Source organism: Kogia breviceps, chromosome 14 (genome assembly GCF_026419965.1).
Source record: "Kogia breviceps isolate mKogBre1 chromosome 14, mKogBre1 haplotype 1, whole genome shotgun sequence".
Lineage (NCBI taxonomy): Eukaryota > Metazoa > Chordata > Mammalia > Artiodactyla > Physeteridae > Kogia > Kogia breviceps.
In genome coordinates, this window is record NC_081323.1 from 5188171 (window position 1) to 5257449 (window position 69279).

General features: G+C 53.5%; 3 protein-coding genes across 5 annotated transcripts; 1 reads left to right on the forward strand and 2 right to left on the reverse strand.

The window, feature by feature from the left end:
- The first annotated feature begins 2449 nt into the window (after window positions 1–2449).
- ZBP1 (Z-DNA binding protein 1) lies at window positions 2450–12506 on the forward strand. Its single transcript, XM_059038975.2, has 8 exons — window positions 2450–2619; window positions 5462–5671; window positions 6250–6315; window positions 6728–6901; window positions 8077–8238; window positions 9394–9591; window positions 10672–10863; window positions 12259–12506. Exons 1-8 carry the CDS (start codon window positions 2586–2588, stop codon window positions 12504–12506), a joined length of 1284 nt encoding a protein of 427 aa, XP_058894958.1. The 5' UTR covers window positions 2450–2585.
- Window positions 12507–29898: 17392 nt separating this feature from the next.
- Window positions 29899–36200, reverse strand: LOC131741030 (guanine nucleotide exchange factor subunit RIC1-like). Its single transcript, XM_059037521.2, has 4 exons — window positions 36108–36200; window positions 34895–35061; window positions 34379–34832; window positions 29899–30033 (listed from the first exon to the last, which is right to left on the reverse strand). The coding sequence occupies exons 1-4, from the start codon at window positions 36198–36200 to the stop codon at window positions 29899–29901; spliced, it is 849 nt and encodes a 282-aa protein (XP_058893504.2).
- An 8763-nt stretch (window positions 36201–44963) lies between these two features.
- PCK1 (phosphoenolpyruvate carboxykinase 1) lies at window positions 44964–50287 on the reverse strand. Of its 3 annotated transcripts, none has more exons than XM_067014033.1 (10): window positions 50202–50287; window positions 49758–50021; window positions 49060–49241; window positions 48426–48629; window positions 48116–48303; window positions 47739–47901; window positions 46899–47123; window positions 46674–46805; window positions 46193–46288; window positions 44964–45499 (listed from the first exon to the last, which is right to left on the reverse strand). In XM_067014033.1, exons 2-10 carry the CDS (start codon window positions 49979–49981, stop codon window positions 45045–45047), a joined length of 1869 nt encoding a protein of 622 aa, XP_066870134.1. In that variant the 5' UTR covers window positions 49982–50021; window positions 50202–50287; the 3' UTR covers window positions 44964–45044. The 3 variants fall into 3 exon arrangements, with proteins under 3 accessions (XP_066870134.1, XP_066870133.1, XP_066870135.1); XM_067014034.1 differs by having other exon boundaries at window positions 45410–45499; window positions 46674–46759; window positions 50202–50276; XM_067014032.1 differs by lacking the exon at window positions 48426–48629 and having other exon boundaries at window positions 50202–50276.
- Window positions 50288–69279: the final 18992 nt, after the last annotated feature.

Genomic DNA, 69279 nt, shown 5'->3' on the forward strand with positions numbered 1-69279 from the left:
ATCGATCCCCTAATTTTAGCTAGGTGCATGGTGGCCCAGAATAAAGATCTTTCCTAGCCTCCCTTGTTGGGCCATGGGACTGATGGATGTCAGGGGAATGTCTCTGCCACTTGTGAGTATTCTTAAAGGAGAGGTACCTACTCTTCGTCCCTTGCCTCCTTACTGCTGTAAGGAATGCAGTTGTGATGGCTGGAGCTTGAGCAGCCATCTTAGAACGTGAGGCCACAAATGGCAGAGCAACAAGATAGAAAGGGCCCAGGTCTCAACACTATGGTGTGCCACACCACACCTGGACTGCCTACCAGACTGTTTTAGGAGAGAGACACAAGTTTCTGTGTCGTTTAAGCCACTGATATTGCAGTTAAAGACAATCCTCATGGTCAAAATTACCTTGAAAGTCTCTTAAATTGAGAAGAGGAAATACAAGCTAATTAAAACTTTAAAAATGAGAACCCCACTCAGTGTGGTGAGATGCTCACAGCAGGTTCATGGCTTCCATGAATTTCCAATGTGCCACAGAATGCTATGGAAGATGGAGCCCACCCACATTAAATTGTTTTTTCTTTCTCTTTCTCTCTTGCTTTTTTGTTTCCCCCTAATGTCTAAAAGTTATGTTATGGGGTTATGGAGATCCATCACATCACATTTTCTAAATGATGCAAATTTTGTGAACACCAACTAAAGGTCAGATAAACATGCTTTTTCTTATCTATTATCTTTGTTTTATAATTAAAGAAACCAAGGCTCAGGGAGGTAGTGACACACAGCTAGGGAGGGGGTGATGGGGACACAGGGGCACAGGAAAGGGCCATCCAAACATGTTCAGACAGACGCGGGCCAGAAGCAAAGTTGACCCTCAGCCGGACCTGCAAGCCCACCAGGCACCCAAGTCAAGGCCTAGGTCGGGGTGTCCATACTAAGAGGTCAGCAGCACGCAGGCAAGGAGCCAAGGAGCCTGTGTAGGAGAGGCATGGGGAATGGGGAGAAGCTGGGGTACGCCAGATGGAGTTGGGGTTTTTCTAGGGTGGGGGACGGGTGAGAGGCCGCCCTAAATCAGAGGGACCGGACGAGGGAAACCGGGACGCAGGCTGGTGAGCGGGCGCCACCTAGTGGCTGGTCCAGGCACGGCGCCTCCCAGCCTCACGCCGGGGCTCAGCAAGAGCCCGGAAGGCGCCCCACAATCTCCCACAACACCCCCCATTACTTCGCATTTAAAATTAAGACTGTCAGTTTACATAGAGCTACACGTTTCTTTGGTTTTACATTAAAAAAGGAACAAAAGCATCATCATGGCTTCCTGTTTTTATTGAGTTGTCCAACACTCCCCCTTTGGCTGGAATGAAATCACCTGGGACACTCGGCCCCGCCTCCCGAGATTGGGATTTAAGCGGTCTGCGTGTGGACTGGGCATCAGGATTTTTCCTGCTTGCTCTGCACGGACAGCTTTGAGTCAAGTCTCTGGGGCCCTTTCCATGGATATACTTGTTCCTGAGCTCTTCCCTCTGCAGAAATGCTAGGGATGGGGTCCCCCTGGGAGCCTGGGCCTGGAACACCCTCCCCAGCTTCTGCAGCTGGGACCCCAGGCCCAGGAGCTTCCAGGAGTGAGTTCTTGACACTCTGGGCTGCCTCACGCAAAGCCGTTCACCACTGTAGGCCTCAGCTTCCCGTTCTATTACCTGGACCAGAACTGGCTCTGAACTGCTTGGGGCGGGGGTGTGTGTGTGTCAATGGCCCCTTTGAGAATTTACAAAAGCGATGCATCCTTCTTCCAGAAACAGGTATGTGGGTGTCTAGCTGTGTTCATGACTGTAGAAGGCATGAATTAACCCTTTTAGTCCTCACTACCACCTCCTGAGGTTGCTACTTTTATTAACCCATTTCATAGATGAGAAAACTGAGGCATAAATAGGTTAACTAACTTGCTCAAGGCGCCACAGACAGTAAATGGTGGGGCTGAGTTAGTACCCAAGTATCTCTGTGGCCTTGGACAAGTGGCCTCACTGACCCAAGCTTCAATTTCCTAAGAAAAGAGGTCAGTACTAGCCCCTACCCTGTAGATGATTCAGGGGCACGCAAGATTGGAAAGCACATAGTAAGTACTCATTAAAGAGGGTGGTTGTTTTGATATGCGCAAACGCAGGCACCCACCCTTGCCCCCACCCAGGTGTCTTGGCCTGAGTGTGGGGCTCCGGGTGGGCAGCGGTGGAAAGTCCCCCGGCCCCAGAGGAAGCTCCGGTCTTGCCCAGCTCAGCTGCTCCCTAGTAACAGCTAGCTGGAGGCCTAACTGTGTCCTGCTCATCATTTCCGTTTTCGGTTTTGTTTCCTTCAAAAGCCACACACAGAAGTTTCATTTTCTTTTTCTCCAGAATCTGATCAGCTTGGGCTGACTAGGCATCTGTTTCCGAGGGGTGTGAGCAGCTGACAGCTGGCTGCGTGAAGGTGGAATATCTCCACAGCTGCCAGAAGCACCGCCAGGACCACAAAAGCACACCCAGCCTCGACCGGGCCCACCTTCTCCAGGCCACGGGGTCGGGGAGCCTGCCGCTGCCCTCAAGTCACCTGGGCTCCCAGCAGCTGCTGCCAGCATGGCTGAGGCCCCTGCCAAACCTGGAGACGCAGGTACGTTCTTCCTTCTAAGGAACAGTGGGAGTGCCCAGGTGGGACTTGCACCTTTTTTCTGGTTCCTTTTCTTGGTCCAGATTACAGCCAAGAGAGGACAGTATTTGAAAGCACAACAGTAGTAAGAAAGAGGGATGGGCTTCCCTGGCGGCGCAGGGGTTGAGAGTCCGCCTGCAGATGCAGGGGACACGGCTTCGTGCCCCGGTCCGGGAAGATCCCACGTGCGGCGGAGCGGCTGGGCCCGTGAGCCGTGGCCGCTGAGCCTGCGCGTCCGGAGCCTGTGCTCCGCAACGGGAGAGACCACAACAGTGAGAGGCCCGCGTACCGCCAAAAAAAAAAAAAAAAAGAAAAAAGAAAGAGGGAGAAGAGGGCATTGCATCAGATTCAGAGCCTTGCTTGCAACATGCTTTGTGTGCATTTTGCAATAACCCGCAGGGGCAAGCGCGATGAGGTTTCCATCTTACGTGTGAGATCACTGAGGCTTGCAGGTAAAATGACTCAGGGGACCACGGCTGAGCCTGGGGCCTTAACACCCATCTTCACACTCATTTCGAGGAAGAACACAAGTTGTCTGCTAAGAGGGGCAAGTGCATGTACAGACATGGTTTTCCTCCTGCTGCATTCATTCCTCGGATAGCATGCTATTCCTGGAAGCACATGATGCAAGTTAACTGTTATTGAGCAGTGCTCTTTTCTAGGGTCCCCACTGAAAGCATGAGGGCTGTGGGCTGGGACGCTTTTTGTTTGCCTTTGTTTTGTGATTGTTAGCTATTTAATCCTCACCACCATCTCTGAAGTAGCTGCTATTATCACCATTTCATAGATAGAGAAACTGAGGCCCAGGGAGGTCATGTAGCTAGTAGGTGGCAGAGCTGGGGCTCAAAACCAGGAAAATAGGGTGTGCTGGGGAGGGGTGCCGACGGGGTGTGTGACCCAGGACCCCTGGCTGCTTCCCAAGCTCCTGCTGTACTTCCCCAATGAGACGTGTCAGGGCCACTCAGTACCTGAATTTAACTTGCCCCCCCCCAGAAGATTTTCCTTTTAACTGACATGTCACTTATACCTCATCCCGTTCACAACTTCCAGTTCATCAGCCTGAAGACTCAGCAGGTGACGCCAGCCCCGCCTTCACTGCATGGACCCCATTTCCCCTTTGGGGTCAGGGCGCTGGAGGAGGAGGAGGCTCACCCAGGGGCAGGTTTTTTAAGAATCACAATCTTGTGAAAACTAGGCAAAGCCACAGTGGGCTGGACGGGTATCCCGGTTGAGGGGTAGTTTGGTGGGTGAAGGGGTGGGTGACCCCACGTGTTCTAATTGCACATCACCTGTGCCCAAAAGGATGCGAACATTCCGACCACAAGGGCAAGGCCATGGTGCCCAGCACAGAGTTGGCAAATGGGCTGTCTCTTCCCCCGCTAGTGCCCCCCACTAGGAATCCAGGAAAAACCCAGAAGGTAAAGGATTGGGTTGCTGCCCTGGAAGGGGACCTAGGTCTTCCCAAGAAGGGCCCTGTTTTGCATTTCCCTCAGGGTTCTCGGGGCAGACATTTCCTCTCCCCAGCTCCTGGCGCTGCAGGCCCCTGTGTCTGACCAGTTCTCTTAGTCCCCGCAGGGCAGCTGGCTTGGGTTTATGGGAGCCTGTCTGGGAGGAGTAGGGGCCGTTTGGAAAGTTCCTCACTGAGCCTCGAGGCATCCTGCTTAGGACCATTAACTCAGGTGGGGAAACAGAGGCCCCGGAGGAGCTACTCATTCCTTGCCCAGGTCATCTGGGCAAACACCTACCCAGTAGTGTACACTCACTTTTTCACTCCGTCAGTCCTTCATTCAAATGCTATTTCCTTTGAGGATATGGGGAGGGGGAAGGGTAAGCTGTGACGAAGTGAGAGAGTGGCACGGGCCTATATATACACTATCAAATGTAAATTAGATGGCTAGTGGGAAGCTGCCGCATAGCACAGGGAGATCACCTCTGTGCTTTGTGACCACCTAGAGGGGTGGGATAGGGAGGGTGGGAGAGAGGGTGATGCAAGAGGGAAGAGATATGGGAACATATGTATATGTATAACTGATTCACTTTGTTGTAAAGGAAAAACTAACACACTATTGTAAAACAGTTATACTCCAATAAAGATGTTTAAAAAAAAATGCTATTTCCTGAGACCCTACCATGCGCCTGGCCCCATGCTAGATTAGACACTGAACCACTACAGTGAACCTGGCAATCACAGCAGGGGATCCTTGGGGACACTCTGCAGGGGACCCACACACAACCAGCACCGCACCCGCTCAGGGCATCCAGGACAGCCTCCCAGCGATGGAGTCTAAGCAAGACCTGAGGTGGAGTATCCGTTGGACAGGTGGAGGGAGGTAATATTGCTCTTAACAGAGGGAAGAGCATGTGCAAAGGCCCAGGGGTGAGTGCGTCTGAAGGGAATGCAGACAGGTTGGCCCTTGAAGGGAAGTTGAGGGTGGGCAAAGACGAGGCTGGCAGAGCCGGGAGTTGGTGGCGTTGCTGTCCACCGGGAGACGGTGGTGACAAGGAGTAGGAGGTAGAGGCAGCAAAAGGAGGAGAGAGGATTCGAGACAGCCAGGGACAGTGTTGCCGTCCTCCACTCAGGTGGGGGACGCTCGGAAGGCCTGGCACCGCCTCTGGCCACCAGGCTGTCCAGCCAAGGTCATTTCTGAGCAGCTCATGTGCCCCTCCCTGAACAGAGTTGCTGGGGGATGTCTGCCCAGACCTCTGTCCCTGCCTCTGCCCTGGATCCCTCTCCTGGGGGGCCGCCAGCCCAGGCTGGGTAGTTGGGGGACTCAGTTCTGTCTCTGCCCCTGTCTCCCTCCCCCAGACCTTGAGCAGAGGATTTTGGAGGTGCTGAGGGACTCTGGCTCCCCTGTGAAGACTGCCCAGCTGGTACAGAAATGCCAAGTGCCCAAGAAGAAACTCAGCCAGGTCCTCCACAACATGAAGAAGGAGTCAAAGGGAGTCCTGCTCGTAGGCCCCGCGACGTGGCGCTTGGACGATGGTGGGACCAAAGAAGTGGTTCCCGCAGAGCTGGGTGGGTAACCTGCCATCCCAGGACAGGGGCAGTTGCAGGGGGCGGGTGTTGGACCCAGCACGAGCACTCCTGGCAACGGCCTAGCCCAGATTTGGGCCCGGGTTCAAATACAGGCTCTGCCCTCAGGGACGCATGATGTACCCTCACTGCATCTTGACTTCTTTTTCTGGCCAGTGGAGGTAACAGTAAGACTGCTTTGTAGGGTTGTGAGAGGATTTGATGCAAAGGGCTGAGCCTAGTGCCAGTACATAGTAGGTGCTCAGCAAAGCGTTAATAATGATGATGATGGCAGTAATGATATGATAATAGTAGAAGAGCCATAGCATCACACGAGATCCGCTTTTCTAGTTCTGGTGCGGTGCCCGGGGGTCCCCTAGCCCGCACACAATCCCGGAGGGAGTAGATGGTCTTCCCCCCAACCCCAGGCCAGAAGGGGACGGGGCGGGCTTTGAAGCTAAGTTCCTTCCGAGTTTGGAGCGTCCATGCGCTGGGGCCTTCTACGGAGCAGCCCACCTCTGTCTGGTAGGGCGCCCGTCCCCTCTCCCGCTCCGCTGACCCCGGACCGTCTTTCTTCCCAGCAGAGAGGCCCCAGAAAGATGCAGCTGCAACTCCCCGGAAGCCTGGCCCTGAGCTCAGCCAGCGACGTAAGCATCTCATTTCCTTTCAGCTCCTGTTCTCTCTGACCCCACACCGTCCTTGGCCACTGGAGAAGTTACAAGTGTTCGGGGGCCACGCCCCACCCACTAACAGGTCCCCACAGGGCGTCCAGAGGCAAGACTCTGTCTTTCGGTGAAAGAAGCTAAATGGCTGGGAAACCATTTGACGGGTAGTTGGCAATTACTGTGCACCTAGCACGCGCCAGACCCTGTTCGGAGCCCCTGACAAACACCTCCAACCCCCAGAACAGCCTCTGTGGTCCATCACGATTATGCCCATTTTACAGATGAGGAAAATAGGCACGGAGGCTGCGTCTGTCCCAGGTCACACAGCTGGTAAGCAGGGGCGCAGATTCAGCCTCCGAGGCCCTCCTTGACCACTTGCTGTCCTGCCTCCCAGAGGAAGAGATCTTCCGGTTTCTGGAAGCCCATGGGCCCCACAGAGCCCTGATCGTTGCCCAGGCCCTGGGAATGAAGACGGCAAAGGAAGTCAACCCAGACTTGTACGCGATGAGGAACAAGCACCTCCTGGACTTAGACCAGAAATCAAACTCTTGGGCTGTGTATCGACCAGGTAGGCCCTCTACCTGCTGCCCACACCTGGACGGGGCAGAGAGCAGAGCAGTGAAGAGGAAGCATAACACCCAACACCTGGTCCTTGCTGGGCTCCCGCTGAGCTCTTTGCCTGTCCCACCTCGTCAGAAGCTTGCTGTGGTCTTGCTGACCTGTCCCTGGAAGAGGGTTCCAGGAGGGGGGGGCATGCGGGCAGGAGTAACCAGGGAGGGCTTCCTAGAGGTGTGGCCCACCCCTGGCTGTATCAGTCCTGGGGCGCAGGTCTCAGCCTGAGTTTGCTAACAGTCTTCTGTAAGCACTTTGCCCAACTTGGAGTTTTAAGGCTGCTGAAGGAGTAGGCCAGGCTGAGCTCAGATACGCATAGGGTAGAGTCCCAGAACCGACTTATCCGTTACATGCAGCAGGTACCGGGCCTAGAGCCCACGGTGCTTTTTTGGGGGGAGGGGGGGTCACAAAAATGCTCTAGTTTATCTTAAAATCAGAAGAAAAAAATGAGTATTATAGTAACAATGAATAGCTAATAATGACTCTAGCCGAGATTATATTTGTCTGTATCCCAATGCAGTCATACAATGTAATTTTAAATATTTTTTATGGATGTAGCCAAGGGCTCACGAAGGTGGGAATGTGGCCCCGTGTGTGGAGCCCACGTGGGGCTGACACCCCTGCTTATGGTACCCAAGGAGGGTCTCAGCATCCTAGGCTGGATGTTAAACACTGGTGACAAATCCAAATTCTTAAAAAATGCCTTGTGAGTCAAGCAAAGCTTATCCCATGGCCAGAAACAGCCCGTGGACGGCCACCTTGCATCTTTCCCTAAAGGAAGAGAGGACCTTGGAAGCAATGGTTAGGGCTGTGGGTTCCTCGCAGTGAGAGGTACAGAGGGCAGGCGAGCAGAAGGGCACCTGCCATCCTCCCAGGGTGGCAGAGGGCACAGGGGTAGGGTGGCCTGCGGGACAAAGTCCAAGCGAGGCTCGTCTGTGATACCTGCAGTGCTTGGTAAACACTCCACTTCCTGGGGCCCACCTTGGACCTACTGACTCAGAACCCCAGGTGGGCCCCTGGGAATCGGTGTTTTAACCAGCTCCCCAGGAGATTTTGATGCTGCCAACTAGAGTTTGGAACTTCTGACTCCTAGAGAGATACAAAGGGATTGAGTGGAATGTTATTTTGCAGAAGGTTCTAGAAGTCAGTCCACCCCAGTTATTTACCAGCAAAATCCAATCAACATGATCAGTCAGGATGGACCAAACAGCCACATTTCCATTGAGAACTCCGAAGACATCCAGATTGGACATGGGAATGTCATAGTGAGACGAATGGCCTCTGGGGAAAATGGTGAGTCCTCTGAAATGTCCAGGAGAAGGGACCTGTCGGGGCATCTGCTCCATCTGGGTGGGGGCAGGGGCTGGGGGGCATTCAACCTTCCAGGGAGAAAGAGCAGCTTTCAGACCTCCAAGGTCCTTTCTGGCTTTCTCAGGAATAAGGATGTCCCTCCTTGTGCCTGGATCAAACCTCTCCTGCTTTCCATTCCTGCCGACAGCTTTTGCCTCATTTTCACTGGGACCCAATATTTTCCCACAAGAAACAACTCAGTTCTCTCTTCCTTACTAGGATATCACAAGGGGTCGTTGTGGCATTCTGTTTGTCCCGAGACACTATTTTTTCCCATACGTTAACATCTCAGAAACTGGGACGCATCGTATGGGTGCATCCGAGCTTTGGTGAATACAGTAAGCAAATGGGTGCCTGCTCCGTGGAGGGTACCGTGGGGAGAAGGGACAGGGTCACCCATCAGTCTGGCCACGGGACATGAGTGAGAGCACTGGCCCCAAAATTGGAACGCTCCCTGTGACCTCGAGAGAGCCCTTCCCTGCTCCAGGCCTCAGTTTCCCCAACTGTGAAATGAGGAACTTTATTCTAGAATCTAGATCAACCTTCCCCCCCAGCTTTGGTCCTCTGAGCTCCACCTCCCTAATTTTGGCCACGCCCATGGCTGATTATTTACTCCATGTTGTTAAAGGGTTTACTTTTTATTCTACTCAAATTAATTTTAAAGTAAACTTTTACAGCATTATCTTGAAAACTACGAAGGTTACCATAAAAATAAATCCTGAGAAAATAAAACAATGTCAGAAGCTCTGAGGGCTCCATGTCAACAGCAAGTTAACCCCAAAGGAGACTTTCTCCTGATGGGCCCAGAGGATTGAGAGCAGCTAGGAAGCAGAGGATTGTCTGGGTTTTCAATGCCCCAGTGACACCCCAGGCACCAGTGGTAAAAACCCCGGAACCCCACGCTACCTGTTCTGCGGGTCCACCTGCTCTCCAATCCAGACCCTGAAGTAATCACTCCCAGTCTGATGGTGTCCAGAAAGAATCCAGAAGCCTGTCTGCTCTGTCTGGCCAGGACTTAATGTGTGTGTGTGGTGGGGGTAGGGGGTGGGGGAGTCAGAGGGTGGGGGTCAGGGGTCACGTTTCTGTGTCCCCTGCCAGGCTCCATGGCTCCCCTCTACCTCCCTCCAATGGCGCCAACTGATCCCTCAACTCAGGGTCCCCTGGCTGGAGCCTGGGGGCCCCGGGACATCCGGAAGGAGAAGTCTGTGCTCAGACAGATGGGGCACGGCAACGAGATGAGTCATCACGGCAACCCAGCCAAGGGCCCAGCCCACAGAGCCTGTGGCAGGCCCCCAGGTAACTGGAGAACAGGCTGCCACCCCACCCCCACCCCACTGCATTCGGTTCCTCACTAGATGGAACTTGACCCAGTCCTTGTGGGGAGAGAGGCATGACGGGAAATTCTTTCCCTTCCACCAGGAGGCTGTAGAGCAGGGGGCTCTTTTAGAGTTAGCACCTGGGTTCCCATTCCCTACTACCCCCCTCAGGAAACCTCAGTTTCCTCATCTGTACAATGGGCAGGGATCATTTCCTGGGCCAGCTGAAGCGGGAACAAAGGAGATGGCTGGACAGGAACTGGACAGGCATCTAAGGAGCCACCTAGGCGCCGTCACCAGTGACCAGAGCTCCCAGGCCGCGTCCTCCCTGGCACCGGTCATCGAGAGACAGGCTGGGGGGTGGGAGCACGGCAGAGAGGCCTGAGAGAGAGGAGGAGAACCAGGGACGCCAGGGGACGGGTTTCCAGAAGAGGTGAGGCCGGTGAGAGCAAGGGAGGGCTGCAGGGTCCAGCAGCAAGGGGTCAGTGATGACCTGAGGGGACAGAAGGAGAGTGGAGAGTGGAAGGAGCGGGAGACGGAGAGTGGACAGCTCTTTTCTGACATTTGGCTGGGAGAGGCAGGAGTGAGACAGCGGGGGCTGGGCACCGGCCTGGGGGCCACATGAAGATGTTAACCAAAGATGGAGAGGGTATTCCAGAGCTGCCGGGAAGCAGGCAGCAGAGAGACGGGGAGCAGGAGGCAGCGGCGGAGGGGTTGAGTCCCAGGGGAGGCACAGAGGACCAGCTCAGCTGGGCTGGGCTGCAGGAGGAGGGGGACCCAAGCTGGCAGAGCCAGGGGCCGAGGCAGCCGGCGGCCCCAGCAGGTGAAAGGCACGTGCAGAGATGCCGTGTGAGGCCACGTGTCCGCAGGCGACAGAGCACGGCGTGGGCCACTGAGGGGAGGTTCCAGGAGGACAGTCAGCCATGGAGGACCTGAGAACCAGGCTGGGGGTCAGGCCCACCGTCTAGCTGCTCTCACCGTCCACCTCCCCCCCGCCCACCCCCCCCCGCCCCCGGCGTCTCTCTCTTTGGCTGACCTGCAGTCTCTGTCCTGCGTACAGGCCCGGAAGCTTCCATCGGAATTCAAATCCCCGAACCAGGACCTCACTCCGAAGGGGGCATGGCCCAGAGAGCCCACATTGGCTCGTGCTTCCTGGAGGACACCACCGTAGGCAACAACAGGATGAAGGTCAACCCGGGGGCGGCTGATCCCAGAGGAGTCGTGAGGGCGGGCGAGCCAGCAGGGAGCGCAGGTGAGCCTGGGACGCCACTGTGTGTCCTCTTTCCCTCTCTCATTCATTCATTTATTCAACTGTCACGAGCCTCCCATTTCTGGAGTCTGGGAGACAGGAGAGGGTCGTAGCAGGAGAGGGTCGTAGCAGGAGCGGGGGCTCTAGGGTAGAACGTGTGGGGTCCACCTAACCCGTCACTCAGCTTGGAGCCTCTGTTTCCCCGTCTGTAAAGTGAGGGTGATTAGACTAGCCTGTGGCTCCCGAGTTGTGGTGAGGACCGGATGCACTCCCCTCACTGCTGGGACACCTGGACCGGCCCGGTGACATGACTTGTGGTGCCCACTACAACCAGAAAAAGCATGGCTCCTTATTCAAAACTTAGTAAGAACTTCCAGACAAAGACAGCAAAGCAGTAAACTGAGCACAGGCCCCTCTGAACGGGCCTGTGTGACTGCCGAGGCCACATGCCCGTGAAGCTGGGCCTCCCTGGAAACTTCTGGAACATGATCCCTCCTCAATTCTCAGTCACCCACTTCACTGATTCTTCCCTCCAAATAATGCTGTAGACACCTTATGCTTCTTCCCCATTTCAATTATTAGGAAGAAGTCGTTCATTCATTCATGCACCCACTCAGGCCCCATTCCTGCCCTCAAACGCTCCCTCCCCCAGAGATACAGCTAAGAGCACAGACAGACAAATGCTCCCTGCTCCCAGGGGCTAGAGTCCAGCAGGGACTAGAGACAGTCACAAACCAAGCCTTTGGAGGCTTTTAAGACCAACGCTATAAAAAACTGTAAAACCTGGGGCAGTGGGTGGGCAGCGCCGTGACAGGGAGAGCTGCCTTAGCCAGGCCGTCAGAGAAGCTCCAGGAGGAGGTGACATCCAAGCCCAGGCCTGTGGGGAAGGAGAAGCCGGCCAAGCACAGATGTGGGAACAGCATTGCCAGTGGAGGGAACAGCATTGCCAGTGGAGGGAACAGAAAGTGCAAAGGCCCTGCGGTGGGAAGATGGGTGACGTCCAGAATCAGGCACACATGAGCCCAGGGAGCGGAAGGGAGTAGATTCGGTGGGCAAGGCCGGGTCTCTCTGTGCCGGGAAGCCCAGAAGAAAGGTCCGGATCTTATCTGAAGTGACCTGGCGAGGCCTGGAGGGTTCAAGCAGGGGCAACTTGATGTGGGGCACGATTTAAAAGTCTGGCTGAAGACAATTGGGGGAAAGCCAAGGGGGCTGAGGAAGCGGGAGGAACGGTCCAGGGGAGAAAGGACGGGGCCTCGGAGATGGGGACACAAGGTCACCCACCGGGGAAGCCTGTGTCCGGGGCAGCAGCCTCAGTTCCGGTGAAGCAAATCACCCTGGCTCTCCGGTAATTCGAGGGGAGGCGGCTCACGTGTTCCTGGGGCCCCATCTCTTCCCTAGACCCTCCCTCCGGAGCTGCACGATCCAGAAGCGAGGTCCCTCCCGGCAGCAGTCAGGCTGCCCCCGTCAGCGCTGAGACGCTCATCTCAGAAGAGTTAGCGGCTCTGACGGTCACAAAGCAGGGGTCCCAGGAGTGCAGAAGACACCTGCTGAGCGACAGAATCGCAGAGCCAGTGTCCCTGGAGGGTGGGACTCGGAGCAAGCAGCCTGTAGGCGGACTCGCGCAGGAAGGGCCTGGGAGCCAGTGAGCTCTCCGCTGCCTTCAGTGTCGTTTTTTTTTTTTTTTGCGGTACGCGGGCCTCTCACTGTCGTGGCATCTCCCGTTGCGGAGCACAGGCTCCGGACGCGCAGGCTCAGCGGCCATGGCTCACGGGCCCAGCCGCTCCGCGGCATGTGGGATCCTCCCGGACCAGGGCACGAACCCGCATCCCCTGCATCGGCAGGCGGACTCTCAACCACTGCGCCGCCAGGGAAGCCCCCAGTGTCGTTTTTGACCTTCTCGCCTCCTGACACGTGGCCAGCGTGCGTCCGCATTTGGGCTGGGCCCGGCGTGGGGCAAGGGCGGGGCTGCTGGTGGCAGGAGCAGCCTCTGCCAGGGGGTCACCTTCCCGGGCCTACCGTCCATCAGGGCCACCCATTCGCTGCCCTTCACTCAGGACCTGACTCCCTCAAGGCCCACCTTGGCCACATGAACACTTTACCGCCTGACCTTTCTAGAACCTTCCTACCTCGGCCTTGAGGGCTAGGGATGGGTCATTCTCTAAAGTTGCCAGAAAAGGGATACCACCAGACAGGTACGAACCTCAGAAGTCGGCTGTGTCTCCCCAAGCACTGGCCAGGGAATTCACTAGGCACAGAGGCCCTGTCTTTTCACTCTTGAACCTCCGGTGTACGCTGGACCGGCCCCTCCACTGACCACCTCCTGAGTGCCACGCCCTCGGGCTACAGAGAGAGGAAGGCCAATCCCTGGCCTTGGGGAGCAGTTCACAGTCAGCAGGAGAGGTGGCCTGGGACATGGGCGGTGAGTCCTGAGCAGGAACGATCACGGGGAATTAAAGGCGTGCAGAACAGCAACGCAAACACCGTCCGAGGGCCCAAGAGGCTCCCCGGGGAAGGAGGAAGCTCCGGAGATCATTCTTCAACCTCTGGCAGAGAGAGGAGGTTGGGCTGGGAATGGTGTTCTAGGCAGGGGCTCGGCCCGGCCAAAGGCACGATGGTCAGAACAAGAGGACTTATAGCAGCACAGCTGTTTGGGTGTTGCTAGAAAGCTCAACGCAAAGAAAATGCAAGTGGGAGTTTGGCTGGAGAGGAGTTTGGACTGGATGCTGAGCTCTGGACAAGCACGGCTTCACGTGCGCAAATATTCCAGGAGGAGCTGGGCAAGTCCATACACCAAGGATGTTGGATTCATTACAGGGAAGGAAGGGTTTTGTCCAATGGGCTGGAATGGCCCAGCCTACAGGGGGCAACGTTATCTCGGCCACCACTGTGACCCGGGGCCCCCAAATCTCTCCTGCCTGGGATACGCAGTTCGCAGACACGCCACAAGGTGTAAGGGGCTTGAAATCAGGTTTGACTCCTTGCTTCTGGCCTTGTCTGCCTTCTGGGGTGAGCTAAAAACTAACTGCTTGCCTCAAAGTTTGCCCGAGGTCTGTGCTTAACCAGGCCCGTAACAGTGGGCCATCAAAATGCATCTCAGAACTCAGCCTCAGCTCCCACCTGCTGCCCAAGCCAGAACACTCAATTTTCCTGCGAGATTTCCCCTCTCTGTATAATTATTTTGTCATAAACACACTGACAAAGCATTGCTGGCAGTTAATAGGGGCTGGAGGTGAAGGTCAAAGCTGGTCTCTTCAGGAAGGAAATTAACTAGCTACCATTAAAAGCAAAGAATGATTAAGTCCATCCACCCCCCAATATTTTGCTCTCACTAGCTCATCCACCGTCCCCCATTTCTGCAATGATACCTGTGCACGCAGAACTTGCCATCCCTGGAGTTGGATGGGGTCGGGTTGGGGGTGGGGGAGGACGAATTTGCTACATGAGTTGGAAGTGATTTTCCAAAAGCACCATGACCTGCTCACAAATGCAATTCTATTTTCTTTTTCTTTTTTAAAAAATTTCTATTGGAGTATAGTTGATTTACAATGCTGTGTTAGTTTCAGGTATACAGTTTATATATATATACATATATATCTCCACTCTTTTTTAGATTCTTTTCCCATATAGGCCATTAAAGAATATTGAGTACAGTTCCCTGTGCTGTACAGTAGGTCCTTATTAGTTATGTATTTTACATATAGTAGTGTGTATATGTCAATCCCAATCTCCCAATTTATCCATTCCCCTCTCTTATCCCCTGGAAACCACAAGTTTGTTTTCTACGCCTGTAACTCTATTTCTGTTTTGTAGATAAGTTCACTGTGCCCTTTTTTTAGATTCCACATATTAGCAATATCATATGATATTTGTCTTTCTCTGTCTGACTTACTTCACTCTATGACAATCTCTACATCCATCCAAGTTGCTGTAAATGGCATTATTTCAGTTTTTTTTTAATGGCTGAGTAATATTCCATTGTATATATGTACCACATCTTCTTTATCCATTCCTGTGTTGATGGACATTTAAGTTGTTTCCAAGTCCTGGCTATTGTAAATAGTGCTGCAATGAACATTGGGGTGCATGTATCTTTTTGAATTATGGTTTTCTCCAGGTATATACCCAGGAGTGGGTTTACTGGATCATATGGTAGCTCTATATTTAGTTTCTTAAGGAACCTCCATACTGTTCTCCATAGTGGCTGTACCAATTTACATTCCCACCAACAGTGCAAGAGGGTTCCCTTTTCTCCACACCCTGAAATTCTATTTTCTTATCCCAGCTTCTCTACTCTCAGAGTAAGCTTAGACAGGACTCCTCACCTGTGGGGCTTTAGCAGACAGGCAAGATTAGAGGCTTAGAGCAAGAAAAAGAGTCTAGGGAGAAATCCAGGAGCATTTGGGCTGCAAATGGCAGAAACCTAAAAGGGGAATCTATTTACTCATGCAACTGGGAAATCAAGAGATAACTAGCTTTAGGAATGGCTGGATCCAGGGGCTCAAGCATTATTTTCAGGCCTTTTCTCTCCATCTCTCTGAGAGACTCTTTCCAGATGGCTGCCAGCCACCCAAGACTTACAGCCTGTCAGCTTAGCAACCCCAGCAGAAAGAGAATTCCTCAAGCCAAACACAACAGGTAGAATGTCCCAGGGAGGATTCTGATTGGTTGAGCATGGATCACATGCTGATCCTTGAACCAATCTGGGAGAAAGGAGTGCTCTGATTGGCTAATGTGGAGTCAAATGTGCTCACCTCCATGGTGGGGGAGGTGAAGGCATCCTGGCTCTCACTGCCTGGCCCACGTATTTGTTTGTTTGTTTGTTTGTTTTTGCGGTACGCGGGCCTCTCGCTGTTGTGGCCTCTCCCGTTGCGGAGCACAGGCTCCGGACGCGCAGGCTCAGCGGCCACAGCTCACGGGCCCAGTCGCTCCGCGGCACGTGGGATCCTCCCGGACCGGGGCACGAACCCACGTCCCCTGAATCGGCAGGCGGACTCTCAACCACCGCGCCACCAGGGAAGCCCCTGGCCCACGTTTTTTGACCCACTCGCACCTTCTCTTTCCCACCCCAACCTGAAACCCTATGGCCTTTGCCTCCTTCAGCGGAGTCTCCACCAGCTGCTGGAGAAGCGGCCCAGCTGGGAAAAGGCCACAAAGCCCAGAGATCAGGGTTGTCAGACAGTGGGCGTGAGGGCCGGGCTGCCCCTTACCTGGGCTGCAGAGCCCCGGAAAGGCCTGACATCGCCTCGGGGTGACAGACCCAGCTCCGCCCACTGGTGGGAGCCATGAGGGTGCAGGGATGCAGAGTCTGGGAAGGAGGCTACAAGATTCTAAAGGGGAATCCGTTTCACTGTCCTATCTGTGTGACCCCCATCCCCCATGCCCATTGAAAGGCTCTGAGCCTCAGCCTTTTCATCTGCAGAATGGGCCAGGGAGGCGATTAAGGGCACACAGCTCAGGTGTGTGAGAGTGCTAGACGGTGTGGGGGCCTCCGAAGGCTGGACCACACGTGGGAAGAACTCAGTAAAGAATAAGTAGTTCAGTGGTTCCCCACTGGGGCCCACTCTACCCACATCCTCCCATCCTGCGGACAAGTGGCAGGTCTGGAGACTTGGTTGTCACGGGGCAGAGGAAGCAGTCTCCTGTTGCTGCTGTAACAAATTGCTGCATGTGAGTGGTTTAAAACAGCATAAACTTAGCATCTTCCAGTCCTGGAGGTCAGAAGTCCCACACGACCTCAGCAGGCTAAAATCAAGGTGTGGGCAGAGCTGGTTCCTCCGGAGGTTGAGCGGAGAATTGCTCCCTTGCCTTTTCCAGCTTTCAGAGGCACCTGATTTCCCAGCTCGTGGACCCTTCCTCTGTCCGCAGATGGAGCAGCATCACATCTTCCAACCTCCCCTCCACCCACTCCTCTTTCCTCCCTCTTCTAAGAACCCTTGTGATTACTCTCCGCCTACCCCGCCGATCTAGGATAATCTCCCTTCAAATCCGTAATCACAACCACAAAGCCTGGTTCACTACGTAAGGTGACATACTCGTCGCTTCTGGGGATTAGGGCTTGGACATCATTGTGGGGTGGGGGTGGGACTGTATTCCACCTCCCCCTCCGCTAGGCAGCACCGCCCCACAGCAAAGAATTGTCAGGACCCCAATGTCAGCAGTGCCAGGTTGAGAAAGCCTGCATCGGTGATGTTATTATTATTAATATCCTGGAGATAAAAGAATGAGTGGAGCTTAGCATTGCAGCCCTAGGTGTAACCTGAGCGTAACCTCAGGTAAGTCCCATCACCCCTGAGCCTCAGTTTCCTCCTCTGTGAGATGGGCAGAGATAAGGACTGCACCCTCTCCATGGAGTTCCTCGGGAGGGTGAGAGGGTATCTCACACAGTGATTCTCAGCCCTCAGAGCGTCTAACAGATGCTGAGTCCCTGTCCAGCCGAGATCGATTGATGAGTCTCTGGGAGAGGGGCCCGGGCAGCAGTATTTTTTAAAGCTCCTCCATGATCCCAAGGAGCCCCTTGGGGGCTGAGATGTCCCTGCCTGGCTCCAGGTGGACATACCCAGGACACCAAGGGACCACAGCCGGAGCTGGGACCCCAGAAACCCCCCACCCAGCACCACTTTCTGACTGGTCTCTGTGGCAGGAGAGCGTCTGTGGGGAGAGGAGCCCCAAGCCAGGTCCCAGCCAGGTCCCAGGTCCCAGCCGACCTCAGCCTGAGAGCCTGCAGTGGAGGATTCGGCGTTAAGCCTGTCACGCCTTTGGTCCGAGCGCCACCTGCTGGCTGGATACAGCCCCTCACCAGGCAGGGCTCGTGAATTTCCAGGGTCCCAGTCTGGGGCCAGGCAAGATGGGACCATTCCCTCCCACCAAAGTGGCCAGACCTACGGCATTTCCCCTAGGGTTCTGGGGCTCTGCACTGCACCCTAAGCCTGTCCACAGACCCCTGGTCAAGTGCCCTCCCTTCCCACGGATGCCAGCACCCCAAAGTCAGAAACCCAGTGCCCACAAGAGCTGATTTTCTTCCCTCAAGAGGAACACCCCCTGTAAGCTGGGACCCACCCCCGGAAGACCCCAGACCAGCTCCTGCAGGAGTCCCAGGGACCTTGCCTGCAGCATTGCAGCCCTGAGTCCTGATGTTTGTGGAATTCCCACTTGTACTAAGTCGCTTCATCCTTCCATCCAGCCTGTGAAGAAAGGGATTCTCAACCCCTTTCACGTGGTGAAAATACCAAGGCACAGAGAGGTTAAGCTACTTGCCTAAGGTCATACAGCCGGGATTGAATCCAGGGGACAAAGTGGGATAAGATAACCCCTTTGGATGTAAAAGAAAACCTTCATGCGTGGAAGGTCCACATCCTGTTTGGGCAATGCCTTGGTCTGGGAGGGCGTATGGGGTTGGGGGCCCCCGTTGGTGAGTGGAGCAGGACCCCATCCGAGCGCAGTCCGGTCCCCTGTCCTCACGCAGGCCCACCACGCAGGTGGATGCGACAGTGTAGGGCTGAAGGGAGCAAGCTCAGGGCCACCCCAATTCGAAGTTCAGTCCCACCATTTCCTGCTGTGTGACCTTGGGCGGGTAGCTAGTCTGCCTGTGCCTCAGTTTCCACGCGTGTAAAATGGGAAAATCATAGCTCCTCCCTCTCAAGATGGTTTGCAGGATGAAGTCAGTGTCTGGCTCATCGGAACCAGGAGTCCCTGTGGCAGTTCTGCTGGTAACTGTGCCCTTCCACACGGCCCCCCAAGCTGCCCACATCTCAAAGGCCACCCCCCTGCCACGTTGCTCCCCCCCAGACCCTATCGTCCCTCTCTGACTCCCTAGTTTCAATCGACGTCACTTTGGATAGGATGGTCAGAAGCTGAACCGCCCCTAGTGAGCCCTGCTCAGGCCCAGCAGGCAGCAGCTTCACCCTCTGGGCTGTGACCTCGGCAGCCTGACCCCCCAGTGCACACACAGCTCAGTGTCCAGGACAGAGGGAGACCTCCTGACCGGGAAGCCCCCTCCCACCATCACACACACACCACTCACACACACACCTCACTCACACACATGTCACACACACACACACACGTCACACCTCGGGGCCACCGGGCAGCACCCCCGCCCCCTGCCCGGCGAGGGGTAGCCAGGCCTGGGCCCCGTCAGGCCTCAGACTCTTACCAGAGGCTTGGCCCCAAACTGTTGTGCAGTGTCCCTGAGCCTCGGTTCCCCATCTGCAAAGCGGGGGGTAACAGAATCCGTGGCAGCGCCTAGCACACAGGGAGCGTTCCGTGGACATCCGTGGAAGTGGCTGCTGTCATCCCTGTACTCACGGTTCCCCACAAGGTCATGGCCACGGTGACAGCAAACAGTGGGTCTAACCTGCTGTGACTTAATGACATCTGTCACTCAGGGGTAGGAGGTATCCGATCCCTCCGCAGAGGAGGAGGACAGGCCGGGCCGTCCCAGAGTTTGCCCGACCCACAGCCCGTGAATCTACATTTGACCACAGGCCTAGGAACTGTCCCTCCACACACACACGAAGGCTGTTTAACCCTCACAACAGCTCTATGAAATGGACAAACTGAGATTTTGCCCATTGCACAGATGAGGAAACTGAGGCCCGGGAAAGCAAGATCAAATCCAGGTCTGACTGGCCCAGACCGGTCCCATTGTGCACCAGGACCCTCCAGCTCTGCGAGGAGCCTGGGGTGGGTCGTGAGGTAACTCGGGGAGATGCTGGGAGGCTGGGTGGGCCTGGTCCCCAGAGCCAGGAGGTTTGTAGCCGAATGTGGATTTGTCAAAACCCCCTTCTCATCACAGAGCCGAGGGCTTTGAAGTTTCAATCTTCCTCAAGGGAAGCAACGACAACACCAAACTCTGGAAAACTCACTTTGCTCCAATAAATCCAACCTACAGTGCTCAGCCAGCCTGAGTCACCCCCTGGCCACACCCAGAGGGCACGTGCAGCTGCTCAAGTTATGTTGCGAAAGAACCTTCAGCAACACGGAAAGAGATCCAGCATGTAGTGGTGCATAGGGACAATCCCAGCAGGTCCCAGAGCTCTGTGTGGGGTGTGATGTGCTTTTTGGGTTAAAAAATGTCAGGATGCATGGAAACGAGATTGAAGGAAGTCAGTGTACATGTTAAGAAAGGCTCTCTCTGGCTGAGATCCCAGGTGGTCAGTTTCTTTTGACTTTGTCTGGGTCTTTGACTTTACCTGCAGGGCACGTGCACTAATTGCGTTACTACAAACATCTGTCATAGAGACTCCTAGGCCCCTGGACACTGTGGGCCCTGACGCGGGCCATGGCCACGGCTCTGGCCACCAGGTGGCACCCCCGATCTTTTTTCTGCAAAATGAGCCCAAGTTTGGAATTAACTGGGCAGTGAGACAGGGGGTCATGGGATCCACTTCTTTGCCTCAACTAAGCCGGGACGCCTAGGGTGCGGACTGGTTCCTGAGGTCCAGAGCTCAGACTCTAAGATCCCCACCTCATCTCTGTGGGCCCGCCACCCCCAAGTTGGGCAGTTCCGCTGCAGAGCAAGGGTGTCAACCCTGTACTTCTATCCCATTGGCCCAGAGGTGTGTGTCCTCAAGGTGACCCTCGGGTGCCTTTGTGTTCAGTTCCTGCAGGGGGCCCCATCTGCTCTGGCCCCTTCCCAGCCCTCTCCGACCCCCTCATTCTTGTGGGTGTCATATCCTATATGCGCCTAGAGCCCTAAGAGCTCTTGTCTCTCTCTGCCTGTCTCTCTCTGCATCCTTCTGTCTGATTTCCTCTCTCTCTCTGTGTCTCTGTCTCCGGCTCACCATCCCCTCCTACCACGTGACATTCTATGGTCCAGCAAAGTCCATGTGTCTGCACAGGTAGCCTCCCAGTCCCCCATCTATGCAAATTCAGGCCAGCAGGGCTGGGTGGGGCCCCGGAATCTGCATTTCATGGAAATCTCATCAGACTCTTCTCTGCTGAAAACCCTCTGTGGTGAGCTCACTGCTCAGAATCCCTCCCAACCTGGGGTGGAGGACAGACCTGGACCTGCCCGCCCCTTGGCTTCATCTCCTGACGTCCTCCTGTCTCCCTCCCTAGCCCCAGTCTCACCAGCCTCGAATTTACTGCAATCCTCCTGCCTCAGGGACTTTGCACACACACTCCCTCTGGTTTCCTTTCTCTGTCTCTTCTGGCTGGCTCATCTTCCAGGTCTTAGAGGGTCCCCCTTTCAGAGAGGCCCCCTCCCTGTCACCCAGGCCCTCTCTGTCACACCCACTGAGCAATTTCCATTTCAGCACCTAGAGTAATCGGCCATCATTTTACTTCCCTGTTCCTTCCATTTCAGTCTCTCTCCCTGGACAACACTTTCACCCCACCAGGGCAGAGATCTCGTCTTCAGTCTGTCTGCTGTTCCCTCAGTTTCAAGAACTATATCTGGCTTTCGAGTAGGGACACGATGTGTATGTATTTCATAAATGAATGAATGAACTCCCGCATGTGACTGATGTCCAGTGTGGCTGGAAACCTGGACAATTAGCCTGCCCTTCAGGGCCTTTCAAGATATGGCCTCACCACTAGGCTTCACTCCCTACACCGTCTCCCTCATGTGCTCCCCAGACCTGATTAGTCCAGTGTAGGGTCACCCTTTCCAGCCGCCGAGGCTTTGCCTGGGCAGCGCCCTCTGCCCGGATGCCCTCCTTCAACTCTGCCCACTAAACTCAACTGTTAAGGTCCCACCCAACCTCCAACTCCACCAGGAAGCCTTCCTGGGTTGTTCCCTGAGTCAACATTTATTTCTCTGTCCTATAAACTCCACCCCACACTTTATGAGTTTCTAGGGGTCCCGCCCAAGGCATTTGCTGTTTTCTCCAGGGGCAGCCCCACCCAGGGCTTTGTTGGGCCCACGTGGGCCTGGGGTGACGGAGGCCGTGGATGCTCCCAGACAGAGCAGAGTGCGGAGGGGGGTGGCAGCTCCCTGCGCAGCCCTCGTGGGGCACATCCCGCCTGCCTCTCGGGTCCCCTCTCGGCGGAGCCCCTCTCTCTTCCCTCCGGCTGACCATAGTGGGTCTCGGTCGGGCCCTCAGGATCTGTGTGGGTCCCCGGGGGGGCCTCCCACCGGGCCACCTCACGGGAACTGGCCACTGGAGCTAAGGATAATTTCCCCACCCAACGGGGCCGGTGTGAGCCAGGCAGACGTTGAGCGCCCAGAACCATGCCTGATGTGTAGCAAAAGCTCAATACATGTGAGCATTTCCTTTGCAATCGCACCATCCTTTTACCAAGATTTTATTTTCATAATCATGTCCGCATCTGGAGTCTCACGCCACCAGATACTCCGTCGGTGTTTAGTGAATAAACAGTGGTCCCCAGGGCTCCAAGAAGACCCTGCCCCTCTTTATAGGCTGTGACGGGAAGGGGGTGTCTCTGGGGCTGCCCGGCTCCCGCGCACCAGCCCCCGTTTCTCACCGATCTCAACCCACCACATCTTGGCTCTAGAAGGACTGTGAGGTGGTGTGACCCCAGCCACGGAAGCTCAGGCCTTCCCCACAGACCCCAAACCTCCCCCTTTCTCGGGTGCCCCCAAAACACCCCACTGGAACAATCGTGTCCAGGCACGGTGCCGGGGCCTGGAAAATCCATCCAGGCGGGCTCTCTGATGGACAGGGAATGCTTCACAGAGCTGGCTCGGGCCGGATCTCTGGCTGGAAACTCCTGAGCTCTCAGAGACATTGGTTTGGGTTCACTGCCCCCACTGCTCAGGACTTTGGCAACGAAAAGCCAGGCCCTGCCAAGCCCTGTCCTAGCAGGTCAGGGGGCAGTGCAGGGGACACCGGCTGGACTTCCCCCACCTGCCAGGAAAGCAGAACTCCCCAGAACTGGTGGCATCCAAGGGGGGAGGAGGGGGACCGGTGACCTCAAGTGCACGAAGCAGCTCTGTCCTGGTTTGCTCCTTGACTGGTTTTGAACTTGGAGGCATTCCTGGGGAGGGGCTGCTCACTCGCCCACTCTGAGCCCACGGCCCCCGCAGGCCGGCCGGGGACTCATGCAGGGCAGCTCCCCGAGTCCAGCCCTCTGCCCTGGGCAGCCCTCCTCTGAGATGCAGCTCTCCCCCGCAGGGCCACAGCCCCAGCCCAGAACGCAGCCGTGCAGGGTCGGGATGGACCGGGCCTGCGTGCGCCAAGCTGGGCAAGGAGCGGAGTGAGAGTTGCCCCAATTCCTCGTCCCAACAGCCCCAGGGGTAGGACAGGGTGGTGGGGAGGAGCCAGGGCCGACTGGGAGCCTCGCTGGCTGGGCTCAACCCCAGCTGGGCCATGGTTTTGTTCTCTGCAAAATGGGCACAATAATCCAACTCAGAGAGCCGAGCTCAGAGTGGGTAGGCCACTGACCGCGGGTCACACAGCTAGAGAGCAGCCTTGCAGGATTTGAGTCCATGACTCCCCAGGCCACCCCCGGCAGCCCTGCCCCTCCTGCAGATGCTGCCTGCACTACAGCCACCTCCAGGCATGTCACAGGGTGTCAGTGTAAAGCGTGCTGACTTAGGGTGGAGCCAGCCTTTGCTGCCCATGAGGAGGAAGCGGTAGGGGAGTACTGTGTGGTTGTTAATTACTGGAGCTCTGCTCCTTGAGAGACTTGAGTTCAAATCCTGCCTCCCTGTGTGGCCTCAGGCAGGTCTAGTCTCCCTGGTCATAGTGTCCCCATCCGTAATGAGGACAATGATAGCCCTTCTTAATGGGGGTTGCTCAGAAAGCACCTCTGGGCCCGGCCCCCAGAATCATCCTCATTTTCATCATTCATGTCCTTGACCTGATTCCTTGAAATGTCTGGGTTAGTGTCCAGGGTGAATATCCAGGGTTCAGCCCAGGGCTCGGGAGGATTGATCATAAATCACTTATGCTTTCTGGCCTCAGTGTCCTCATCTGTTAAATGGGACTAATAGCAGCCCGCACTTCTCACGCACTTAGAAGGTACCAGGCCCCGTGAGTTCAGGTGTGGGGAACACACCTCCCCGGGCTGCTAAGAAGAGCACGTGGGTTAGTCCTTCTAAGAGGCTGGAACACTCCTGGCACACAGGGAGTGCCGAGCATGGGCGGCTTTGTCACTGTTCCCAAGGTGGAACCATACGCTTCACTTAACTGCTCCCCAACCCTGGCACCCCCCCCCCAGGATATGCCAGCTTCCGTGGAGCCAGCCCAAGGGTCCAAGCCCACCAGGCTAGGTGCCATTCTCCCCTTCTTGCTGCTTCTTACTCCCTGCGGAATGTGGAGTGACACCAGGGATGCTGCAGGCTAAACCCCAGAAGCTTCCTTGGAAGACCAGGTCTGTTTCAGGCACCGGCTTAGGTAAGCAAGGGCGGAGCCACCCACATCAGGATAGCAGGATATAAGGAGGAACATCTGGGCTCCTTAAGGGTTGTTTTTAATCACTGGAGTGTTTTCTGGGACCTAGACTCGAAGTCCTTGAGGACCCAGAGGGGGCTCGTGGCTGCAGGCTGTTGGGCATAGCTATTCTGCAGCTGCTTGGGAGAGGGGAGGGAGTTCCCCATCCCTGGAAGAAACCAAGCTGGGATGTGCGTCCTGTTGTCTGTGGTCCTGAGGTGGCTTGCCTGGGTCGGAGGGTGAACCAGACAGTTCCCTAAGGCAGCAGTTTGACAATGAGGGTGGGTGGGTAAATGACTTAAGACCAGGTCAAGCATTTAGCACAGTGTCTGGCTCACAGCGCCCTCCATGTGCTGGTTATTCGTTAAAGGTCCCTTCCCGTCCTAAATTGCATGAGTCTGTGGCTTTGTGTATATGCCCCAGTGCACAGCATGAAGAAGGGACACCAGGCGCGAAAATGCTGCAGGATTAAGGATTAAGTTAGAAACCAATTAAGGAGCGAGCGAGTCTAGAAGCGTCTCTGAGCCCCGGCTGCCTGAGTGCTGGAACATCCGTGGAAACGTGACCAATTGGAGAAATTCATATTTATTAGAGCCCTCTCAGAGAGAGCGTGTTTGTGATTGCAAGAAATCTCAGGACAGACTAACTGGTCTGGGGATGAAACCTCTTTTCCAAAGATGTGCTTGGACCACAGAAGCGCCCCTACAGCTCCTTCTAAGGAGGTGGGCAGCCGTGCTCCAAAGGCCTCGTGTTCAGCGGTGCACACTGGGGCTGGAGCAGAACTGCTCGGGCCAGAAATGGAGGTTAAATCCTGACTGTCACCTTCTACACTCTGAACACAGGGCACAGGCAGGAGCACATCCAAGGGGGAGGTGGCCTGGGGGCCTTCTGTCCTCTGTCCGTCCAAGAGTCAGTCCCAAACTGAGAAGCCTCCTTCCGGATGGAGAAAGATGGGAGACAAACAGGTTCCCTATGGCAGCAAGAAGGTGCGTCTCCCCCTTCCAGAAGAAACCACAAGGTGGACCGTTCAGTCCCCTTTGCTTGCGATGCACCCCAGCTGCCCTAGAGGACAGAAGAGGCCCCTGATGCGCCCTCAGCCTGCTCCCAGGGAGTCATTTCTCAACGGTGACCTTGTACGATGACCCCCCGGGCCGCCCCACCAGAGCATGTGCTCCACGGGGACAGGGCCGCATCTGTCTGGTTCTCCACTGTGTCTTCACATGTGCAAAGTTCCTGCACATGGTGGGTGCTCAATTAATATGTGTTGGATCAGATTACACACAAGCAAAGCCTCTTCCAGAGATAAGCACCTGCTTTCATTCTCTACTTGCCATTCCTGGGCTCCTACGTTCAGTGAACCCGTATGTCCCTCCCCGGCCCGTCGCCGGGCATCTTCTCCTGAGCTCAGGGAGCCGGCTGGCCAGCTGGTCTCCAAACACGATCTTTCCCACCTATTCTCCTTCCTCTGCCTCGGTCTGCCCTGACAGCTCTGCACTGCACTGCAGATTTCTGTGAGTCCTAAACACGTTCCTTTCTGCCCACCTCTCCATCTTCCACAAGCGTCCTTGGACCATATCAAACATCGTTTTGCTGAGCATCCAAATACCACGTGCAAGCAACAGAATTATTTTTCAATGCTTTTTAAAAGTGATCATCTGGTTTTTAAGTTGGTTCTGGTGTGGGGATGGCTCTGTTCTCCGACGTGGAAATTCACGGTGAGCCCACTGGTGTCCCAGCCGAAGCCCCCTTCATACCTTAGTACTGCCAGGGTGTGGCCATCCTTGGAGGGCTCCAGGTTTGGCTGGACAACCATTCTTTTATTATTTATTTATTTATTCACATTTTTTGCGGTACGCGGGCCTCTCACTGCTGAGGCCTCGCCCGTCGCGGAGCACAGGCTCTGGTCGCGCAGGCTCAGCAGCCATGGCTCACGGGCCCAGCCGCTCCGCAGCACGTGGGATCTTCCCGGACCGGGGCACGAACCCGCGTCCCCCGCATCGGCAGGCGGACTCTCAACCGCTGCGCCACCAGGGAAGCCCAACGACCATTCTTTTAAAGCTTTGAATGCAATTGTGGAACACAGCTATTGATTTCTTTCTTTCCTGAGTGGGGCACAGCCGGGTTCACCCCCAGTGTTCTCCAGCCTGGCACCTATGCCCACTCCCTAGCTGAAGCCAGAAACCTAGGGGGCATCCTTGGCTCTTCTTGCCCGCGCCCCCCACCAGCCCATCCACCTCCAGGTCTGTGGCTCAACCCTAAATGCAGCCTGACTCTGACACGTTCTTTCCACCCTCCTCTCCCCTGAAGACTCCCCTCCCTAGGACGGAAACCTCTCTGCTGCTTCCCACCTCTCTCCACATGGCAGCCAGAGGAAACTTTTCAAACTGTGTGTCAGGCCACATCTACACCACCGTCTACGCTGGTGGTTCTCAAACGTGAGTGAGTGTGGGCCAGAGTCTGCTGGGGGGAGGTCCCGGGCCCACCCTGAGTTTCTGATTCAGCAGATCAGGAGTGGGGCTCCCAAGCCAGCCTTGGTAATGAGTTCCCGAGGGCCACTGCTGCTGCTGCGGGTGCAGAGAGACCCCAGGAGGAGAACGGTGGTCGGCTCAGGGCCTTATCCTGCCTTCAAACCAAAATCAGAACCACACGTCAACTATGCCACAGGGTAGGTAGGGTGTTAACACACAGACTGTCTGGTTTCAAGCCTTGGCTCTGCCGCTTCCTGTGTGTCCTTGATCAAACGACTTAACTTCTCTGTGCTTCGGTTCAGTTTTCTTCTCTGCAAAATGGAAGCAATAACAGTATCTTCTTTCCAGGGTTGTTGTGAGGACTGAATGAGCTAATACTGTGTCTGGGTCGGGTTCTCCCGAGGGCAGACTGGAGACGAGGATGAGAGTGATCCCAGAAGCCCCGAGGGAGGGGTGGGGAAGGGACACCCAGAAGCAGGAGGCAGGCAGTGTAGGGGCCTGGACAGGGTGGGGTATCCCCGTGGGCAGCTTGGACCCGGCTCTACAGGGGAGAGCTGGGAGCCACTGCAGGACTCGCCATTGGTAACCTTGAGATCGAGGCTGTTCCCTCTGGGAGGTGAGGGACATGGGGTGCTTATCCAACCACGGGAGCAGCTGCGAGTTGACAGCTGCCCCCAGTGCGGGTGTGAGGCAGGGTGGGCGGCCTGCCCCACAGCTGGAAGAGCAACTCCAGTGGTCCCAGAAAGCCCCCCTCCCAGTGAGTCATGGTCACCACTGGGAGAGAACCAGGGGCACATGGGGACCTCCCGAAAATACCAGCAAGGCAGGCGGAGCACTGGGGAAGAGCTGGTGGACTTCGAGCTCCTTTCCTAACTCCCCCCATGACCTGAGCCCCATCCGAATCGCCTTCAAGGCCGGCTGGCCCCTGCCAGCCCCCTGGCCGGTTTCCTGCTCCCCTGGCCCTCCCAGTCCGAGAGCCCTCGCGCTGGCTGTGTCCTCTGCCCAGAGCATCACTCCCAGCTCTCCCAGGCCTCTCTCTTCCCACTGCCTCGTGTGTCAACACCATCCCTGCTCGGGGAGCGCTTTCCTATCTCTCCTGTAAAGCCAGCCCCCCTGGTCCCTCTCAGTTCCTCCTCCCCTTTCGCTCCCAGCCTAGCACCACTCCAGAATCTCCTCGTCCAGTTCCCTGCTCACTGGTTCACAATCTGTCTCCCCCAACTAGTCTATTTCACGCTGGATTCCAGAAGCAGTGGTGTTTACCATCCTGTCCCCAGACTCTAGCAAACACAGAATGGCCTTCACTGAACAAGTGAATGAATGAACAAATGACTAGAAGTACTTGGCCGAGAGTCAGAAAACCGGCACTGTCACCTAAGGAACATGGGTTCCTGAGCTGGCACTGCCGGGCTTGAATCCCAGCCCGTTCCTCACTCTCGCATCTTCCTTCTGGCCCCTGTGCTTCACTTCTCTTGTGAAGACCCCTCTCACCTTGGCAGCTGGGAGCACTGACCTTGACAGTGTAGGTGGGACTCCCTCTAGCAGAAGGGACTCATGAGCCCCATAGATCTGAGAACAACCTGGACAACCTGGACAGAATGAACGACATCTGCTTCCTCCTCCATCCTAGGCGCTCCCAAAAGCCCGAGCGTGGGTTAGGATTCAGTGTGGTACATAGAACAAAGAAACCAAGGTAAGAGTAACTTAAATGCAACAGGTTATTTACCCTCACGCAGAAGGAGCTCAGAGGAAGAACGTCTGCAGCAGGTAAGGTACCTTGCAGAAGTCAACAGAGCCCAGGTTCTTTCTGCCTTGTTGCCCCTCCATCCTCAACACAGAGCTTCTACTTCATAGTCCAAGATGGCTGCTTGTGCTCCAGCCATCATGTCTGCATTCTAGCCATCAGTTAAAAGAAAGAGGTGAGGAAGATCTTGCTCGCTCCTAATACAAACACCTCCCAGAATGCCACACATAAGACTTCTGCTTATAACTCATTGGCCAGCACTTGGTTGCCCAAGCAAGTGACCAGCAGTTCTGCCATTCTGTTATTCTTTGATTCGTCTAGTATGTGTTGATGAAACAGCAGGGGACGACATGAAGAAAGCCCTGCTTGCTGACTGATGGGACCCACATTCCAGAGCAGGGGGACAGAAGAGAATCAGGTCAACACGCACATGAACTGGTGGCTATGGGCAAAGCCCTATGAGGAGAATGGGGAGAGAGGGGGTGAAAACCTGCCCGAGCGGAGGGACACAGAGTGAGCCTTTCTGGGCAGGAGACATTTGGATGGAGCTACTGACCATCCCAAGAAGCAGGAGATGGCTTTACATGCCTCTGCTCGGCCACGTGCCCGCTGTGCACCCCTGGGCAAGTCCCAGGACCTCTCTGAGCCCGTTTTCTCTCCTCTGCAAAGTGAACAGTAGCCGCTCTCTCACTGGTTTGTGGGGTGGAGTCTTGCTCACACAATGGGGGTCTCCATGAAGAAATGGAGGCTCACAGAGACTGAAGAACCTGGCTCTAGACCAGTAGTTCTCAGCTGGGTGGGAGGGTGGATTTTGCACCCCAGGGGACATGTGTCAATGTCTGGAGACGCTTCTGATGGTCACAATGGGGGAGGGGGCTGCTGCGAATGGCATCCAGTGGATGGAGGCCAGGGATGCTGCCAGAAACATCCTGCAATGCCCAGAATAGTCCCCAGGACAGAGAATCACCCACCCCAAAAGTCAACAGTGCCGAGCCTGAGAAACCCCGCCCTCTGCGGTCGCCCAGCCGGAAGGAGCAGAGTCAGGGTCTAAACGCAGGGTCACTTCACCCAAAGCCCGCTCTCTGTCTTCTCCAAATGCGTTTCAGAATCCCCACCCCAGACCCCTTCCTTGTCCCCCAGACAATGGGGTTCAGACGTCTGCTTTCTTACAAACGCCCACGATGACTCCGCTATTCACGGAAGTTTAAGGAGAGCTCAACTTCGTGCTTATAAAGTGCCAGGCACGTAGTCGCCACCCCCATACACACCAAAATCCATTACAAGTTTAAAGTACAGCTATTATTTTTACAGCATTGCTTAGAAATGGCTTGCAATCTCTAATTTGCTAAATTGATGTGTATATTGACTAAATAAATATTCGGCACGAAGCCCGAGTCCCCCTCCACACTTATTAATCCTCAGGAAATGGAAACACAAGACACGAAATGAGCTTTTGCTCAGAGCTGCCGACAGGAATACATTATGTTGTTTTTCAAGCGTTCAGGGACTTGACGCGCTGCAGCAGGGGCGGCCGAATCGGGGCGGCAGCCTCCAAGTTTTCCATGACGCACATGTCTGCCAGCAGACGTGACTGTGCCTCTGAGGCTCCGTCTCGGACCTTGAGAGTCTAGGACAAGAAACCTTCATCTCCACGGGGGAAATCTGGGGTGACTGCCCTTCCGGGGAGTTGATTTGAGGGGTTGATGGATGGCACCGATAACGGTAGATAGAAATCACAGCTGCTGCAGATCCTCCAGAGATAACCTGGGGACAGTTTCCTTTCTTTCTTTTCTTTTCTTTTCTTTTTTTTTTGGGGGGGGGCGGTGTTTGTTTATTTGTTTTGGACACACCGCAAAACGTGCGGAACTTTCCCAACCAGGGATGGAAGCCGTGCCCTCTGCATTGGAAGCGCACAGTCTTAACCACGGGACGGCCAGGGACGGCCCAGTTCCCTTTCTTGAAGGACTAGGGCTGTTAGTGTTCTCAGCTCTGGGAGACAAGACAGAGCTAACTGGGGCGGGGCAGTTTCTGTGGACAGAGCTTGCTTTGAGTTGCCCCACTCCTGGAGGCTCTCATCCGGGGTGTTGATGAGTCCTGGGAGCTGGCCTTATACCAGGGTGACCAGGGGGGCCCCAGACATGTGGGGGCGAGCCTGGGGGTGGAGGAGGTCTTTCAGGCATTAACACGTAAAGGCTCCCAATCCATGGAACATTCACCTATGGTGCTGGCTGTTACCAATGAAGCAATAGAGCCCAGAGTTAGGAGAGAAGTTCATCTCATGAGAATTGGGAGGTGGGGAAATGTCCTCCGGAGAGAAAAGGTGAGACTTTCCTTCTGCCCTACTGGGAGGCCGTGAATCTCAAGGGGGAGGCATCTCATCAAGTCTAGTCTCTGCCCAAAGCCATCCCAGACTGCTCAGGTCTCCTCCCCAAGGACAGACAGATTCCATGGGCTAGAGACAGAGGGGGCGTGGGCACCATGGAGACCTCAGTTTCCTGGTCTGTCAGATGGGGGCTTGTTCATGATGGCACCAGCCGCAGTGACCTCGCCCGCAGCTAGCAAGCTCCTTGCTGCAGAAGACGTGGCGACTTCTCCCTGGACACATGTTTACTGACGGATGGGGCTGGCAGATGGGAGGGCGGCAGGGGCCTCTCTGCAGCCTCTGCTCCCTCAGGGCTGCCCCCCCATCCCCACCCCGAGTGAGCCTGTGGGACCCCAGGATGGGGCAGCTACAGAGGATGCAGGGGTGAGAGAGGAGAAAACACGGACATCTCCAAGGGAGGCCCCTCGTCCCTAACATTCTCCAGGCAGAGAGGGAGCGGCCAGTGCAAAGGCCCTGGGGTAGGACTGGACCTGTGTAACAGGTGGGACGGTGGCCTGAGATGCTGCCCTCCTGTAGGACCAGCAGAGACTTTGTGGATTAAACAAAGGGGAGTCCCACGCCAGATGCCACCACACATCTAGGGGAGGTGAGAGAAATGGCAGACCACACCGAGTGCTGGCCGGGGCAACGAGGCACCGAGGCAGCGCTCAGACCGCCCGTCCACTTGGAAGTCTGCCTAATGGCTCCTTAGAAAGTTAACTGTGCATCCGCTCTCCCCAAGAGAAAGTGCCCGGAAAGACCAGGTCAGGCGTTCACAGCAGCCTTATCCTTCGCAGGCAGAACACAAGACAGCACACAGAGGATGAACCCAGGTCCACCCCGGCCTCTGTCTACCTCGGATAAGGCAAACCCCGTCTCTAGTGATAGAAGGATCGGCGGTTCCCCGGGGCTTGGGGAGGTGGGGATTAATAGGAAAGGGCGCTAGAGAACTTTTGGGGGTGGAGATGGAATGTTCTAGATCTTGATCCGGGTGGCGGTTACACCCAGGGGTCCAAACTCATCCCACTTCCGACTTAAGACTGTGGGTTTTGCTGCATGGAAAACATGCTCGAGTGGCAAGTATCCATGAAACGGGGTCTGCAGCTGGGTTGGGGGTCCACGAGCCCCCTCCTCTCTCTTTCAAGCCGCCCAAGTTTCCCAGACAGAAGCAGAACTTCTGTGCAGGTGGAAAGTGCCTCATTCCGGCGCCGAGGGCTCCTGAGGCCACCGCGCCTGCCTTCCTGCTTCCGTCGTGTTATTGCCAGAGCCTGAGAATTGCTCCCGAGGCGGAATCTTGAATATTCATCTGATTTACGGCCCGCCGCCGCCGACAGCTTTATGAATCCGCCCACCGATACCTGCAGCCGGTCATCAATCTTCCCCGGAGATTGTGCTTCTGCCAGTAACTCATGAATTAAAGAGGCCCCCGGAGGCCCTCACGCCTCCCTCCCCGCGCGCGCTTGCGCGCAGCGCATCGTGATGAGAGAGGGGCCTGACCAGAAGTCAAAACGCTGCTGCCTTCTTGGCGCGGCGGCTCGGCGACCTTGGATGACTCTCTCAGCCTGTCTGCAGCGAGGCAGGGAAACTCGGGGGCCCTCCCCGCAGCCCCACCGCAGCTCCAAGCCTCAGTTTCCCCACCTGCAGAGACGGACAGGGGCTGGGCGTCACCTCTGTCTGCTCACCTGGGAGGGGCCGACAGGCTGAGGCGAGCTCCAGGGAGTGCAGGATGCTTGCTATTATTTGACTTGGAGATGCTCACAGAGCGGGAGAGGCGGTGGTCCTCACAGCAAACTCCCCTCGGTTTTCTCATAAGCAGAGTGGGAATCAAGGGAGTGTTTCCCTCCAGGACTTTCGGGGGACTCCAGGTGGGACACCCGGCCCCTGTCCATACATAGGGAGTAGATGCGATGATTTTTATCCAGGAGGGAGCGAAGGTCACGGGCTTAGCCCTGGTTCAGGAAGCAGCCCCCACGTGTTTGCAGAGCTGGCTCCTGGGCGGGAGCCCTGGCCTTGAAGCTGCTACCCAAAGCCTTAGCCAGTCTGGCTCTCCCGGGACCCCCAGCACCCGCCAAGGGGATAACACTCCGCGAATGTTGACGGGCTCGAGCGAACCTTCGCCAACCAGTAAGACATTAGTGACGTCAGCGAAAGCACTGGGGGAAACCCGTGCCGGGCTCCATCCTGCTCCTCAGACGGCTGCGAGTCAGGGTGGTGGGCCCGGCGCCCCCAACCCAGACACATCAGGGTCCGAAGCCGCTCTGCCCCCCTGCATCCGGTGGCCTCGGTACGTGGCCTGGCACCAGCCCCCCACCCCCAAAAGCTGGACATTGGGGTCACGGCTCCCTCAGAGGGTTGGCTGGGGGCTCGGAGAAGCCACCTGGGGCCAGCGCGTCCCCTGACCCACGCGAGCCCAAGGGAGGGTCCGCTCGCCGCCCCCCCGGCACCTGGCAGCGTGCGGGGCAACGGGCTGGGTGCCCCGCTCCTCAGTGGGTCACTCAGCAAATACTCGTTTCCCTTTGGATCACAAAAAGCTCGTGATACCTGTGCCCGAGGACACACTGCGGGCGCCCCTCCCCAAACGCCAGCGCCCGGCAGTCTCTGCGACGAGGCCACCTCTCTGGGGACCGTGACCTGCTGCCCGCAGAAGACCGCCAGCCCTTCCAGTGCCCTCCTGGGGCCTGTCCAAGGCTTGGGTTCTCCGGGCTTCTGTCTAGTCCCACATCGAGGTGGCAGCGGGTTAACTAAGAGACACCGGGAGCCCCCAGTACAGTGCTGGGCTGGGGGGCCGCTCGACGTGCGTGCCCTCCCCTCCCCCCTCCTCTGCTCTGGACCAGAACGCCCCTCCCCGTGTGTCAGGAGTCAGGCCGTCGAGGAGTCCACCAACCACCAACCTGTTTCTGGGTACGGAGTACCTTGGAAGGAGGGAAGGAGGGAAAAGGGGAGGCAGAGGCCAAAGCTGAGGGTACCAGGTTGCCTACTGGGCATTCCATGAAAGGGAGCAGAGCTCACTGGGCGAAAGGTCTCAGCTTCTGGGAACACTTCCCGGGGGGCTTGGCCTCAACTGCTAAGGTTTCTGACCCCTGGACTCTTCACCTTGGCACCAGCTGCCTGACCACGCTGGCAGTATTGACCCTGCGGGAAGGGAAATGGCCAGAAATCGGGGGCAAGTGTGTGTATGCCCACCCCCTGGGCAAGGGGTCAGAGTCAGGACAGCTGGACCCGGGGCCCTGAGAGCCTCTGGGCCCTGGAGCTTTGGATGCGGTTTTTCTCCTGATGCCTTCACCCTCTCTGTCCCTATCCTCCTTCAAGCCTTGCTGTTAGGGCTGAAACACTGGCGGCTGGCTGACGCCAAACCCACAGCCCCCTCTCTGGGGATTTGCTCCCAGGGTGGAGAGAAGAGTTAAAATCCAACTGCCACCCTTGCTGGCCATAAGAACTCTTCTAGTGCCTCATCTATAGAATGGGGATAATGATAACTCCCAAGCCTCAGCACTGAGTGGAGGAGCTAAAGGAAGGATTCCTGCCTGGCAAGTGCCCAGCACGCTGTAAACGCTCAGGAAGGAGAGGCTCTTGTTATTGGACCACGAGTGCTCGGTAAATGTTTACTAACTAGATGGGTGGGTGGATGAGAGGATGGATGGATGGATGGGTGAGATGGATGGATGGGTGGATGGATGGATGGGTGGATGGATGGATGGATGGGTGGATGGGTGGATGGATGGATGGGTGGATGGGTGGATGGATGGGTGGATGGATGGATGGATGGATGGATGGATGGATGGATGGGTGGATGGATGGATGGGTGGATGGATGGATGGATGGATGGATGGGTGGATGGATGGACAGATGGATGGATGGATGGGTGGATGGATGGATGGATGGGTGGATGGGTGGATGGATGGATGGGTGGATGGGTGGATGGATGGGTGGATGGGTGGATGGATGGATGGATGGATGGATGGGTGGGAGGGTGGGTGGATGGATGGATGGATGGATGGATGGATGGGTGGATGGATGGATGGGTGGATGGATGGATGGATGGATGGGTGGATGGGTGGATAGGTGGATCAATGGGTGAGACGGATGGATGGATGGATGGATGGATGGGTGGATGGGTGGATGGGTGAGATGAATGGATGGGTGGATGTATGGATGGATGGATGGGTGGATGGATGGATGGATGGATGGATGGGTGGATGGGTGGATGGGTGGATGGATGGGTGAGTTGGATGGATGGGTGGATGGGTGGATGGATGGATGAATGGATGGGTGAATGTATAAGCAATTGGATCCCTAGATAGGTAAATGGAGGTACATGGATAGGAGAGTGGGTATGCACTTATTCACTATCCAGCCTTGCATCCATCCATCCATCCATCCATCCATCCATCCATATATCCATGCATTTATCCATCCAGCTCTGTGTGTGGGGTGTGTGTGTGTGTGTGTGTGTGTGTGTGTGTGTGTGTGTGTGTGGTGGTGAGGGAGGCCTAGGTGAACAGAAAGTGGATGGACAGGTAGACAGATAGATGGACAGGTAGGTGAATAAATACACAGGTGGCTGGCTGGCTTGATGGGTGGATGGATGTTCCGATGGACAATTAGATGAATGAACAGATGGAGAGAGGGACGAATGGGCAGATGAGTTGCTGGATGGCTGGACCACAAACGAAAACCTAAATTGCCTCCGTGTGGAAGGCGGAGATGACAATTACTCCAGCCCCTGCCTGGCACCACCCCCACGGGCACAGCCACAGGGGCCAGAACACTGCCGCCCTCACAGTCTGCTCATTAACTGACTCATGAAGCTTTTCACCTATTCGATGCCAACAGGGGAGCGGCGTGACATTTCAGATTTCCTTTCAGCAATCGCTTGCTTGGCCTTTCACAGAACACGGCTTGCAGCTGTTCACTGGCTTGCATTCTCTTCCAGAGGTGCCTTCAAGCCCCCAGGCTGCTAATGGGTCCAGCTTCCCCAGGGCCAAGGGGGGGTGCCCTAAAATGTTGGGGGCCCCTTCTCCCCAGCTGCCTTGCCACATCCTCTGTCTGCATCAGTACCACCAATCACCTTAATTACCCTTCAGTTAAGGGCTTTCATTTATAACGTGGTGGCGAGGAAGTATCGGAGAAAGAGTTTCCCTGGCAACCAAGTTTTTAAACCCAAGATCCTCCGGGTTTTAAAAGCCCCTTTCATGTCTAATTCCCGCCCCCCTCCCCCCAACCCCCGTGAAAATTAGCTTGGAACTTTTCAGATGCTGAAATTTTTAGCCTAACAGCAGACTAGCACTTGTGTCGGAAACCATAAAAGATGTAGATTCCTCCCCTGCCGGAGGCAAGACCCTGGAACGTTGCTCATTTTCCTCTGCCAGCGTCTTCTTGGTGGAAAAGCAGGGGCTGCAGAGGCCATTACGAAGTGCCCACAGAGGCGTCATTTTCGGGGCTTCAGGCAGCCAGGCTCCCGAGAGCGGCCTGTTTTCTGGCTCAGGTTTTGCTCCACATCCCTGTTGACTTCCTCCACGAGCGCTGGATGGAGGGGCCCCCGCCCCGGGCGTGGCCGCGTGGCCGGGGCCTGCACTCACTGACAAGCTGGACCCATCTCCCCAGGTGGAGAAAGACAGTGCCCAGCAGCACCTCCAAAGGGGACGGCGCGCGATTCCAGCGTCTACCCTTGGTTCAGGTTTCTCTCACTGGATGCTCCCTATCCGCATGCTTCCTATCTCCCTGTGCCCACAAACCGAAGCCCAGCTGGCGCCACGGCCTGGGTTTCTGTAGCGTGCACCGGCATAGGTGCCTGCTCTCCCTTTCCCACTCTCCCCTCTCCACGCCCTTCACTCGGCCCAAAGCCGCACTCCATCCATCCAGTCTCCAACCACCTACACAGCATAGCCCCTCTCTTCACCCTCCACCCGTCCGCAAGCACACTCCACGCTCCGTCCGCCCTGATCCTGGCTCACGTCCCTTGCTCGACCTGCAATTCCTTTACTTTGCCCTGTAGATCTTGGCTTTCCAAGTCTGACAGCGGTTTAGGAACACTGTTCAAAGGCTGCTTCCTCTAAACAGCCTTCCTGACCCCCCTCCCCTTTTCTCTGAACCTTTGTAGCAACCTGTCTCCACCTCGGAGAGCGCTCAGCTCTTCTGCTTTGTCCAGCGGAGCACTGATTGTGTCCTGGAGACACATCTTATAGGGATGGCTTGAGCCGCTTCAGATTCTGGCTCTCCCCGCTTGGTAGCTGTGGGACCTTGGTGAGAAGACAGAAGGGTGGCTTGGGGTTGAATGCAGAGTTTATGGCTGATTGACCCCGTGGAGGTTAGCTGAGCACCTGAGTGAATGGTCCATTGGATGGGTGTGTGGATGGAAGATGTGTGGAGACAGAGATGGAGGATACAGGAGTGGATAATTAAATGGAAGGTAGGGTTGGATCAATGGACGGAAGGGAGGGAGGGAGGCACGTCCAGCTGTCCAGGCAGAATTACAAAGTCTGGGGGGTGGCCCAGGAGGCTGAATTTCACCCGGAAATTCTGAATGGGAGCAGAAAGTGAACCTGTAAATTCTTTTGCACAGAAAATAATACTCCTGATAACTTGAGGCGTGAAGGTTTTCAGTGACCCTGGGAAAAGGACAAGTCCCCCCGCGGGACGAATTCATTAGGAAGGACAATCTTGGTGAGCTCATCTAAGCGCTCGGGCCGACAGCACCAGGCAGTCAGAGGGCGTTCAACAACTATTCATCGGAAAGTGACGGATTGATCTTGGAGACCTGCCACTCGAGGGAGGCACGGCTGGCTGGCGGCAGCACTGGCGTTTCACCCGTCAGCGCCCGTTCCCTCACTCTCAGCGGCAGGAAAAGTTGGTCCTGTTGCAAGCTGCCCAGACCCCAGGGTTCAGGCGTTGCCCCTGCGTTTGTGCGGTGACTGTAATCCACGTGTCAGAGGGGCCCTGGGGCACATGCCTCCTGACGAGAACCAAGATGCATGGTTCCAGGAGGATGAACCTCTGACTGTCTGGGTTCAGTCATGAAGGACCTGAGGTTGCATCAGATCAGTTCAAGGCCACTTGAGTTGTAACCTGTTCCCAGGGGTCGATCTGTCTGTGAAGCCAGGAAGACCCTGCAGATAAAGGGCTGCCCTGTGGAGTTGCTGGGGGCAGGGGCAGTGGGGTTGAGTGCCAGCAGGTCTCTCCCACACCAAGTTAGGACCCCCCTTCCAGGGAGGACAACCTCGATCGATGTTGATCACAGATGCACTCAGAGGCCCAGGAAGGTGCAGACACCTGTTTGCCCACCGAGACTTCATCCCAGCCGGCAAGGTCTGTTCTGACCTGGGACAGTCTTGCAGACTCTCGCCTGGGCGCCTGGGAGAAGCTTACCCTGTACAACCCCAGGGGGCGCCCTTCGCAGTGACCAGAGGGAGGGTGGTGGGTTTCGGTGTGCTCCATTGTTGGAGGGGGCCTTCGGGCCTCTGGTCCCTATTAGAACACCTGAAAAACAAACAAAACTTCCTAACAGAAGTCACTGAGCTTTGTGTTGTTAATAAAACTGTCTCTTTACTTCTTCCCTCAGACTCCCTCCCAACTAGGAAATGAAGAAAGGGGTGTGGGGGGCCGGAGGGGGACAAATTCACTTCTGCCTTATGTCTAAAGTGTTTAGCCAAGTGCCAGGCTCATAATAAAAGCTCAATAAATAAGCATTATTAGGAGAGGAAGAGATGGAGGAAATCAGACAGATCAGAATTTAATTCTGCCACGCAGATTTATTGTGTTTCTGCCCAAGGAAAAAGAGAGAAAGATTATCTCAACTTTCCATCTCCTTCTCTCTCCCAGGCTGACTTTGCAGCAGGCAGTGTCCTCTTGTCCCCTTTTGCCTGCAGCCTGTTGAAAAAAATAAAAAGAAGCAGCTAGTCTGGCGCGCTTGGCTGGGCCCCTACCTCTCCAGCCCACAGCTCCCTCCAACTTTATGTTTAATTTCCCTGGGTCCAGAGGAAGCAATCTGATGATCCGAGTTAATTCAAAATGTAAATTTCATCTCCTATGGGCTAAGGGCTCTGAGCTCTGCTTTACATAACAGGCAGCAGCTGCCACATGAGTCACCCGGGCCTCTGGCTCCCTGGTCTCTGCTCTTAATGGTGATGAAGCCCTCGCCCAGGCTTCAGACAGCTGAAGCCTCCTTCCCCCTGAGGCCAGACCGGAGTTGACCTCGGAGGGCAGAGTGTTGTATGAACTGGGGGGGCCACGGGACAGGGGGATGTCAACCCCAGGGGCTCTGCTCAGTCCAGGACGCCCCAACTGGGCCAAACCTGTCTCCTGGAGTGCCCACCCCCCCACATTCAAGAGCCTCAGCCCCGGCGGAGCATTTCACCACGAGCCGGGGGTCCCCACTGGGTACAGGGAGCTGTCTTCACCCAGACCCGAAAAGTAGCCTTGAACCCTCCAGGGTCTGGCACTTAAGTGACAGCCAAGGTCCTCCAGCTGCTGGCTCTCCTGTGGCTGATATGGTCCCGGAACTGCCCCTGGGCCACAGAGCGTGTCCCCTCCCTCCGCAGCAGATGCTAAGGGCCGGATACCCCGCCGTCTAAGCTTCGTGCCCTGAAGGTGAAACCTGCAGCAGGATGTCAGTTTCTGTCTCTCCTCTGTGGCCTGCATGGGAGCCAGGCTTTGGGCCAGGGTAGAGGGGCGAGGGGACCTGGGGGTGCGCCCATGAGTTTGAGAGGTTCGGGGGAGAAGGCTGTCGCCTGGCTGCCAGGATCCTCGTTTCCTGACCTGGAGTCCTTTCCACAGGCTTCTGCTACCAGGGAGGGGAGGGGGCCCTCCTGCCATGGCTGGAGCCTCTGGGTCCCGGGCACCTGCATCTCAACCCTCCCCTGTGAGGTGACATGAGCCCTCTCTTCCGCTGCTCAAATTCCCTGATCCACTGTCAGAGCTGGGTTGGGGCCCACGGCCTCCTGACCTTGGGATTTTTCCGTCTGCTGAAGACCCCTTGACACCTGGAATCTGAGGTCTCAGCTCTGCCACCTGCTGGTCTCCATGACTTCTGCAGGCTTCTGGCCTGTTCCTCCTCTACCAGCGGCAGAGATGATTTTTACGGTGCCCGGGATCATTGGAAGAGGGTCACAGGCCGGGCATTAAATGGCATTGAACCCCATAATGAATAAGTCCGTCCCTTTGCCATTTTCTCTGAGTCTGCAAGTTAAGACAGACTTTTGTTTTTATTGTATTTATTCTTCTGTTCACATCGCTCTATGGAGCTTTAATTCACATGCCATAAAATTCACCCACTTACAATATACAATTTAGTGGCTTTTAATACATTCACAGGATTGTTCAACCTTCACCGCAATCTAATTTGTATCAGCCCCCAAAGAAACTCTGCACTCATTAGCAATCTCTCCCCAATGCCTCTGACCCCCGACCCCCAGAAACCACAAATGTACTTTCTATCTCTGTGGATTTGCCTATTCTGGACATTTCATATCACTGGAACCACACAATGCATGTGTCTTTTGTGGCTAGCTTCTTCCACTTAGGGTTGTATTTATGTGGTTACCTTAGTGACGAATGCTGCGTTTAATTAATGATTGAGATGCAACCTTTTCTTCTTCATTCAATCTAGTACGTTTCCCCCATTTCAGTGTACTGATTGTTTGCTCAAGTGACCAGTTACCCAGGGAAGGTGGGATGTGCTTTAGAACGTTTGGAACGCACAGTGCAAATCCCGTCTGAGGGGCGGGGTCTCTTTGCTGTGGGTTCTCTGCCTTGGGGGATTTTCCTCTCCCTCCTCTCTCCAGCAGCCACCAAGCCCCTTCCTCCATCCTCCCTGACTTTTCTCAAAACCCTCATTGCTCGGAGGAAAGACAGGGACCAGGGCAAAGTCTCTGCAAACAAGCAGTTTCTCCCTGTATTCAACAAACGCAGAGGGACAGCTATGGTCTCAGCTCCTCCCCAGTCATTCTGTCCGGAAGCAGCATCTACATCGAGTTTAATTATGCAGTTAAAGTCATTTTCCTGGGCCGAACAAATATGCACAGCATAGTTTGCTGAAGATTTCTAAGCCTGGAGAAAGGTTCTGCCTTTCTGGCTGGCGTGTCTGGTGTGCATTCACTCATCTGCAGACCCTGCTACCAGGGGGCCGCCCTGCGCCGAGCAGGGGCCAGACAAGCAAGCCCCCAGGAACGCGCATTAGCGCGAAGGCGTGGCAGGTGTCAGCCGGGCACGTGTACTCTGGGCCCCGCCCCCCGGATGTGACTGCGGACCAGTGATGTCTGTTGTTTCTCCGTAGCAGCCCTGAAGCCCGGCTCTGGGGCATCAAAGAAACCTCTGGGCTCTGGGGTGGAGGTGTGTGTGTGTGTGTGTGGGGTGCAGATGGTAGAGAGAACATCGTGCATGGGAGCAGCTCTGTAATAATCAGAACCGCAGCTACCCTGCCGGCGGCACTGTCCTTGGCACCCGTGCTGTGGTCCCGGGAGGTGATACTTAACAAGAGCCCGTGTGGAGCATCTCCCACGGGTCCTACTCTGTTCAGCTTTCTGTGCAAGAAGACTCAAGGAAAACCTCAGAAAAGCAGGAAAAAGTCACATTTTTAATATCACTCTCTCTGAAACTTGTCTCCATCTCAGGGCCCCGGTTTTCCCCCTGGAGAAAGCTTGATCTCAGTCCATTGCAGGGAGGTCAGAGGACTTAGGGTTTTCTCAGTTAGAGGGTTTCCTCTCCACCGGCCAAGCTCCGTGGTTTGCAGCAAAGTTCTGAGTTAGGGGATTTGTGTAGCATCAAAGCATCGAGGCGGGGCTAGGACAGGAGTGATATTCAAAATAGTTAAAAACCAATGGGAGCAATGACCACCCAGAGGGGATCCTGAGCCTAGATTTGGGAGCCCCTCCGCTGTGTGGGGAGGTCTGGGGTTCCTGAGGGAAGACTGGGGATGGATGAGCCAGGGGCAGTCAGAGTCCCGGGGCGGCAGCTCTCCATCAGCCTGTGTGCGGTGAATTCAGCTTCTCACCTCCAACCCCACCGTATCGGATGTCAGCCCCTGATTGGAGTGGAGGCCATTTTACAGTTGAGCAAACTGAGGTTCCGAGTTTGGGGCAGTCACCTGAGGCTACACTGCTATGAAGAGGTAGAGTGGGAACTCCCATCCAGCCCCTCTGGGCCCCAGAACCTATGCTGAGTTGAGCTATTTCATTTTATACTCATTGGGCTCCAGCAGAGGTATTATTGTGTCACGGCACAGATCAGGGTGTCACGTCAGGTAACACTGCTGGCCAAAGGCAGGGCTGGGAGGTGTCCAAGGTCACCAGTATTTACTACCCTTGAGGAAAGGAAGGAGGGCAGGAGGTGGGGGTCAGGCAGCCAGCCCTTTCCCATAGATGATGGAACCTGGTCCCTTGTTGCTGCAACTGCTGGCAGTGAGGACGAAGAAGAGGTCACCACTCTGGCAGGGGGGGCAGGCCCAGAAGCCTCCAGGGCCCCTGCCTGTGGCCTTAAAGCTTGGGAAGGAACGTATGCTGTGTGGCACCCGGCGGGGTGAGAGCAGGGGCAGACCGGGGGCTCTGGGTCAGGGTGGGCCAAAGGAGAGAGGGAGCAAGGGGAGAGAGCCCTGCAATTTCCAGCTCCCAGAGCCCCCGGCCCCTCCCCCGCCCCTGCCCCGCTCCCCTGGATTCTCCCCCAGAACCTCGGGTGAACAGAGGGACAGGTTTGTTGCCCTGGTTCAATATGTGCTATGTACCTACTGTGTTCTGGTCTTTAACCCAGACCCCAGCAGGGCTCTGGGAACCCGTGAGGTCAGGGGGCAGCTCCTACACTGGATTCCAGTAGAGAACATCAGTCCCTGTGTTGATTTGGACTGGTGTGTACTGTGGGGAGGGCTGACCGGGAACTGGGAGGCTAAGTTTTCATTCTCACCCCCATCCCACCCTGACCAATGGGCCTCTCTCAGGGCCTCAGCCTGACCACCTGCAAACGGCCTTGGCCTTACCTGCCTTCCTGCCTTGCTCGAGCTCAGGCAAACACTGTGATGTCACCCATCAGGGTCATAGTGTCCTGAGTATTGCGGTCACAGGGCCCAGCACAGAAGCTAGGACTTGGAGGTGGAACACAGTGGACACGGTTTTCGGAAACTGACTCAGGCGCCAATGGCGAGTGCTGAGTCCTTTTGGTTCCCTGAGAACTCTTATTCTGTTTAAGGCACCTCCTCCAGGCTGTCCTCCAGGCTTCCTGGGCCAGGTGGCAACATGGTCATATAAGAGTCTGCCGGCTGGGTGGGTGATGCTGTGCACAGGGAATTCTGAGATGGCTGGCTTTGCTCGAAAAGGGTTGAAGCCTACCGAGGGCCTAGAACAGGAAGCCGGGGCCAGGGGCATGCATTTTAAAAATGGTGCCCACGCTGTATCCTGGAAGTGCCTCTCAGGGGTCCGAGGAACTGCTTCAGGGGGTGGAAAAAAGGAAGCCAGGGGGCCTGGGTCCCGACACCTGCCCAGCCTCCTGTTGTGTCTCCCTTAGCTGCGGGGTTTCTGAGTCAGAGTACATGTCAAGCGAGTTTTCTGCAGCAAAAAGGAAAAACAAGTCTGAAAGCCACTGATTTAAATTAATACAGCAGATAGCGTTTAATTGAGTTTAATGGTTTTTTCCCCGTCACTGGTTTTGCTATCAGAACTTGACACTTTGTGGGCAGAGCCCCGTCAGCTCTCAACGCCTTAAAGGAGAAGGAAACTCTGACTGCTGTTTCCCAGCCCCGACGGACCCGTCTGACCTCGGTTTCCCCACCTATAAAATAGGGGGGATCTCAGCTTGACCTTCCACGTGGCGCCTGCAAGGCACAGAGGACTTTTGGGGAACCAGCAAGTCTGTGAGTTGTGGCAGTGAGCAAAGCCAAGGCGTCCTAACCCCCCCTGAGAACACGCACGGCTGGGGTGTGCTGAGCGGGAGAGCAGGCCCAGAAAGGAGAAGGCAACCAGAGAAGGCGCTGTGTATCCACAGAATGCGCGGGCCCCGTGCAGTGTGTGGTTCGTTCGGATTGACGGGAGGACCCAATAAACAAACATCGGAAGTAGAGGGCCCAGGGGAGGGCTTGAGGCAGCCCACTGTGAGCCCCCCCACGGCACGACACTCTGTATACAGAAGGCGCTCCGTCAATGCCTGGGGAGCCCTTTTTCTGTTTCTTCTGAAGGACATTTTTCTCTCTACTCTCTTCCCCTATGGATGACAGTGGAGACAAGCATTGCTCAAAAAAAGTATTTATTGACGAAAACCTGTGAAGTTAGCCACGATATAATTCTTGTGGAAAGCCGAGCCCCCAGACCCAAAGTTTTGTCAAAAAGCACATTTTAAATGCTCCTCTTCCGGTTACACACGATCCGCCGTTTAAAGGTTTGTGGATTGTTCAAGGACACTAACTAGCAGCTTCTAGGCGCTAACCAGTGGTTAACTCAGAAAACCCGAAGTGTGGCGCCGTGTCACCTCTGGGTGACATTCTCTCTGCTCACAGCTCCCCACCCGGCTCTGTCCTGCCCCCTCCAACCCCACCTAACCCCTCCGTCAGGCGGGTCCTGCCCGTCCTGCGTTCTTTGCAGGGGATTCCATCACAGAGGGTTTCATCAGAGTTCCCTGTTTGGGGTGGTTCAAATAAGAAAAACAAAGCAAACAAATCCATCTTTTCTATAAAAGTTTATTTTGTGATTTTTTTTTTCTAAGAAGTGTTAAGGGAAAACGTTGAAATTATGTAGAGGTAAGGAACCATGGTATATAAAAATAATTTAAACACACATATTAATAATAAAGCAACATCGCTTTCTAGCAACAACTAGTAGGTGATCCTGCCCAAGATTTTTCCAGTTATTAAATGTGCTTTAGACAACAGTACACAGACACACACACACACACACACAGCTCGTGTATCTTCTGTGCATTCGGCTAACTGATACAGCTAAAGAGAAAGAACAAAACAGACTGAGCCTGAGTGTCCCTAAGTTGAACAAAGGTGCATTGCATAGTGAACTTTGGAGCCTGCTGAGATTTCCCTCCACAGCCTCATTAGTGACTAGCTTTACTCTGCTGTGGTCTTATCAGAAAAATTAAGGGGTGTCTTTCGATTGGCCCCTGGGTGCGGTCATTGCGGTGCTGCAGGCAGTGAGAACTTAGGAAGCCCCGTCTCTCTCTCTCTCTCTCTCTCTCTCCCTCTCTCTCTCTCTCTCTCTCTCTCTCTCTCTCTCTCTGTCTCTCTCTCTCTCTCTCGCTCTCTCTCTCGCACTGTATGGACTGGAGGCGCAGGACCAGGTGAGGTGTGGATGTGATTACATCCGGCTGATTCTTTGTTTCAGGGCCAGGACCTCGCTCTCTATCTCACGGGGGAGGTCGGCGTTCACCTGCTCCTCCAGGTACTTCTGGATGTCTTCCACCTCCTCCTCCCAGAACTCCTTGGAGATGTGGAAGAGCTCCTTCACGCTGACGTCCCCCAGGCCCCGAAGGTCCAGGGCGTCCTCGTCGGGGATGTAGCCGATGGGCGTGAGCTTGGCGCCCCCTGTGCCGCCAACACGGGCGAACATCCACTCCAGCACCCTGCAGTTCTCGCCGAAGCCCGGCCAGAGGAACCTGCCGGCCTCGTCCTTCCGGAACCAGTTGACGTGAAAGATCTTGGGCAGCTTGGCCTCGGGGCGCCGGGCCATGCTAAGCCAGTGCGCCAGGTACTGGCCGAAGTTGTAGCCGAAGAAGGGCCGCATGGCAAAGGGGTCGTGCATGATGACTTTGCCTGTTAACAGGGGGGCTCTGCTGGTAAATGATGCCTCAGAGGGTGCCGCCGGCACATTTCCTGTTGACATGGCGACTTGGTTTTCTCTACCTCCCTACACAGAGAGAGACGCAGGGAGACAGAGCCAGAGAGACACAGAGACAGAGAGGGAACCCAGAGACAGAGATGGAGAGACAGAGCCAGAGAGAGACAGAGATAGAGACAGAGACACAGAGACAGAGAGACAAAGAGACAGAGAGGGAACCCAGAGACAGAGACACAGAGACAGAGATAGAGAGGCAGAGCCAGAGAGAGACAGAGACATGCAGAGACAGAGACAGAGACACAGAGACAGAGGGGGAACACAGAGACAGAGACACAGAGACAGAGGGGGAACACAGAGACAGAGACACAGAGACAGAGATAGAGAGGCAGAGCCAGAGAGAGACAGAGACATGCAGAGACAGAGACAGAGACACAGAGACAGAGGGGGAACACAGAGACAGAGACACAGAGACAGAGATAGAGAGGCAGAGCCAGAGAGAGACAAAGACAGAGACATGCAGAGACAGAGAGGCACACAGAGAGAGAGAGAGAGAGACACAGAGGCAAAGAGACATAGAGAGACAGAGACAGAGACACAGAGACAGAGAGCCACAGAGACAGAGCAGTCCATCTCCCTTCTCGGCGGCTCCAGACTCTGGCCGGACTCACCCTTGTGTTCCGCCGCTGCCGTGGCCTCCGATCTCATTGCCGCACCCACAAACACGCCATGCTGCCAGCTGAGAGCCTCATAGACCAGAGGGACGCCTTTAGCAGGAGAAAGAAACGTTCTTTACAGGTCTCGACACCCAGACCCCTCGGCCAGCGATGCCGTATCACAAACGGAAAGACGCAGCCGTGTGTTGTCTCTCTAACTGAGCTAATTCTGCACCCCCAGAGCTAAGGGCGGATGCCACCACGTCAAGTTACAGCAGGAGGCCACGCAGCCAAAGTCAATCTGGGGGCGGCATACAGGACCACGGATCCGGAAGTTCTAGGCGGCCAGAGAGTACGTTCCACGCCGGCGCTTGCTCGTTACCCCGCCATTGTGGAAAGGAAGCTCTGCGTCCCTGACACCCTCCGACAAGGTCACGGCAAAGGGGAGAGGGGGCCACGTCCTCCCGTCCCCAGCCCGAACACAGGGAAGCCTCACCAACAGGCCGGCGCCCTCCGAAGATGATGGCCTCGATGGGCACGCCGTCCGGAGACTCCCAGTCTGGGTCGATGATGGGGCACTGGCTGGCAGGGGTGCAGAACCGCGAGTTGGGGTGGGCGCAAGGCTCCCCTACAGCAGCAGGAGAGGAGAGGCCCTGAGCGTCTGGCCCGACGCACACGCCCATGGGCTGGGGCCCCGGGCCTCCCGGGGGGGGGCGCTTACCATTCTTGGGGTCCCACTCCTTGCCCTTCCAGGAAATGAGCTTGATGCCCGAGGCCAGTGGCTGGTCAATGCCTTCCCAGTAAACGCCCCCATCGCTGGTCTCAGCCACGTTGGTGAAGATGGTATTCTTCTGGATGGTCTTGATGGCATTGGGGTTGGTCTTCACAGAGGTGCCAGGAGCGACACCAAAAAACCCGTTCTCTGGGTTGATGGCCCGCAAGTTACCTGGAAAGTTTTAAACCAGCTAGTAGAAGTACATACCCAGCAAAGCATAACATATATTCTTATATCTTGCCAGGCTAATTTCTGTACCAAATTCTCGAGTCTTATTTTTATCCTCCTCCCTAGAATCTATTTCTCTTTTCCCATCCCAGAATTATCAGTCAACTCTGACTCTTTCTTCCTCACCAGTTTCCCACCAAGCTATTTTCTTTTTTTAGTCTGTATTGAATTTGTTACAATATTGCTTCTGTTTTATATTTGGGGGTTTTGGCCCGAAGGCTTATGGGATCTTAGCTCTCTGACCAGGGATCGAACCTGTACCCCTTGCACTGGAAGGTGAAGTCTTAACCATCGGACCGCCAGGGAGGTCTCCCACCAAGCTCTTTTAATCAATTTATTATACAAACAAACAGCAACAGAGGGTCCCATTTCAATCCAGATTTGATATGAGATTAAAGAATGCTGATGGAATACATATGTCTGAGCTGTTGCAAGAACTGAAATAACGGAATTAAAAATCCAAACACTGTGGATTTAGGAGAATTTGGTACATCCTGAAAGCCAAAACCTCACTTAGGTTCAATTATTATCATCAACACTTGGGCCTGGAAGAGTCACCTTGTTGGTCAAATTTCATCCAGGCGATGTCGTCCCCCACACACTCTACTTTCCACCCGGGGAGGGTGGGGTTCATCATAGCCAGGTTGGTCTTCCCGCAGGCGCTGGGAAAGGCAGCCGCGAAGTACTTCTTCTGGCCCTTGGGGTTGGTTATGCCCAGAATCTGTTGGAGGCAAGATTTCTCCTTACGCACTTCGTTCCTGTCTGCCCCAGAGGTCCACGCTTTAGTCTAGGAGGGCGTCTCCATCATCATCGCTGATGGGCTTTCTAGACCTGTCCTTGGAGCATTGTGGGAACTCCAAGGCGGTAGGCGCCCGCCACGTCCCCTCCTCTGCCCGACCCCCTACAGCGCGCATTTCGAACTTCCCGCATCTTACCAGCATGTGCTCTGCCAGCCACCCCTCCTCCTTGGCCAGCCGGCTGGCCATCCTGAGAGCAAAGCACTTCTTCCCAAGGAGCGAGTTCCCGCCGTACCCGCTCCCGAAGGAGATGATTTCTCTGCGGTCGGGCAGGTGGGCGATGAGTGTCATCTCCGGGTTGCAGGCCCAGTTGTTAACCAAAGGCTCTGCACGGGAGGACACGCCCACATCAGTGTGCACCATCCCCGCCCGGGTTTAAGCCCAAGCTTGTTTTTGGTTTTGCTTTTGTTTTCAGTTCTAGCTTTTGATTCGGAAACAATATGCTTACTTGTTAAAGGCAAAGGGCACCCCACGGAATGGAGGCACTTGACGAACTCCCCGTCCCCCAGCGCCTCCAGGACGGGCGTGCCCATCCGTGTCATGACACGCATGCTGGCCACCACGTAGGGCGAGTCTGTCAGCTCCACGCCGATCCTGGACAGAGGCGAGCCCAGGGGCCCCATGCTGAACGGGACGACGTACATGGTGCGACCTGCGGGGCCGGTGGGGGGGGAGGGGTGAGAAATGGCCCCGGACTCACAAACCACCACCGCCGTTTCCCTCGGCGGACCCTTCTCGAGATCCCCCTCTGACAGCACCACGCCTTGCTTGCCACCGGTGCCCCCGATTTAGCAGAGTCCACTGAAAAGTGGCCAGAACCCCCCAGTCAAAGAGGTTTCAGAAATGTGCGGTTGGGTTCCACCAAGCTATCTGAAATCCACATGCGTAGAAACCGTTTTCCTGGTCCTATAAGACCGTCTATAAAAGCAGAACTGAGATGTACATTTTCAATACATGGCCGATTTCAGATGTGGAAGGTAAGGCTCTCTGGGGCCATGGGAGCTTCTATGACAAGTGACATTAGGACAGACGCAATAATAAAAGGTTTGCTGATATTTTGCTCAAATAAACGTTTCACTCACCTTTCATGCACCCTGGAAATCGGGCATTGAACGCTTTCTCAAAATCCTCCTCAGACATCCAGCGACCCAGTTGACTGAGGCCGGTTTTGGGGATGGGCACCGTATCTCTTTGCTCTTGAGTAATGATGACCGTCTTGCTTTCAATTCTGGCCACATCCCTGGGGTCAGTGAGAGCCAACCAGCTGCACAAAGCAAAAATACACAGGTTGGGATTGGAGAGGCAGGGCTGCTGTTCTGCATGGCGCCTGCGCCCCGGATGCCCTCAGCCCCGCGCCGTTCAGGAAGACACCAGTGCCTCAGCATCACGTTCTCCCCACACCTGGCCGGTGCCCAGCGAGCGAATGATGCTCCGTCAGTGTGGACACAGCCATGCCACCGGGGACACAGTCAGGGAGACACACACTAGACCAGGAGCTAGTCTGTTAGGACGGGGACTGGCCGACCTTCCTTTGGATCGGGGACCTAGTTTGCGGAGAGCCTTCACATGCGCCCCCTCATTGACAGCTTGGGCTGCTCTGCGAACGTCATAAACTTAAGTTTCTGTGGTTCCGGCTCTTTTCCTAAGCTTTTCAAGCGTCCGCAAACCACACAGCCCCGTCCCGGCCCCGCCCAAGCCCCTCCTCCACCTCCTCCCACCTGCACCCCGGGCGGTCCGGAAGGCGCGAACGCCCGCCCGCCGGGGCCGAGGCTGTGCTCACCAGTTGTCATACTTCCTCAGCCTCTTGATCACGCCCTCCTCCTCCATGTGGCCCAGCAGCTGTCGGTTCTCATCCTCGGAGCCGTCGCAGATGTGGATCTGGTCGGGCCAGCACAGCTTGGCGTTGCTCTCCACGAACTCTCTCACGGCCTGGGGCAGGCTGTCCAGGGTGCCCTGGACGACTTTGGCTGAGTAGCTGAGGCCATCTGAGAGCTGGGGAGGCATCTCTGCGGGGCTGGGCTGAGGGGCACGGGCGCCAAGTTTCCTGCCATAGAAAAAGCACAGGCTTCCTGAACAAAAACAACCACGGATGCCCTCCAACTCCACGCGCCTTGTCCGGTTTGCGCCTCGCCGGACGGTCGGGGCTGGGCTGGGAGGAAAACAGAAAGCCAGTTCCTGCTAGCACTGCAGTTTGTGAGAGACGTAAACGAACAGGTCCACCTACCTTTCTTCTCTTTGGACGATCCGGATCAGGGACCCAAAGGTCTCTTTCAAGGCTCTTCCCGCGGGTAAGTGTGCGTTCCCAGTGGGAAGGCCCTGTCTGGTGTTTGGGGGCAGAACTTCCCGGCTTTAAATTCCATGAAGGACAGAGGTCCGGCCCCTCAGCCACACCCAGGGAGGCTCATCTCTGACGTCAGGGGCTGGTCTTTGGATCACGGCCACGGTCAGTAACGCTTTGGACCCGCTCACCACAACACACCCCAGGGAGATAATCATTGAACAGATAGTTGTTAATGAGTGCTGGAGGCCTCGGGCCCCTGGCCCAGCCACAGCAAAGCCTTACACAACTTCTGATTGACGAAACTCTGACCCAGTCCCCTGCTGATGCAAAACACAGGCCCTCCCTCTGACAGGCAGGTGGGACAGAGCACCGGCTGGGGGGACCTCGGGGGTTTTGGCAGTACGCCTGGTGTAGAACGAGACAGTGGCGAGGTATCACCCCACAGCCAAAGGCCAAAGGGAAGAACCCCCCCAAATGCAACGGGACGGTGCGCGGCTATTGGCAATTGTCTGACCTAATTAGGGGCGATTAACCTTAGAGAGTGTCCATGGTGTGCCCCCTGCCCTCGCTCCAAATAGAAAGAAACTCCATGAGGGCAGGGATTTCTGCCTATTTTGTTCCCTTTTTGTATGCACAGTTCCTGGCACACGGTAGGCGCTGAACGAGTAAATGCAGAGCATTGTTGTAAGTGCTTTGTATCGACTTAACTCCTTGCCACCGTCTGAGGTGGAGCCCACGAACAGTCTGTGTACAGCCGAGGACACTGAGGCACAGGGGGCCCAGCGGCTACTCCCCAATCCGGGGCTGGTGGGTGGCAGAGGACGGGTTGGAACGGGAGCCGCTGGGCTTCGGAGTGGCACGCCGGACTGCCCCTTGTGAGGAACCTTTGCCCCGTCTGGAACCTTCCATGTATTGTCCGAGGAGTTCCAGGCTGGGTGCAGTTATTTCTGGAGTCGGCTATACACTTTTTGTTGCCCTTGCAAATCTTAGCGTCCGGGGAGAGGAGGGGGCTGGTTTTGCTAGATTACACTTGAGCAATGAGACCTTTATAACAGCTGCAAAGAATTCGCTTTGCAAGCCGTCAGAACGTCAAGTCGAATTTAATGAGCTATGGAGCTGCTGGCCAGTGTCGAGGACACTAGGTGAGAAGTCAGGAGAACGGGGCCAAGGCCCGACCTCCCCCCGGCCAGCTCTACAGCTGAGTGGGCGCCCCCTCCCCGGAGGAGAGGAGGGTGAGCTGAGATGGCTCCGTGACTGTGTCTGCAAGGCGCCGTGACGATCGCAAGGCATCGGGAACGACGATCTCAGACCAGGAGTACCTGGAGGGCCATCCTGAGGGGCTTTGCTTCCACTGCTGCGCTGGGTGTGCACATGTCACCAACTCCCACCGAAACTCTCAGCCCATCGCTAGCTTTCACTTATTCGGCTTTTTAAGTCAGCCAGCCGGATCTTCCAGTCTAAGTACAACAGGAGATGTCTCTGTTTAAAGTCGTTTGCCTAGATGGTCACTGGAATTCATTCTGTGTGGCGCCATCAGCCACACAGACGTGAGTGTCCTGTCTAATTTCAACCACAAAACGTGATGCTCCGTCGCTGAGGACACTTCCTTAGCATTCGACATCAGTGAAGTTAGCCGTTCAAAGGCACAACCGTACATACACGGAACACACGTTTACACCGCTTTGGCTGATCTCCCCGAGTGGGCAGAGGTTCCCGTTTTGCCAGTAAAAACTGTCATAGTTAAACCAAGTCCCCCCAGAACCGAGTCCCCTTACTGAGTTTATGGTTAATCACTCTAACCAAAACTGTTCCCTTGCTCTCTGACCTCGATCCCTTTCTCGTCACCTCTGAACTCCACGCCACACTAACTGAACACTAATCAACCAGCTTTAGATGACTAAGAACACTGGTGACAAAACGTCACTGACGCACTGAAGTTGCTGCTCGAGAGCTCATCGCTAACTTACAGACGCGGGTTGTTTCTCCAGGGCAGTGTGAGCTCACAGACCCCCGAGCCATGGACCACCTGGCCAGAGAGTCATAAATCAGAGAATCCTGACCCCTGAAACTACGATTAAGAAATGTCAGAAATGTCACAAGACAGTGATTCATCCCGTTTCTTTGTTCCTCCCCCTTAAAACACCCCCGACTCAAAGACCGAGATGGAGTGGATCTGAGGCTTGTCTCCCATCTTGCCCGGAGCCCTGCAAATAAACCCTTACTTTGCTGCAAACACCCGCTGTCAAGAGTTTGGCTTTCTGCACCTCCCTTGATAACAATCAGTGCCGACGGGCCGCGGACCCTCGGCTGGTGTGCGGCTCCTCCTTTGCAGATCCAGCAATAGCCCAGGTCCCTTTGGCCTGGGGATGTGGCTGGAGAATGCCCTTCTGGACCAAGCATCAGCACCCCTGGGCAATAGTTTAGGCTTGCCGTAAAGGAATGGTTTGGGGATTGGAAGACGTCTATGGGTAAGCAACCGGCACAAGGGTGCGGGCCGAAAACTTTTTTAAAAAAAATTTTCCATTTTATTCTTAAACTATTTTTTTTAATGATTCTTTACATTAAAAAATTTTTTATTTATTTTATTTTTTAAATTTATTTTGGCTGTGTTGGGTCTTCGTTGCTGTGCGCCGGCTTTCTCTAGTTGTGGCGAGCGGGGGCTACTCTTGGTTGAGGTGCGCAGGCTTCTCATTGTGGTGGCTTCTCTTGTGGAGCACGGGCTGTAGGCGCGCGGGCTCAGTAGTTGTGGCTCACGGGCTCTAGAGCACAGGCTCAGCAGTTGTGGCGCACGGACTTAGTTGCTCCGCGGCATGTGGGATCTTCCCAGACCAGGGCTCGAACCTGTGTGCCCTGCATTGGCAGGCGGATTCTTAACCACTGCGCTACCAGGGAAGCCCCGAAAACTTTTCTCTTTGTATATTGGTGCCTTCCTGGGCCCATTGCCAGGTATTGGGGGAGGGATTGGGTTTGATAAAAGTTAAGAGCCTAAGATTGCTTTTGGAATTGGTTTGGCTTTTGTTGTGTGTGTGTGTGTGCGTGTGTGTATGAGTGTATATTTGTGTTAAAGAAAGTGCACTATTTTAATTGGCAGACGTGGGAAACAGAAATTCAGTTCCTAAAAACAGACATTTAGGATGCATCCTACAAAATTGGACCACCTTTAGTTCTGGTTTCATGACTAAAGTCAATATATATACATATACATACATATATATATATATATTTTTTAATTTCGTAATGGCCATAATATGCTTTAGACTCTGGAGAAAAATTCCCAAGATGAGGCTCACTGGACAATCCAAAACTGGTTTTGCTGGCTTGATAAAACATCTTTTCAGAATTTTGACCCTAAGGAACAAGTCCTTCTAGGAGAACTTGCTTTTCGCTCCCTAAGCCTTGAAATGTAAATGTTCTACCAGGGCTCTCAGGAACTTGCACCTTATCTACAGTATATCATTCCATTTCCTGAGAACTGAGGGGGAGAAAAAGGTGGAAAGAATTTAATTTAAATTTAACTTACTCATTTATAAACCAGCAAATTTTATATTCTAATACCCGATTCATGACTAAGTTTTAAAATGAAGCTATGAGGGCTTCCCTGGTGGCGCAGTGGTTGAGAGTCCGCCTGCTGATGCAGGGGACACGGGTTCGTGCCCCGGTCCTGGAAGATCCCACATGCCGCGGAGCGGCTGGTGCCGTGAGCCATGGCCGCTGAGCCTGCGCGTCCGGAGCCTGTCCTCCGCAACGGGAGAGGCCGCAACAGTGAGAGGCCCACATACCACAAAAAAATAAAAAAAATAAAATAAAATGAAGCTATGAGATCTCTGTCTGGATGGATGGATGTCTCCGTGTGGATTATGAATATGTCTTTATCTTTGGATGGTCTTACCACAATTAATTTGTAAATGAGCTCTAGTTAATTGGCTTAAAGGAAATTAAGCACTTACACAATTCTCAGAAATATAAAATAAACTAACCCAAATGAATTATAGGTTCACTTGATCTGGAAAGTATTCGATATTAAATTAATATTTGGTATTAAGGTTAGTTTAAGTTTGTTGGTTTAATTAATAGAGGCATGTCTTCAGAGCCATCAACGTTAAGTATAATACTTTTATTGTACCTAGGTTTACTGAAAGTCAAGTAAGTTCATATTATTTCTGTTGCAAAATTTGTCAGCAAGAAAAATAACTTGATATGATGAAGTCTTTAAGTAAATCAAATGTAAAAAGAGGTTTTTTTAAGGGAAATTTTTAGGCACTTTTTATGTTTTAGGAATATCTACTTAAAAATAGTCTCTCCAGATTTTGGTAACGTGAAATTTTAGAATTTTTCTAATTAAGTTAAATGATGGAAACTTATTGAATGTCTAGGTCATTCCAAATGTTTGCCTCCCTTTCAAAATTGAAAGTTATCATTTTACTTTTAACCATACTCTTGCCCCAACGTTCAGGATAAAAAGAAAATTCTCTAGTGAAGTTGTCACAGTATAATTACTCATGACACGTATCACTGCTTGCTTTAAGTCTATTGCTACGTACAATGTTTGTGTGATAATTCAGTATAATTGATAAAATATACAGCCTGTAAAATGTTTCCCTATTAGCATACCTCTGAGTTTGTTCACTACATCTAATTAGTTTTACCCCAGTGTGGATAACTAGGCAAATATATACATACATACATTTATTTATAAATAAATTAATTAATTAATTAAATAAATGTTGCTGCCAATTATAAACTTTCTGTTTATAATAAACAGAAAGTTGGCATAGCACCAAGGGATAATAAAGGAGCCAAGACAGGCAGCAAGGGACAAACATCTCAATCTATTGGAAAATTTGCAAACAAAAAGGGGAAATGATAGAAGAAATTTTCACATGTTGAGGTATGGGGCTCATACCTGGCTTATACATGGTTTAAACTAGAACAGCCTATTTGAACATGTACATCTGCTTTAACCATTAAGGAAGAAAAATGCATTTAGAAATCAAAATAGAGTAACTGTGGGTCAGGCATCCAAAACAGAGCTGGGTGGTCATTGTGGATGTGGTTTCAGACATGTTCCTGGATTACTGAGAACATGAATTTTCTGAACTGTATTAGACTCCAGAACACCACCAGCCGTTCCCAAAACAGTATCTGCCAGCAGCTGCCAAACACAACCTATGACCTCAGGTTCTCCTCCTGTAACTAGGAAACGCTTCTCTTACTTTAGGAATAGCAGTGGCAAATGAGACAGCTCAAGCCATAGCTTCCCAGCAGAAGGCTCTAGATTCTTTAGCCAGAAGAGTACTAGACAATAAAATTGTTTTAGATTAAAGTTTAGGGACTTCCCTGGTGGTCCAATGGTAAAGAACCCGCCTTACAATGCAGGGGACGTGGGTTCAATCCCTGGTCAGGGAACTAAGGTCTCACATGCCTCGAGGCAACTAAGGCCACATGCCACAACTACTGAGCTCACGCACCTCAACTAGAGAGCCTGCATGCCGCAAACTACAGAGCCCACGCGCTCTGGAGCCTGCAGTGCCACAACTATGGGGGAGAACCCACACACGACAGCTAGAGAGAAGCCCGCACACCACAATGAAGAGCCCGTGCGCTGCAATGAAAGATCCCGCGTGCCTCAATTCCTGCAACTCAGGAAAGTTTCCAGCTTGGTATAAAACATTTCCATTCCTCCAATTAAGGCAGGACCACGCCTCATTTCAGCAGGAAGTAGGCCAGAGTGGCCATCACCCTGTTCCCTCAAAGATTTGGGAAAAGTTAAAACCAGAGTGGGGATTGATACTGAGCCCCCCTAAAACTGAGTTCCCTTACCAACTTTAGGACTAATTTCTCTATCCAAAACTTTACTCCCTTTCTTGTCTCCTCTGACCACGATCCTATGCTAACTGAACACTAATCAACCAGAATCAGAGGACTAAGACTGCTGTCATCGTCGGTAGCATCATTAACGCACTGAAGTTGCTGCCGTAGGTCTCATCACTAACATACAAACTCGGGTTGTTTCTCCAGGGCAAGGTGAGCTCACAGACCCTGAGCCATGGACCACCTGGCCAGAGAGTCGTAAGCCAGAGAATCCTGACCCCTGACACTATGAGTAGGAAATGTCACAAAACGATGGTTAACCCCTGTTTCTTTGCTCTTCCCCTTTAAAAACACCCCCAACTCAAAGACCAAGAGGGAGTAGTACGTCTGAGGCTTGTCTCCCACTCCCTTGCTTGGTGCCCTGCAATAAAATACCCTTACTGTGCTGCAAACCCCAGCTGTCAGAGTTTGGCTTTCTATACCATGGGCACAGGAGCCCTTGCTCCGTAATAATAGGTTAGATTCCCTTGAAGAGTACCTAGATTAAAAACAAAAAGGAGAAACTAGAATTTCTGTGCAGTTCTATATGCTACCAACACTGACAAGGTTTTTACACTCTGAGTCTCCTGGAGAGAGCAAGTTGGTTCTGTTAAAATGTAGGAGCAGTGAGTCATCCAACCGTCCCCTTGCACACATGCACACGATGGAAGGATGGCATTATTCCTGTTTCCTTTGCAAGGGTCCCTTGCCAAAATGTTAAAAGTAAACATTGGACCCAGATTTACCTGAAAGTACTGAGTTCTCTGGAAGAAACGAGTGATACAGAGAGAAGCTAGGGTTTTGAGGGCTCACAGGCAAAGTTCCCTAATCCCTCTGCTGATGATGTCTTAGGGCTCCAGTCTGCCCCTGTCCTTGGAGACTCCCTGCTCCAGAGGGGACTCACTGAGCAATGTCTTCAAAGGGCTGACCAGTGACACTGCGTCTTCCCCATTTACCCACGGGCCTAGTTGTCAGTAAGTCTCAGAACTGAGCACCGGCCATTGGTTTCCACGGGGACCTGCAAGGGCAGCTCTACTGTCACCCTGCTGCTGGAATCCCTGAGGACCTTCAGTCAAACCCCCTCGTGGATTTTCCAACACACGCCAAGGTGGCTGGGGAGGGTGGGTGGCCACCTCTGGCTGGCCCAGCCTGTGAGCTGCATTTGTCGTTTCTGCATTTGCAAACACCGCAGGGACCCCCAGCCCCAGCTTTCCCGGGGCCACTTAAGCACATATGTTCTAATGTACAAAGTTGCTCTTCTTTGGAAGAAACATCTAAAGCGTTGAGTCCACGTACAAAACCTCTTTGTTGAAAGGAGAAAGACCAGACACTAAAAAAAAAAATAGTTTCAAACCTAAAGGTATCATCTTCGCTACACCTTCCTGAGGTCACATACACATTTTTTGTTGCCCTAAACTGCAGCTAGCTGTCCCCAGGGTCCTGAGGAGCGAGGGAGCAAGACTTTGAAAACCCTCCGGGATGCCTGCATGGATGGAGCCATCAGGAGGGCAACATGGAAACCAGGGCAGGGCCACGACGAATGAGCAGTTGAGGCGAGGGGTGCGGAACGGCTCCATTCCAGACAAGCAATGAAAAACAAAGCCATGTACTTGGGTGGCGTCTCCCAGAGGATTCGGAGGACAGTTTGACTGACATCCATTGGTCAATGGTTACCCTGAGGCCAATAAAATAAAAACAGAAATTCCAAAGACTATCAACACCAGTGCTTGGCGCTCCTGTACAGCCAGGATCTGTGGTTTCCATCCTGTGCTCTGAGGGATTTGGGGGCCTCCCTCTAAGCTTCCCAGAGGAGGAAGGGGGAACGGCCAGCTGAGATGTGCTCAGAGCCACCCTCACCCGCAGCACCTTTGACTTCACCCGTGGTGAGTATTAAATTAGACTCTGCCATATTGGATCTCTGCTTGAACAAGGAGTTTCAGAAAACGTTGGAAATTCACTACTCACAACCAATTCTTTCATTGGAGGGGTGGAACCGCTGAGACCCAGAGAGGGCAAATAAGCCATTTTCCCAAGCAAGGGCTCTCAACTGCAAGCCCGAGACCTCCCCACTCCACCCCACCACCGATGGGGGTGATGGAGAGGCTCATTACACCCGGGGAATGACCACAAAAAATGCCCCTCAGTTTAGGAATCTGAATTCGTAGGTCAGCGTGCCCCTTTCCTGGTAAAGATCAAAGGGAGAGCAGTTTTCCAGAAGGTGATAAGAAACTGACAATGTAAATCCCACATCTTGTCCTGGAGCCAAAAGTATGTGCGCAAATCAACTCTGGGTGTCCACTGCCAGGGGTGCTACTCCGTGGGCGCCAACTGGCCAAGGCGTGGAAGTTTCCAACAGCAGGAAAACACTGTCCAGTCATGTAATGACCTGGATGGCATCATCTGCCCCTGGCAATCCCAGTCACCCACCCTGGCTGTGTTTGTTAGGGACAAATATTTAGATGTTCTACTTTTACGGGGAAATCTTAAACGTCTCTGAAGCATGGAGGGTTGTTTTTGTTTTGTTTTTTCTACAGAGTTGAGTGAGTTGAGTTCCTATTTTAAAGCCATAGAATCATACAGGTGAAAAGGGTCCTTAAAAGATGGTGTTAATCCAGCTTAATGGGTTGGGGTCTCCCTCAGGGGTGATGAAAGTTTTGGAACCAGATAGAGGTGGTGGTTTCATCACATTGTGAATATACGAAATGCCACTGAATTTTACACTTTAAAATGGTTGATTTTTTTTAACATCTTTATTGGAGTATAATTGCTTTACAATGGTGTGTTAGTTGCTGCTGTATAACAAAGTGAATCAGCTATACATATACATATATCCCCATATCTCCTCCCTCTTGCGTCTGCTTCCCACCCTCCCTATCCCACCCCTCTAGGTGGTCACAGAGCACCGAGCTGATCTCCCTGTGCTATGCGGCTGCTTCCCACTAGCTATTGATTTTACATTTGGTAGTGTATATAAGTCCATGTCACTCTCTCACTTCGTCCCAGCTTACCTTTCTCCCTCCCCGTGTCCTCAAGTCCATTCTCTATGTCTGCGTCTTTATTTCTGTCCTGCCCCTAGGTTCTTCATGACCTTCTTTTTTTTTAGATTCCATTCCAAAATGGTTGATTTCATGTTATGAATTTCACCTCAATTAAAAACCAAAAAAGAGGGGCTTCCCTGGTGGCGCAGTGGTTGAGAATCTGCCTGCCAGTGCAGGGGACACGGGTTCGAGCCCTGGTCTGGGAGGATCCCACATGCAGCGGAGCAACTGGGCCCATGAGCCACAACTACTGAGCCTGTGTGTCTGGAGCCTGCGCTCCGCAACGAGAGAGGCCGCGACAGTGAGAGGCCCGCGCACCGCGATGGTGGCCCCCACTTGCCACAACTAGCGACCGGTGCCACTGTGTTTGCTAAGCCTCCCTTCTTTCTGGACGCTGGGGAGGACTTTGTTTCCACGCTGCTTGTGCATATTAAAATGGGAAGTCAGAGTCACGTGCCAGCTCATCTAGGTACACGACTACACCGGGTGGAAAGGAGCAGCAAACTAAGATATGACAGAAGAAAATTTTAAATTCAGGTTCGCCCTAATTTTTTACAACTGTGCCTTAGTTCTCTGCATCGGTTTCGTGCTGTAAACAGAGCATACCCAGATTTTGGCCCCAACCCCCAGTTTTCTCCTCTTCCTATGTGTTTGCATATGGCTTTTAGTGTGGAGGACGTTAGCTGGGTGGCACGGCTCCAGGTGGTCTTTGAAAACACTTGTGCCATCGTTTCTGAGTGTCCCTGGATCGGTCACGTACCCTCTACGGTCTCAGTTTCCTTATCTCTAAACTGAGCCGGTCCTTCCGACTCACAGCGCCCTCGATTTCAGGGGCTACAGAGTAAGCAAGTCCGTTTTCCCAGAGCGTGTACGGCAGAGTCAGAACAGATTCACCGCCAAACCCCGTTCCAAGCACACTCACAGAGAACAGGCAGCACCACCAGGCAAAGCGCGGGGCAAAAAGAACTAATTGCATAGTTACCAAAAAAAAAAAAAAAAAACCAATCCAATGCACTTATTTTGCAGCGAGAAAATGGATCCACTTTGCAGTGCAGTTAACTCCATCGGAAATAATGACAAGCGCCCGGGAACTGAAGGCTCCTCTTTCCTAGCGCCCCCTGGTAACTCTGCAAGTTCTTCCGCATGCCTGCAGTGTCGCGGCTCAGAACAAAAATGTCTTTTCTGATCCGTGCTGGGGATAATGCCTAAAACTCAGTAAATCTCCCACTCTCAGCTCCTGTCCCAGGAGTGGAAGGTGGGATTCCCAGCCCTGGTACTCGGGACACAGCCCCCAGGATCGGAGTCCAGCCAGCATGTCTCATCAGGGACTGGGGCATCTAACTTAGCCGTAATACCCTAAAACACTTCCAAATTGAAATACGGAGGAGACGGAGGCCCCTCAGGATGCTGCTCTCATATCCTAGGACCAAATCAGAGCCCTTCTACCCACACGCAGCAAACCCTGTTTGAACAATGACCACAGGGTCTGATGGAAAAAGATGCCAGCCCGTGAGCCCCTTTGCCCAAACTAGTCTATGTTGCTTGGAAGATACAACCAAGTAAAATAAATGGTAAGCGTGGAAAGAAACTTTCATTTTGGCGGTTTGGATATTTCAAGAGAAAGTAAAATTGGCAAGGGGGGGAGAAATCTGTTGTAGGTACCTAGAATCACAGGCCAACACAGATGAGGGAGATTTGTCTCGTCAGTACGTTGGTGTTTCAGCCGGGAAAATGGGAAGCAGGGGCTGGGGAGACCTCTGCCCTGCTTATGTCTCTGTCATTCTTTAATTTTCAATCAGGCAGGATTCCATCCTGCGGCTCTGCCGAAAGCCGAGGTCAGGCAAGTTTTCTTTCCCTGGCTTGGTGCAAGGAAGTTGTGATGCAAGAGGCCTCTTTCTCAATCCTTTTCTGCCTCGTTGGGGGCTGACCTGGCCAGGCCCAGCAGGGTCTAGGGCATGGACGTCTGTCTCAGGGGCTGACCTCAGCACACAGGCGACTGTGGGCTCTCTCTCCGAGTGGCAGGGCTCACTGCTCCCGGGTTGGAAGGCAATGGGAAGTCCGGGCTTTCGCACACCCGCTTCTATATGTACAGACGTGGGTCAACCTCACTGAGCAGTGGACCCTCTTTGGCCATCCCCGTGATCGGAAACACGGATTGGCTCAGTATTTCGATCTGCGGGCGGGGCCTACGGTGTCCCCTTGGTGGGCAGAGTAGAGTAGCAGCCGGCAGCACAGATGCCAGAGGCCGAGGCTCCCATTCGTATCTGGTCCGTGCGGCCCTCATCAGGTCACACCCCTGCTATGCTTCCTCAGTTCCCTCATCTGTCAAGTGAGGATAATTACAGAACTTACCTCAGAGGGTAGCCCAGACCACACGTGGTAACTCAAATAAACATCCTTGTGGGGTTTTGAAGGGACAAAAAAGCAAAGGCAAAATTCCTGACTTCTAGGAGTCTGTGTTCTCACCCCTTTCAGCAAACTCTGCACCTTAAACCATGCCTGGCACATAGTAGGCGCACGGCAAACAAAGGCTAAACAAACGCAGCTGGAAGACAAGTTCTACACACGGAGGGGCAGGACCCCCCTCGGCGACAGTGACTAAGAACCGAGTACAGGGTGCGGGCAATAAAAACACCCGGTCGATGCATCCACCCCCCACGGAGTAGCGGCAGTATCACCTCGGGCTTTTATCTAACTCCTTCCATATGCTTTCCTGTCTGCTCTTCTCTCTCAGTTCCTTGAGTCAGATTTATATTATCACGTGTGCGGGATAAGCCGCTCATTTTTCACTCCTGATGCCGCCTTTCCCCCCGGCATCATCCGCTCCCCGGAGCACGTTTTGCCTGGGCTCATTCGAAGCTACCCAGGCAGGCATGTTTCTGAGCAGCCTTTCTGAGCAGTTGTTTACCTTTCCAGAAGCTCCACAGTGCCTTCTCATAATTAGGAGCATCAGGAACCACAGGACGTCCGCACATTCAATCAAATAGGTGCACTAAATAACCCGAGTCGTTTCCAAAGTCCTGAGTTACGGCCGACCGGGCTCCTATTAGCAGCACGCAGGGGCTCATTGCGAATATCGGTAAACGCTTCTGGTGGGAGACGCGTCTTGACAGCTTTGATAAATGGCTGGAATCATTTTCCACCTGGCCCGACTATTCCAGTCACAAGCTGCTGAAAATATCCTTTGCACACTTGCCCTTTGCTAAGTGCTGAGGCACGAACAAAAGTCTGTTCCCAGGCTGGTTACCTAATTTTTATTAATAATATCTTCACTCTATCAATCATTGTTAACTAACGAGAACATACGAAGAAATTAATTTAAGCCTGGTGAGAGGAAGCATGGCAGCCCGTTCCACGTCCCCTCCCCAGTGGACCCTGTGCCACTGGCTGCATCACAAAGACGCACAGTGACTCAGGCCGACCTGCCTCGACTTTCTCCGAGAGAGGACAGTTTCTCCTTCAGAGAGCCGCTTCCTAGGCTAGGGGGCTATGCTAGCAAAGTTTTCTTAATTGTTTCCCACCCCCGATCTCATTCAGCACTGGGAAGGCTGTTGGCCCCTGATGCTATGGGTGCCAGGGGCTGGTCCGTGGGCAAGGGTGAGCCACCTGTCTCAAAACTTCACCTGGCACCGAGGTCGGCCTTTTGCCGCTTGAGCTATTCATTCAAGCCGAGCCTCCATATTTTTGACCAAGGGTGGGGAGCAAAGGAAGAGGAAGAGGGAAAGGGTGAATACCAGGCCCAGAAACAGCTCCCCGGTACCCTTCCCAGTGACCCACTACACCAACCCAACCTGTATTCAGGCCAACATTTGTCTTCCTGGGCCTGGGGCATCTTGGGAACAAGACGGTAGCCATGGACCAGTCCTTCGGGGCCTCGTGTTTACTTCTATTCAGCAAAGTACAACTTCCAGGTTCCAAGTTTCAAGAGATGCACGAGCATTCTGAACCCTGTGCACACCTGTAAAAAATGTGATGGGTTGCAAACAAGAGAGCTTGGATTTTCTGTGAGTTGGTCCATGGTGGTAAGTGAAAAGTTCCCGTGTTGGGGGTCACTACACGTTTTTAAAACATCTGTATTTGAAGACGTATCTCAAGCACTTCTGTGCTTAGACATTTTTGCAGACATTTTGAGTGCGTGAAGCCTAGCTGAGTAACTGTAACACTTCATCTTTCTTCCTTTCAGGTGAAAATTGCAGGTGTCCCTTCAGTTAAAATGAGTCCTCACAGCCTCCATTTGCAGAGAGAGAAAGAGGAATTCAGTCACAGTCAGTAGGCGTCCACACCAAGTAGCTCATGTGAATTATTAATGATAAATTTCGGCGGGGGGAAACTTCTTGGACTTTCTTTGTTGTACTTTTAACAATTGAATGCAATGCTCATCAGATGTCTTCTTGTGAGATGTCACATTATTTAAATGAGAGCACATCTGACATTTCCAGAAGCACATGCTAGATTCTGAAAAGGGAATGTTCTCGCTGATTTGACGGGCACCATTCGGGCTTTTCAAAATAAAGGTTTTGAGCACTTTAATTTTGGAGCGACTTGCATAGTTCGACACAGAGATTTAAAATACTCTCAACTACTTTAAAGAAGAACAGCAAGAAAGTTTCCTGCTTTGCAACAAACAGAGGAACCCTCCACAAAGTGACATTTAAAAGGCACTGATGGTGGATAATAACTGCTCAAAATATACTTAGGAACGCTTGCCGTTTCATTGTTCTTTATGTATCTAATTATTCCAGGTATTGTCATGTCAAAAAAAAGTTTCATATGACATATGTTGTTCCTTTAAAAAAATAAAGTCTAAGTCAGAGATGAAATCTAAGTCTCCACGGTACACTGTGGCCTGGACAGGGCATCTCTAGGAAGTGACCTTTACTATCGCTGGTTGCAGGCACTCACGTTTGAACAGAAAGGCATTTATTTGTGTGGGGTGGGCCCATGCTGCTCCTCCCCTTTCTGCAGTGCCTGGGACATTTACTGGCACATATTGGAGCACAATTCATGAGGCCAGACACTGTGCTAACTGATGTGAGGGGTGAGATGGGTGTGGGACGGTCCACAGAGCAACCAGAAGAATCCCAAAAATGTCAGTGCATTGTTTTTTTGTAACCTGCTCTGTCTGCTCACCCAACCCTCTGTGTCAGATTGTGGTCAGCCCTTGGGAGCTACCAAGGAGCTCCTCAGAACTCCAAAATCAGCTTCTTCTTTGTGAGTTACACTTGGTCACATCCCTGAGCCACCTTTGTTCCTACCTCAGGGCCTTTGCACCTGCTCTTCCTTCTGCCTGGAGCACTGCCCCTGGCTTGTGTGTGGCTGGGCCTCCCTGTCGCTCGGGGCTCAGCCTTTCCAAGCAACCCCCAGCACACTGTCCCCAGGTGTCTTTCCTTCCTGGCATTTATTACTCTTTGACATTAGTGTCTTTGTTTGTCTATGGGTTAAACTTCAGGATCCCTGATTCAAATGTGATGAACTCCATGCCGGACAAACACCTTGTCAGCCCTGGTCAGGACTGTGTCCCAGCCCTGACCGTGGTAAATGCTCAGGGCTACTTGCTGCATAAGAAGGTAAACTCCATTTAACCTAACCAACCACTTTGCTCGAGTTCTATAGTCTTGAGCACCATGAGATTATGATTTGGTTCCTGAAGGCCGTGCAGGTCATAGATGCCAGGAGCTCAGTCCCAGCACAGCTCTGGTCTCACTGCAGGTTGATGTTCTTGTTTTGAACAACAGTCTTGCGAGCTTGGTTAAGATGAGCCCAGCTCTGAGAGCCATCCACTTCCAGGTTACAACATTGGGTTTAAGGATGGGAGCTTGGAGTCATAATACTGGGCTATGGAAAAGTCAGCCAGAGGTAAATGTCCCCCTCGATGCAACAGGGGAACAGCCCTGGGGGCCTTGCCTGGGCCTCGGACTTCGGCCACTGTTACATCTTGTTTGGACTTCCAAGCAGATCAAGAAGCCTCCGGGTTTTATTTGTATGAAGTACTTTACCTCTCTCCTTTCCTGAGACCTCAGAGCCTATTTATTTGTACAAGAATTCTTTGAGTAAACAAAATACAAAAACCTCAAACAAGTGTCTTGCCGGGAATAAATAACGGCAGCACTAAATTAGATGATCGATTTTAAGCTAGCCACGTGTTCAACAGAGGAAACGCAGATGAGCATTTAGGCGCCTGTGTACACAGCATCTCCGAGCGCTTAGCAGAACCTCACTGTCTCACACACATTCTCCACCAGGGGCAGGACCCTCACCACCCCCTGGCCACCGGGCTGCCTTTGGAAATGTGTGGAGCTTATGGGGTTGTCACAAAACGACGGAAGCCTGACTGGCATTTAGTGCATGGGGACCAGGGACACGCCACATCCTGCCAAGTGCCGGACGGGCCCGCACACCTGCCCTGTCCCGACACCCAGGGGCCCTGTCGGGAATCTCTGCACGTCTGAGTTCTTGGTGGATGGCGGTGGGCGGGGGATAGGCATCCTGCATCCACACGGCTACCGGGAGGAACGCGACGACCTCCGTCAGGCATGCAAACATGTCCCAAACTCCATCTCTTTGAAAACGCAGCACCGTCATGAGTCCCTGTAGACATAAAAGCGTGGTGCAGAATCGCCCTTTATACTGGTGATTCATTTGTTTTTGAAATTAGGCAATAATTTCCCCCATACTCTGCACATTTACATAACACGCCAGTGAAAACTCTTAGGAGTCAGGAAGGAGAGTTGGGGTGGTGGGGAGGGGCTTAAGTTCATCTTTTATCATAAGATCGTAAGATCATCACCATTCACTAAACGTCAGCCAAGCACCTCAAACACGCACTGCTTTACCCGGACCTTTCTCTGGTCATTATTAATTTATTCATTAAGCCTTTCAGAGTAGTTTACCATCTGAAAAGAGATGATGGCAGAAGGTTTGTAGCGAAAGTCTGCAGTATAAGCCTGAATGAGCCAGTTCAGAAAATATTTTAAAGTTTTTCAATAGTGAAAATATAAAAACTTAAGGGGAAAACAGAGCAAAGTCTGTGGTGGTAAATTATAATATACTAATATATAAGAAACACAATTACATACTCATCACTTGCAGTGAAACGGTTATTATAATAGTATGGTATTATGAAAATGATAGGGTTATTATAAAATAATAGGGAATTTATCTTACCTTCGTTGCATTAAGATACAATAAAAGTACACTCTGAAAACAAATGATGCCTTCTACTTCCTGCACGAAACATTAGCTAGGCCTGGGCCGTCCACTAGAAACTTTCTCTGCCTTGCCCTGTCGAGGCATGGATTTCAAAGTCAGCCTTTCCTTCTTCATTTGGTCATAACATTTGAGAACTGGAGAGAACCTTCTAGAACGAGACTGAATCCCTTAGTCTGCAGAGGTCCACTGTGGCTGAGAGTGGCTGCCTGACTCTGCGTGGGCTGGAGAGAGATAGGGGGAGGAGCCCCATCCTTCCAAGACCCCACTCTCGTCTGGATGCTGAGCTGAGCTGCCCCGTACACCTGAGGCCTGCCCGAAGTGCAGGCCATGGCCAGCTCCGCAGGCAGGTGGGGCAGCCCGGTGTTTGAGCGTGGGGGGTTTCTGTGCAGCTTGTTCCCGAGACACACTGAGGCACACTCTCGGCAAGGTGTTATTTCTGAGAGCCTGGTGAAGCCATTGCCGACGGAGAGAAGAAAAAGACAACCAAATGCAAAGGAGAGCAAATGTTCAGAACGGCCCCGTCCATTTCCTTTATGGTGACAGGACAAGTGAAATCCACGTCATCCAAGTCTAGGTGGTCCCTGAAAACCCCTCCTTCCAGCCCTGCCTGGGAGAGGTACGTTTAACCGCTTATGCCGTGGCTCCAGAAGGACGCCCGGGGAGGGACACAGACGTCAGGGAGGTCAGAAGCACAGGGTCCTTGCTGCGTGTGACTGAGCAAGCTGCCCCTGTGTCCTCGTCTGGAACAGTGGGATAAGAATAGTTCTAACTGCGCACAGGGTCACGGGGAAACTCCAAGGGCGCAATGCATGGCGGTCCACGGAGGGACACACGGGCCCCCGGTAACGTTACATGTCTTTACCTTTGTCTGCTATTCTCTTTCTGAACAGAAGAATCAAGGAGATCCAGCAGAGCCCCCAAACATCACCCTGCTCCCACTCCGGCACCTCATTGCAAACTCTGTCAAGTCCCACTGTCCCCACGCCGAGTCAGAGAGGTCAACGCACAGGACCCCGCCGTGCCACTCGCCACCCCGCCAGGAGTGCCTGCCTCAGATTGTCTGATCATGTTTCCCCGGGAAAGTACACTTATAATTTGTCTGGCTTCTTAATTTCTCCTAAGACAAAGTGACAGACTGCTCTTCCCCTCTGTGTTGGCTTTTATGATTTCTTCCTTTGTTTCTCCATCTCGCCCACTCTCCCCTTGCTGAGGCCCCAGCTGTATTCAGCTGTCACTTCAGCATTAGCCCACTGTCTGCCTGGCAACCCACTATTATGCACTTATTTTATTACTTGGTTTCCTACCCTGATCTTGTGATTCATTTCTAACCTTTCCCGACGGTAACATAACTCCTTTGCCTTTCTTTCCTTCCTCGCCACCAGCCGCCCCTCCGCCTTTAACTTTCAGATGTCAGTTTCAAGTAAAGCCTGGTGTCCTCACATCCCAGGAAAACGGCCTTATCTACAGCTCCAAGTTGACAGTCTTGTTTTTTCACTTAGAGCCATCAGTTTAACCAAATCGAGAGCTGTACTTAATATTTTCAAGTCGCTTTGAATAAGGTCAGGAGAGATAAACAGGAATCAAGAAAGAAAATAAGGTGATAAATTGGGTGTCATGGGCAGGTATCTGACTCGAGACAAAAGACATTCCTTTTTCTATCCTCACCTTGCCTGATTGTGTAACCAGGTTACATAAATCTAGGTCAAGGGTCACAATTCCCATGATCCACGCATGGCGTTTCTAAGTATTTTTAGAATCGTATGGGATGATTTAAGAAGAATTAGGAACTTTCTGCTTTAAGGACGACCCATTCAAAGGAAACCCAATATGTAAAACATCCAAAGTTATTTAGCACCATAAGCTCTCTTCATGTCAGTGCTGGCAAGGAGATGTCGGGTCGAATTTTCTGGGGCTGACGCTTGGCAAGAAAGAAGACAGGAAGAGAATCTTGGAAATCACAGGGTATTTAGAGCTGGAAAGGGACACATGGATCATTTTATCGAACTCCGTGAGGCTTAGATGAGGAAACTAAGGCCCTGAAAGTTTAAGAGACTTGCCCGAGGCCTAGAGGCAGGTCTCCGAACTCCAAAACCCAAACTCTTTCCAGCAACTCAGCACCTGCAGGCATAACTTTTATTAACAGAAATAATGATTTTTGAAAATCCTATTTCAAGTTTTTATGATCATAACCTCCTAATTCTCTCCCTCTCTCTCTCTGTCTCTCTCTCTCTCCCCCTGTAACATACAATTCACACATCCTAAAATAATTCATCCTTTAAAAGTATACAATTCAGCGGTTTTTAATATATTCACAGAATTGTGCAACCATAGCCCCAATCACATTTAAAACATTCCATCACCCCAAAAAGAAACCACTCACTACTCCCCATTCCCAGCTCCTAACCCCCTGGCAACCACCAACCCACTTTCCATCTCTACTGATTTGCCTATTCTGTAAGTTTCCTATAAATGGAATCATATGAGATGTAGCCTTTTGGAGCTTCTTTCACTTAGCATCATATTTTCAAGCATATATCAGTACTTCATTCCTTTTCGTGGCTGAATAGTATTCCATTGTGTGTTTATGCCACATTTCGTTTATCCACACCTCTGCTGATGGACATTTGGGTTGTTTCCATTTGGGGGCTAATATGGATAATGTGGCTGGCTGTTCTCTTTTCCCTTGTAACAATACTATATGAACTTCGTTGGTAACTGTGATGGCCCACCTTTCTCCTACTCTTGCCTGTCTGGCCCTAAGTCATGGCATAAACTAGAGACCAAATATCGCTGGGCTGACCGCCCCCCCCCCATCCTCCGTAGCAGGCGCTGCCTCTCCTGCCTGAAACTTGACCTTATCTCTAAACCACAATGTGTTTTGTAAAATGTCCCTTGTGACCTTTCTGCTTTCCTCCGCAGCTCCC

Bases quoted from the DNA above. Each gene is read 5' to 3' on its own strand.
- ZBP1 (XM_059038975.2), top strand. From the start codon at position 2,586: ATGGCTGAGGCCCCTGCCAAACCTGGAGACGCAG. The intron at 5,672-6,249 runs GTGGGTAACCTG...CTTTCTTCCCAG, and splicing joins AGTGGTTCCCGCAGAGCTGG to CAGAGAGGCCCCAGAAAGAT. The intron at 8,239-9,393 runs GTGAGTCCTCTG...GTCCCCTGCCAG, and splicing joins AATGGCCTCTGGGGAAAATG to GCTCCATGGCTCCCCTCTAC.
- LOC131741030 (XM_059037521.2), bottom strand. From the start codon at position 36,200: ATGACGCCTCTGTGGGCACTTCGTAATGGCCTCTGCAGCCCCTGCTTT. The intron at 35,062-36,107 runs GTCTTGCCTCCG...TTACCTATCTAG, and splicing joins AAAATGAGCAACGTTCCAGG to GGATCCAATTGCTTATACAT. The intron at 30,034-34,378 runs GTTAGTAAACAT...TTCTTGTCCTAG, and splicing joins CTCATCCACCCACCCATCTA to ACTCTCAAGGTCCGAGACGG.
- PCK1 (XM_067014033.1), bottom strand. From the start codon at position 49,981: ATGCCTCCCCAGCTCTCAGATGGCCTCAGCTACTCAGCCAAAGTCGTC. The intron at 49,242-49,757 runs GTGAGCACAGCC...TGCTTTGTGCAG, and splicing joins CTGAGGAAGTATGACAACTG to CTGGTTGGCTCTCACTGACC. The intron at 48,630-49,059 runs GTGAGTGAAACG...CCGGCCCCGCAG, and splicing joins ATTTCCAGGGTGCATGAAAG to GTCGCACCATGTACGTCGTC.